We start from the raw sequence: 70051 nt of genomic DNA, 5'->3' as shown, positions 1-70051 counted from the left end.
AACACTAGGGGCAATTTTACCAATGCCAATTAACCTACAAACCTGTACATCTTTGGAGTGTGGGTGGAATCCATTGCACCCGGAGAAAACATACGTGTTCACAGGGAGAACTACAAACTCTGTACGGACAGCACCCATAGTCAGGATCGATCTCTGGAGTTGTAAGGTTTGCACGCCACTGTCAACTCCAATTAGAAGAGATTACAGAGATTCGGAGGAGCATAGCAAGGGCAGATTTGAATCTGAAGGCTTAGGCATCAGAATGGCCTGTGCTGCTCAACTGACAACCTCCCCATCCTGTATCCAGAATGCACTGCACTGCATCCCACTTCACAGCAAATATATTAATATCCCAGATTCGCCTTAGGGCAAATCCATTAAGCTTCCACAGATTCTGACTTAGTCAACTTGAGTACACTTAATATCTGAAGATGTGCAATTATTGTGTAATGTGAAGATGTGCAATTATTTTAATTGAAATGTAACTAATTGTATTGCACCATATCCTCCTTGCCCCACCACCAATCCTCCAACTAGCTCAATGCCTCATGGGATAATGATGTAACCTGCACGGAGCCCAAAATTGCTCAGGTCAGGACTCTAAGGGCATTGCATTGTTGAGCAGGGAGAATCAGGCAAATCAGGCAGGCAGCCTGCACACCAGTTGTTCATTCCTACTTGGAGGATTTGCATTTAAAATAAAGTTAGACTTTGGATAAGTACAAACTGCAGGAGGTACTCAACGGATCATACATTTGTAGAAGGAAATGGACAGACAACATTTCACCTTTCTTTAGTCTGGTTATCGACATGAAACATCGTCTGTCCATTTCCCTCCATGAATGTTGCCTGACCCACTGAGTCCCTTGAGTAGTTTGTATTTTACTCAAGATTCCTGATCTGCAGTTTCTTGTGTATCAATTGTTAGGTTTAGGATTAGACCACAGTGGGATCTTGCAATACTCCTGCAACATGCAATCCTGCTCCTCCAACACTAACTCTGCATATTCTCAGAAATGGTGACATCCAATTGCCTCATCAACTTTAGGAGAGATTTGATACATTTATGAATTGATGATCAATCAGGACAGCAGGAGCACGTTTCATTTGGTGGAGGCACTAAGGGCTAAAGGTTATAAAATAAAAGGAAAGAGAATTAAGAATATGAGGAAAAATGCAGCATGTGGTTAAAATATGGAATGTTCTGCCTGCAGATGTGGCAGGGGGTAGTGAGGAGCGGTCGCCAGGCTTTCACCAGTCCGGTATCTGCTGGTGGATGCCGAGGGGTGCTGCCAACTGGGTGTCTTCGCCCTGCTCGGCGCTGGTCCTGCCCTCATGAGGTCTACAGGTTTGGCAGCCTCTTCAAGTTCTTTCAGCCTTTTTCCCAGGTCAGCCCCAAATAGCAGTGCCTCTTTCTCTGGCGCAGGAGCTTTGCAAAGCCCCGCATATTTGGGGTTGAGGGCAGGCCTGATGTTTTCCCGCCTCAAGTTATTCATCTCAAAGTGGGTGTTGCACATCAGAGCTAGGACATCCTGTTGGGGTGTAGTGAGGTCCGTATTCTCTGCGGACCGAGCAAAGGCGGTGATGGCTGCGGTATGGAGCTTCAGGATGCGCTGCATCTTCAGCTCTTGGCTCCTTATGTGTTGGCCTAGCTGGCTCCATATCTGGCCATTGACGGTCTTGACCCGCAGCGCCTCACAGTTCTCGGGTGCCGTATACGTCTCGAGAGCCTCCTGGAGTACTTTCTCCTGGAGAGGCTTGTTGGAGAGCCGGTTTATGCTTGCCGCCATTTTTGGGCTCAGCATTCTCCCGGCCCTCGGGGGCGCCGCATATCTGTTGACCACACCCAGCAGCTCTTCTTCCTCCTGCTCCCCTGGCATACTTGTGCAGTCGTCCGCCTGCCCCTGCGATAAGCCAGCCCAGTCCTGGCCTCCCTTGCTGACCTCAAACAAGGAGGGAGCAGAGGGGTGAGGTCATGGTTTGGAGGAGGCCTCAGCCCGTCCTCCCTGGAGATGCCTTGCCTGCATCTCCTGCTCGAGCATTTGCTCGAGGAGCTGCCTCATGCAGCTTAAGCGGCTGTCTCCCCGTTTAGCCGGTGGAGAATGTTCCCATTCCTCCGACGAGTCGGAGACCACCGGCCGGTCCGTTTTACGGGTGGATTTCCTCCCTGTGCGAGGTGTTGAAGTCGGCAGCACAGGGAGCGGCTCGGGGTCGGGTGTACGTGAGCGCTCAAATTGCTCCTCCACCGCCAGTGGCTGCCGCCCAGATGTCGACCCTTCCTCGGGGGGAGTTGGGCAGGCAGTCCGTTTAGTTGGTCGCTTGCGGGTAGCCATGCTAGCGACTTCTCTGCAATACAAAAGACTCACTTACCTGAGGTCTTGTCTTTATCCTGCAGCTGGAGAGCCTGGCTCCAGCTGCCGCCGCTGTTGCGCTGCTGGCGTAATGCCGCGCCTGCGCACTGGGTGGGTTCTTCACGTAGTCACTCACGTGACTCCGAAGTAAAATTAAGAATATGAGGAAAAATGCAGCATGTGGTTAAAATATAGAATGTTCTGCCTGCAGATGTGGCAGGGGGCAGGTTCCACTATGGCCTGCAAGAGTGAATTGGATAATTATATCATGATCATATCATAGGACATAAGGGCCCCATTCAATCATGGCCCTTATGTCCTATGATACGATCATTATATAATCGCGAGGCTGGAAACTGGAAGTATCCTGAGATAATTCTGCTACCACCACCATCTATTGCGAGGTGATGGCTTCCACTGATTGTCACCGGAAGCTTGCATCCTTTTCAGGATGGCCAATGACAGCAAGGTCAACATTTGTAACAAGATGGACACGAAAAGAAGATGATAGGACATAGTAGCGGAATTAGGCCATTGAATCTGCTCCGCCATTCAATCCTGGCTGATCTATTTTTCCCTCTCAATTCCATTCTACTGCCTTCTGTCTATAATCTGTGACCCCCCTTACTAATCAAGAACCTATCAATGTCTGCATTAAAAATACCCAATGCGTAATAAAATACACCAAGGATAAATATCAAGGACAACCCCACAATATAATGGAACACTATAAAAGCCAAAGCAAAGGTGTTTGACCTTTGTGATATGTGTGAATGATATGATGGAAATAAAATTGCGAGGTTATGAACAAATGGCCAGGAGAGGAACAACTGAGTTATTCTGGTAGAGAGCTGACATAGTCATGATAGGTTTAGATTCTGGTCACTGTAAAAATAGGAGGCTGGCCATTTGAAATAGAGATGATGCTATTTTATTTTCTCAGAGGATCGTGAGTCTTTGGAACTCTTTTCCTTAACAGTAATGAATGGAGAGTCTGAATACTTTTAAAACAAAGGTAGATAGATTCCTGAGGTAATCAGGGTGCATGAGTTTGTGTTGAGAAACAATCTGATCATCCATGGTCTTATTAAATGGCAGAGCAGTTTCCAAGGAGTGAGTGGCTGACTCCTGCTCCTAATTTGCATTTGTGGAATTGTATCAAAGGGTTGCTCTACAGCAACCTCTCACCTTGAGTGGTGGGGTGGGATGGTTCTGGTCACTGGGACAACCTGCTCAGATCAGGTCATCATATTCGACCTTTTCAAAATTGGGATGGGACAAGATCAGCACTTTGTAATATATGGTGTTTGTTCTGCATACTTCCTGATGCAATCACACACAAACGCAATTGGGGCCCATGTACATGATGTCCCTGCAGACATGTTCTACCTTGGACCTGCAGACAAAGTGAAAGGTAGCTAAGATAAACTAGGGCTACTTAAAGCAACATCAAGTATTTCACAATTTATCACTAATTTCCTTTCAATGCCCTGCGCCGTTTAGTTGGGTGTGCTACTTCTAGATCAACAATATTCCTCTCAATGTCATCATTCCTTTCTTGTCATCATTCACATACAAATTTCATTCATTCACAGACAAATATGAGATCTCATGGGTAAAGGGAAGACACACAATGACAATAGTGTTGCTGCAGTGAGCATCAGCAGACAGCATACAGCCTGTATTTAATTCAATAAGCCAGCACAAACTAGGAACAAACTTGGTTAATTAGATTAGAACAGTCACATGGAGAATTACACGGCTGCAGGGACCATGTATGGCTGATAACTTTTTTCTCTACTCCAGTTTGACTTAGAGAATGCAAAGGTGAATTTCTATAAAGATACCAAGATGAAGGAAATGAAGACAAAAGAGCCTGCTGATGTTTAAGTCCAGAACAAAAACAGAACTCAACGAATCAAGCAGAATCTGTGCAGGCAATGTTTTGGGATACCAGTTGTTACATATGCTACATATTCATTGTAGCAGTCCCAACCTCCCGCACTACTTTGTATGAGGCACACTCACCACACACACACACACACTGTGATTAGGTATGTAAGCACTTTAGTATTACTACGCCACACAGACAAAGGAGCTGAATAAAGGAGTACAATAAGGCAACTGAAACAACCTGATCTACTAGATCCAGGAGCAACATCTTACCCCCAGCGCGTTATCGCTAGCACTGGAAGGGACAAGTCACGCCAAGACATGACTCTTGACTGGCTACGCACTACCTGAAAGAAAACAAGCATTCCATTATATATTTTGTTGTGTAGTATATTAGAAAGCAGAATGCCACGAATGTGGGCAGAATAATCCCACGGTATCTGCTACAGGATTGCCACCCTCGCTCTGGCAATCCTCTAGTGTTACAAACTAACTTAGATATTTTACTAATTTTTGTTCCTTTCTTTTGAGAAGGGGGGATGTTACATATGCTACATATTCATTGTAGCAGTCCCAACCTCCTGCACTACTTTGTATGAGGCACACTCACCACACACACACACACACACTGTGATTAGGTATGTAAGCACTTTAGTATTACTACGCCACACAGACAAAGGAGCTGAATAAAGGAGTACAATAAGGCAACTGAAACAACCTGAATTGTGTCGTTTATTATCAGGATATCAAACACGAAGACACAACACCAGTCATTATCCCATTCTCCTATGTATTGTTACACAAGGAACGTTTCCTGTTCCCTTTCATTCCCGATGCAGGGTCTTGAACAAGCCCTCGACTTGCACATTTTTCCTCCACATATAGAATAGAATTAGAATATAATTTATTTACCACACAACCAGGGTCGGTGGAATTTGGGTTGTCAGCAGCGATCCAATAATAAAGAACACACAACCACAATAAAAATGTAACACAAACATCCACCACAGCATTCATCACTGTGGTGGAAGGCACACAATTTGGCCAGTCCTCCTCCATTTCCCCCCCGTGGACAGGACCAAAGTCCAGAGTCAGTCCAGGATCGGCTCTTCCTCACCAGAGACCGCGGCCTTAAGTTGGTGTAGGCCGCAGGCCGTCGGTCGAGATTTAAAGTCTCCGAACATACAACTTCACATACACTACCCTCAAATTTGCTTTTAAGGATATCAAAAAGTGACTAACCGGAGGAACTCAATAGATCAGGCAGCTTTTGCAGATAAAAATTGAATGGATGTTTCAATTTAAAACCTTTCATCTAGATTTTTTTTTGCTACAGATTCCAGCATCTGCAGTATTTTGTGTTTCTCTGCGTTTAAGTATGTTCACTGTTGCAACAGTCTCTTTAAAGAACAACAATGGCTCACAAACAATACATTGATTACCTGTTTATTCTGTTAAAAGAAAGCTGTTGCCAATGAAAGAAGAACCTCAAACTGAGCCATGACATTGAAGCATTCACTTGTATTTTAAACTATGTTTACCTCAAGGCCAAGTTGCACTTGTTATGCTGGCTTCAGTTAAGTAGTTTTTTGCCATTAATAGATTAGCTCTCAATTAGAACTAATGGAAAGAGCATCCCAGCATCCTTAACACCAATGCTCACTGTTAAGAGTCTTCACTTGAAACTTTGGGAAGAAGAACTTGCATCTATAGAATCACAAAATAATGCTGTATGGAATGAGGTGATTCTGCCCCTCCCTGTTGCCAGAAAAGATCTGGAATCATGCATTAAAACTCTATGAGAAGAATTTACGTATTTCCTCTCAAGAAGTGATGCAACAACATATCATCCACAGCAAGTTGCTTCAGGAAAAGGTGTGACTATTTAGTTTTAAGTAGTCACACATTATAAAATTGCTGCAAAGTTCTACTGCAGCAAGTGTAAATCTTTACACTCTGCATCTTCACCATCACCATCAATATCAATAGTTGGTGTAGATTGCCCTCATGAGGCAGAAGACCATTAGTGCAGTGTACAAACATTAAATTACAGTATACAGTACTATAGTGATTGTGAAAATGAAAACAATACCGTAGTGATAAGTTATTGAGAATCAAAATTTTTAATTTAAATGTACAGTGTGATTTTAAGTATACAATACATAGTATTAGCATCATGCTGTACTGTACACTCAATGCTGAACTAATAAATAGATTATAGTTCATTGGTGAATAATCCAGAATGCTATATAACATTTCCTTTGTTCCATAAGTCTGATGGTATGAAAGCATATGCAAAACTTGAATAACCAGCATTTTTTACCAACCAGCCATTCCCATTCCCCATGGATGCCGGTTCGTAAAATCTTGACCATATCTTAAATCAGTGCCTTCTGATCAGGAATTCCTTATTTACTTAGCTGCATTTCTCATTATTTTGCTCCATTAAATCTCTCCTCGTCTGCCCTAACAAGAAAAACCCTAGCTTCACCAATATCTCACAAACATATCAACAGTATGTCCCTCAGCCCTAGGTTTCCTTCCTGTTACAATCTAATTAACCCACTCCTGGGTTATATTATTTTATTCAATTAAGGTTGGACAGTATATTCTCTGCCTGCACTCACTGAAGCATCAGCACTGTAAATGTCTTATTTTCTTTGCTGCTTGGCTATAAAATATGGTAACCAGAAATTAACATAAAAATGCCTTTACCAGCAATTCATAAACGTTAGGCTTTCCTTCTTTTGCACTCTCTCAAATATGATTTTTGCAATAAAAAACAGGGACAGAATAAAGTCAGGGAAATTAAAACAGAATCTTAAATAAAAACACAAATGCTGAAAACTCTCAGCTGGTCAGTCAGCATCTGTGGAGAGAGAAACAGTTCTGATGAACTTCAAACTTTAACATAATCTCTTTCCACAGATGTTGCATGACCTGCTGAAGGCATCCAGCATTTGCTCATTTTATTTCAGATTTCCAACATTGGCAGTTTTTAAAATAAATTTACTTTAATGAGAAAATTTGTAGTGCTTTGTTAAAATGGATTTGTGTCACATTGCATAACTGCTGCAAATTTCTTGCCATAAATTAGTCCAATATATATATATATATAGATCCACATACAAAAACAGGAAAGTCATCAATTATGTCTCCTTTCACATTTTTATTCATGTTACCATGATAAAATCATGTGCAGATAATGTCACCTCCACCACTAATATTGCATGAAGGACTAGTGCAATCCCATTGTCAATGGCTATGAGAAATAACACAATAAATGTTATTAATAACAAGTAAATGTTGAGAGAGTGCAAAAGAAGGAAAGCCTAACGTTTATTAATTGCTGGTAACGGCTTTTGATCTTGATTTTACTCAAGGTTCATGTTCAAAAATGACTACCAGCAGAAATTGCCCCAGAGTAGTAAAGGCTGACTCCTCTACAGTTTCAGTTCAAACAGATATAATTTGCTCACATACATGCAGATCACAGGATCATAGTTCATAGAAATTAACAGCATAAAAAACCACAATCAAGTCATTGGAATCCATGACCTTGTAGGTTACAGTTCATCAATTGCTCATTTAGATAGTTTAGTTTACTTGATTATTGCCATGGATAGCAAGATACAGTGAAATACTTTTGTTATGATTGCAATATTTAATGTGACAACAATTTCTGCCACCACTATGCCCTTAGGTACGAGAGTTCCAAAATGCAATTACTCCTTGGGTGAAAATACTTTTCTTCAACACCCCTCCATTCCTTCTACCAATGCCTCCCACCTCTCCCTCCCCTCCTACCGATCTCTCTGCCAAGAAAGATTGGTCCTACTTAACTGAACTGGAGAAACTAGATGCAAGAAAGATATTGCAAATGGCAATAAAATCCAGAACCAGTGATCACAGTTTAAGGAGGCAGAAAGCTCATATTAGTGTTGCATGAGGTGAAATATCTTCACCAACTGAAGTGCGAACCCACGATATTCTGTACAAAGGACAATTTGAGGCCAAATTATTCAAAATATTTAAGATGTTAGGCATAGTACTAAAATCTAAAGTCATTGTCAAAATGAAGTGGGACAGGTACTGAATTTGGATGATCAAGGCTGGACATATGGAGAGCACAGCAGTTTAAAAATGACTACTCCTGCTCCTAACTTCTATGTCTCTATGTTTTCGCAATGTGAACTGCTGAGTGAGTATTTGTATCATTTGAACATTTCTTAATACCACCCCATAAATCTGTCGGAATCATTGATAAATACTAAAAAAAATATCTTCAGTTTGAAACACTTACCAGCTATTAACCTTTCTTTCTGGCTAATGAGCCATTTCTGGATCCTGACTTCCATAATTGGTAAAATTTTAGTCCATTATAAAGGATGAGGTTTCTTAGAAGCACACGATAAAATAGGCCGAAGTCAGCATGTTTTAGTGAAAGGCAGATCATGCTTGACGAATCTGTTGGAATTCTTTGAGGAAGCAAATAGCAGGATAGACAAAGGAGAGTCAGTGGATGTGGTTAACCTTCTTCTTCTTCTATGTAGTGTTTTTTGGCGGTTGGCAAACAACTTTTTTGGTGCATTACCACCACCAACTGGCATGGAGTGTGGATCAAACAACACCATTACATATACTAATAACCTATATCCTTCTGAACAAATTGGTTACCCTAAGAAAAAGCAACAGGATTTGATAGCACTTATATGAACTCCCTTGCAAAATATCTACCAAATCAAATTGTACTCTTTCTTTTCTGAACTGCTCACTCATCTGTCCTCTCTCCTCCTCATACCTCTCACAATGTACAATGACATGCTCTATTGTCTCTTCTTGCCCACAGTATTCACATCTGCCTGTATTATGCTTGCCTATTGTAAAAAGTGTACTGTTCAGACCAGTGTATCCAAATCTAATTCTTGAAATTACTGTATCCTCGTTTCTGTTTTTTCCTGCACATCTCATTTCTCCCACTTTCCTCTGGACTCTGTAGAACCACCGTCCTTTCCGCTCTTCCTCCCATTGCTTTTGCCATCTTTCCTTCAGTCTTTGCTTAATAATGTCTTTGATTTCAGTTTTACCCATGTTAATACTTAAATCAATCTTACTTCTTTTTGTTACCTCTTTTGCTACCTTATCTGCCATTTCGTTTCCTCTAATGCCAATGTGTGCTGGTACCCATAAAAATATGACTGTAAGCCCCATCATTTGAATTCTGAATAGTGTTTGTTGTATTTCAATCAAAATGTCTGGTCTACTATCTGAATGGCTGTGCTGTAAACTCTTTATTGCTAAACTTGAATCTGAACAAATAACTGTCCTTAAAGGCCTAGTATCCTCGACCCACTGTACCGCTAACAATATTGCAATCATTTCACCTGTGTATACTGAGACTTCATTATAGATCCTCTTCCCTATTTTGATGTGAAATTCTGGTACAATAAATGCTATTCCTACTTTATCTACTGAATCTTTTGATGCATCTGTATACATTTGGACAAAACTAGTATCTGTCAATGTATTCCTGTATGATGACTGAATTATACATATGTTGTTTATCCTTGTTTTCCTGTTCTAATATTGTAAAGTCTACTGTTGCATCTGGAAGTATCCAAGGTGGAATTGAAGGTAATGGAACCGTTGGAACCACATTTAATTGTGCTATGCTGATTTGTAATGCTCTCTGGGTCACTGTCCATCCAAAACGTTTTGTTTCCCTTCTCTCCTTTTCCCAGCATGGTTTGACAGTAACTTGTGCTGGGTGTTCTTGACTGTGGCCCTGTAGGTTAATCCAGTAATTCAATGAAAGCTGTATCCTTCTCATCTCTAGAGGCATCTCCCCCATTTCAACCTGTAATGCTGCTGTTGGAGTTGTTTTTATTGCACCTGTACATATTCTCAATGCCAGATATTGAATGTTGTCTATTTTCTTAAGAGAAGTAGTTGATGTGGACCCATACACCACACAACCATAATCTAACACAGATCTAATTAACCCAGTGTATATATCCTTCAAAGCTGTTCTATCTGCCCCCCCAATCGCATCCAACTAAACATCTCATTACATTAAGTATCTTCTTACATTTGTCCATTACTTTCTGAATATGAACCATCCATGTAATCCTCTCATCAAACCATAAGTGGTTAACCTGGATTTTCAGAAGGCCTTTGATAAGGTGCCGCATGTGAGGCTGCGAAAGAAGATGAGAAGCCATCGTATCAGAGGGAAGATATTAGCATAGATAGCAAGAGTGACAATAAAGGTTTTTTTTTCCTTGTTGGCTGCCAGTGACCAGCTGTGTTCAACAGGAGTCAGTGCTGGGGTCACTCCTCCTCACGTAGGATATTGATAATTTGGATGCAGGAATTGAAGGGTTTGTGGCCACATTTTGCAATACCAACTGGGGCTCCCTGGGTTTATAAGGTGTTGGGCTGATGATGTGCAGCTGAGTTGATCCAATTCCAGCTAATTGGACACAGCTGTTTCTCCTTGAATGTGGCCTCAGTTCAGTCCAGAGCTCTGTCCAGGGTGCCAGTGTTTTCCAGCAGCCGGGTCCTGATCGTTGGCTTCTTCTGACCTGTCTGCTGATGACAGAGATTGGTGTGGCTCTTAGGGATGACGTGTCATAGCAGATCACAGCCTCCAAAATGATCTCTGTTCATCCTTCCAAGTTCCCGCCTTCATTCCCTAAAACAATCCATGTTTGACCACCCTCTTCTTATACGTAACTAATGCCCACTAATCCATGCAGCATTATGATAAACCTTTTTTGCACCCTCTCTGAAGCTTCCACATGCTTTTTGTTATGGGGCAACCAAAACTGTATGCAAAACTCTAAATGTGACCTAACCAAAGTCTTATTATTATTGCATCATTATTTTGTGACTCTTATACTAAATGTGCTGATCCATGAAGGCAAGAATACCATATGTCTTCCTGCCACTTGATCTACTAGTGTTGACACTTTCAACATTCCTTGGTACATTATTGCTGTTAAATGTCTTTCCATTAACTGTATTCTTTCCCCATGCATTTCTCAAACTTGTCAATATATAAACCATTCGATTAGATTCCAGCCAACACAGGGCTGGGACTTTTCTCAGAACTGCCACAGCTCCTTTCCATATCATTCCCTGAAATTAAGGTCATGAGATTCCAGCAAAGTTTAAAGAGAATAATTTTCCAGGAAATTTCCATCCCATTCCTCACTTCTAGGCATGCATTATCTAAACTATACATCCTCTTCATAATTCTCAATTAGATTCTGGTCCAAAGGAAAGCACTAGATATTCAGTCATCTCTGAATAAACCACTGTAGCCCCTTTATTATATTCCACCTTGAAACTCACTCCACAATTTTTAACTGGCTAAGCCCCTTCCATTAACTTCTAGCTATGACCAATGTTTGTTATTCGGTGGAATAAATGACCAAGAGTGCTTTATTACATTATTGTTATACCAGGAGTGCAATATAGATCTGGATAATGGACATAATATGTTGAGTGGCAGTGGTAAATCTATTTTACTGAGGAAATGAGTCACCCCATCTGCTAACACCAAAATAAAATTTAATGTCTACTGTAAGAGATTGAAATGGCAAAACCCAGTGCCATCTGCCAACCTTCCTTGCCATTTTCATTCAGACAGAGTTAAATCCTTTAACTCTTACCTGAGGGTAAAACATTTCTGATGTAATTCTCCTCCACCATTGAGATGAGATGTCATACTGGATGCTATAACAGTCATAGGGCAAGGCAGCATTGAAACTGTCTCTTCAGCCCATGGAGACCATGCCAACCATCAACCACCCATTTTATGTTAATTCAACATATATCCCATTTTAATTTCCCCCATATTCTCTTCAACACATCAGATCGTATCATTCACCTATATACAGGGTCAATTTAAAACATCCAATTAACCTCCTAACCCACCCATCTTTGGGATGTGAGAAAAAGATTCATTACTAATGCTCCAATTTACCGAGTGCAGAGAAGGAGGCAATAACATCCCACAGAATTCTGACTCCTCACTTCTCTTTACCACGTTGATGTGCAAATCAGAAAAAAATAGAGTTTCATTTATTGAAAGTATTTCTTGTCTCCAAAGTCCTCTGAAGCATTTATAGTCAAAAATGTATTCTTGCTGGGCACACAGCAGACAAATTGAAAACAGCCTAATTCCTCAAGCTGAGTCGGTGGCATGGTGGCGCAGCATTGGTGTTGCTGCCTTACAGCGCCAGAGGTCCGGGTTCGACCCTGACTACGGGTGCTGTCTGGACAGAGTTTGCACGATTTCCACGCGTGTGCTTTCTCCGATATCTTCAGTTTACTCTCACACTCAAAAGACATTTTGGTGTGTAGGTTAGTTGGTTTGGTATAAATGTTAATTGTCCCTAGTGTGTGTAGAATAGTGTTAATGTGTGGGGATCGCTGGTCGGTGCGGACTAGGTTGCCCAAAGGGCCTGTTTCCTCAATGTATCTATAAATTAAAACTAAACTAATTGGAGCTAGGAAATTGAGAAACCTCCTTTGATGAAAACAGTGAAGAAGGGACTCACACCATATCTGAACAGCAGGAAGAAAACATCAATCTCGCTGCAAAAATCCCACGCAGGAATAGGTTCTTGGAATGTATTCTGTCAAAGGCGAACTTGTGTCTTGAGCTGTGTGAACAAATGAGCAGGCATGGTGGCTGAGATGCACCGTGGATCGCAATATTAGATGCTTTCATTATAACATTTAATTCCAGATAAAAGCCTGTTTTGTGTAAGCTTCCAAGTTTTTAAAGACGCATGTGTCCAGAAATTTATCCCCCATTAGCCTCAAAGCTTTGGACTCTGGCTCAGAAATTCCACTGACTTCAGAGTTCAATACTGTATGGTGTAATTAATGCTGTTTGCCAAGGATGAATTATCAGTCAATATTTGTTGTGAACGTTTGCCTCCATGTCCTTGACACTGTTCCAGTGGATGTCACCACTGTTCTGGCTTAAGCAATTTATCAATCTATTTTGTATTCTCTTTGTCCCTACTGCTTACTCCACTGCAGTAACAGGGCTGGGGTGCATACGATAAAATTATTTGCTTGCACACCCAAACAGTCACCCATAAAGGGCACTTACAAAATTACAAATTCCCCCCCGGCGCACCAGTTCCTCCTTTGTCCTTCCCCCCTCCCTCACGGCGGCCCCTACACGCAAGGTCCTCCTTTGTTCCTTCCCTCAGAAGCGACATTTTCACTTCCATCCTCGTCCGTCAGGCGGTGCCATCATCGACCGCCGCTACGGCCTCGCCACTACCGGGTACTGACCAAAGAGCGGGGCTCCGCTCTATGATCTTTGGTGCCGACCGAGGCCCCAGTTGTGGGTTCCGTCGACCGGCGAAGCTCCACCTCCGGAAGACGAATGCACACATATATATATATATACATGTATAGTCACAGGTAGACAAAAAGCTGGAGAAACTCAGCGGGTGACGTTTCGGGTCGAGACCCTTCTTCCGATGTATTCACATGTTACTTGTCCCATGCTTTGATTTCTTCTTGTGAAAATATCTTTATTCCTACTGCTTGATGTATTGGATTCTGATCCAGGGCTCATCAAAGAAGATTTCACCACCTTTGATCACCTGCTCTCACAGGACATTCAGCCATATTTAGTTTAATAAATCTCCTGGGCTGTTTTGACACGTTGTGGAAATGTGTGGCTGATAATCATTGATTTTACATTGGACTGCCTCTGTTCTGTTAATGATTGATATCATTCGCTTGGACACATGAGCAATGAATCCATGAGAGCCTGGAAGCATTTTTTTCCAAAATGGAAGTGGGCTCGCAGCTGTCAGTGGTGAGAAGCACGAACGTTGTACTGGATTCAGGCATCTGCCCAGCTGATATCATTATAAAAGGGGACAAGATTGTGGGCATTCACACTGAGTTAACCACAGCTCCTCAGCTGTGCAATCAACAGGTGAGCATGACACACGTTTTCTAGTTTGACACTAACTATGTGAAAATAATACCTTTTCATGTAAAACCTGAATGGTTCACTAATATCCTTCTGGTGGCTTCAAGGCTTAATGCTGTGGGTCACAATGATCTCTATTCCCACACCACTGCACTAATTTAGCTGGGCTTCTGGGTGAAAAACCCCATTGGTCAGTTCATTATGAGGCTTGGGCGCTAGGGCTTGTGCCATATTTACACAGCTCTGCACCACTTCCAGTAGGTCGGAGTGGCATGAAAGTTGGTGGAAAGGGAGCAGGAAATTGATCTGTTAATTCATTCCACTAAGAAGTGAAGGTCTTTGGCCGAGTAATCAGAGCCAATGTCTTGGAAGGAACTGCAGATTCTGGTTGAAACTGAAGATAGACACAAAATGCCGGAGTAACTCAGCAGGACCATCATCTCTGGAGAGAAGGAATGGGTGACATTTTGGGTTGAGACCTTTCTTCAGACTTATGTCGGGAGAGGAAGATATGCCATTTATTGTCACTATACATGTACAGTGAAACTGAAAGCTGCTCGTACTCAGTGCATACATACAATTTAGCACAAAAAACAAGAAACAGAAAAACAAAAACAGAAGGGAGAAGGGGGGGGGGGGCGATAGGTGCACAATTCTGCGGCGCTACATACATATATACATATATACAGATGGAAGTCCGGGTGTTGGGCAGTGAAGTCAGTGCATGTGTGAATTTGAATTAATAGTAGTTATAATTCTCGGAAAGCAACTATTTCTGAGTCTATTTGTCCTGGATTTCATGCACCTATAGCGCCTTCCAGAGGGCAGCAGGTCAAACAGTCCAAATGCAGGATGGGAGCTGTCTTTGATGATCTTCTTTGCCCTGCTAAGGCAGCGGGAGGTGTAGAAGATACATAGATAAGGAAGTGTAAGGTGTGAAGGCAAGACCAAGGGAATGGAGATCAACGGAAATGTAGAATGGATCATTGTTAGCTGGGAGAGGTAACAACAAAAGTAGTCGGAGACAGTAAGACTGGTCAGAGAACTGGAAAGGGGGAGGGATGGCGAGAGAGGGTAAGCAAGGGTTACTTGAAGTTAGAGAAGTCAATTTTCATACCGTTGGGATGTAAGCCGCCCAAGAGAAATATGAGGTGCTGCTCCTCCAATTTGCGCTGGATCACACTCTGACAATGGAGGAGGCCCAGGACAGAAAGGTCAGTGTGGGAATGGGAGAGGGAATTAAAGTGTCCGGGAGATCAGGTAAGTCAATTACAGCCAACAACAGAAAGACAAAGCCCACAGGCCAAGTTTCTGTGTTGGGCTTGGAATGTTAGGGAAAATAATCACTTGCCTGACCCGTCTGCCCTGATCCCACTTACCACCAGCTTCTCCTAGCACAATCTGAGTTGTCCTCTCCTATCATCCTGGGAGATAAGTTTATATTATGCTGCCCATGATATTGTTGGGCTGGAAATTCTACATCTGTGCCAGGCTATCTTACAGGCAATATTTTAGCCATCAAGTAGCAATAATGATCATGTTTAATAAAACATATCCTGTTATAGACACAAAAAGCTGGAGCAACTCAGTGGGTCAGACAGCATCTCTGGTAAAAAGGAATAGTGATGTTTCTGGTTGAGACACTTCTTCAGACCTGTTATTTTGATTACCTGTTTGCACTGGTTAGGCTTGTTTCTACTCTTATTTTCCCCCATCTGGCCCATATCACTCTAAACCTTTCCTATCAATGTACCTCTCCAATCGTCATTTAAATGTATTTATTAATACTGCCTCAACTATCTTATCTGGCTTCAAACACCCACCATCCTTAGGGTGAAAAGAAAAGTCCCTCAGGTTCTATTAAATCCTTCTCCTCTCACCTTAAATCTATACCTTCTAGTTCCCTTATCTTGGGAGACTGCATTCACCCTATCTACTCTCCTTACGATTTTATACACCTCTAGAAAATCACTCCTCGGCTTCCAAGAAATAAAGTCCTAGCCTGCCCAACCTCTTTCAATAGCTCTGACCCTCAACCTGACAACATGCACGTAAATCTTCTCTGAACTCTTTCCAGTTTAATGGCATCTTTCCTATAACAGGATAACTAAAACTGAACATAATACTCAAGGAACTTAAGGAACACAAGGAACTTCAGACACTGGTTTACAAAAAAAAGACACAAAGTTCTGGAATATCTCAGTAGGCCAGGCAGCATCTCTGGACAACGTGGATAGGTGATGTTTTGGGTCAAACCCTTCTCCAATACTCCAAATCTTGTATAGCTCTATTATAACGTCCCTACTTCCATACTTAATACCCTGACTGATGGAAGCCATAGTGCCAAAAGCTTTCTTCATCTCCCTATATTCCTGTGATACCACTTTCAGGAAACTATGTATGTACTATTGGGGCCTTCTGCTCTATTGTGAGGAGTTTTGGGTCCCCACATGTGACGAAGGATGTGCTGTCATTGGAGAGGGTCCAGAGGAGGTTTATGAGAATGATCCATTGGGTTAACATATGACGATTGTTTGAAGGCACTGGGCCTGTGCTCGCTGCAGGTTAGAAGGAATAGGGGAGACCTCATCGAAACATTCCAAATAGTGAGAGGCCTAGATAGAGTGAATATGGAGAGGATGTTTCCACTAGTGGGATAATCTAGGACCCGAGGCCATTGCAGACACCACTGCAGGGCATCTGTTCCATTAGCCATTGATCAACTGGCATTGGGCCACTGAGACACCATGATGTTTCTTCAAATGAGGAGTTTGAAGTATGGTAGTTGGTTAGGCTTCCTTTATAGTACTTTGTCATTCTGCAGCAGTACCTAGGTTCCAATGGAAGTTCTGGTCTCCGTTAATAGGCTTCACTGATGGAGAGAATGCAAGCACTAAGACAAGCATAGATCCAGTTAGAAGCTGACTCCAACCCCTCCTCAACCCATATACCTTCAGCAGATTCTGTAGTGCACCAAGCACCTGGTTTGTCCGATAATTTGAACAGAAAGGTCATCAACCTCAAATATTAATTCCATTGCTCTTTCCACAGATGCTGCCTGGTCTACTGAGTATTTCCACTATTTTATTTTCAGATTTATAGTCACGAGCGTAGCACCACTATGTGATTTCATCTTCCAGCAGAAGGCAGCAGAGGTCTATTTATTCCAGCTGTCATGAACGGTGCCCACAAACCTCATGCATGCTAACTTGCTACTTCCTCACTCTCTTTATCTGCTGCCACATCTTATACCCCTTTTGTCATCTTCAGCACATCCAGGGGTGAAATGTAGGGCTAACAAGAATCTTGTTAGGGCAAACATTTATTTTACATTAAAAAAATTTCAGTGAATTCACCAGCTTTCCAAGTGTAATTTTCAATTATTTTCTCACCTCTCAATCCACTTGTTTTAATATCTTTTCAATAACATTTATTTTAAATGGTAATTTTATAATAATAAGCATCCAAAACCATTCCACTGTAACTTAAATTTGAGCTAAATAAGAGACAGTTGTCATGGTAGATACAACACAGAAACAGACCCCTTGTCCCACTAATCTGTGCTGAGCATCATCTGCCCTTTTAGTACAGTGGTTTAAGTGATAAGAAAGTTGATAAAAGGGGTTTGAGAAATAAAAACGTAGGTTGGCCATTGGATCTTTTGAGCCTGGTCCATAATTTGTCAAAATCATTGCTGACCTACCAGCACCATTTTCTTCCCACAGCACACATAAACAGGTGCTTTGCTCCACCATGTGGTGAAAGAGCTGGAACAGCAGGGGTTCAGGGAGAGAATCCCAAAGCCTAAAATACAAACAGGTGAAGTAACCAACAGGCATTTCCTGACAGAACACAGTCTATGTATGTTGAGAGTTAGTTCATTTGCCCCCCTCGAGCCTCCAGTTTATGGGCCTGTTTGAACAAGCCTTGCAACATTTGTACCAGAGAAAAAACTGGTGTTTGAATTAGGTCATTAACAATATTGCCTATTGGAGTTTTTGGAAAAAAAGGAAAATTAGAAAAACAATATTTTATATATCACTTGTCCATTGTTGAAAGCCCTCTAGAAATTCCGGCAACTTGTGTTTCATAGGTAATCCCTTGACCAAGGGTATCAGCAGTATAAATCAGTGTAGGTAGCATTGCAGCCAAACATAGTGCTAACTTCATCTGACCCAACCTAATATTCATTCCAAGAGTATCAATGAACAGTGACCAAGAGCCTAAATCTATTAAAAAGATCTGATATTACTAAATACTGAATTTATTGTCATGATTCACTTGTTTAAATCTTATTTAATAAGTGTGTCTGGTATCTTCCTCTTGCTCAACTGTATTGCCTCTGGTAGATATTGCTTCTGGAGGATATTGCTAATCTCATCTAAATTCACACTGCTCAGCACTGTTACTTATAGCATAATCAACGGTTTGCTCAGCTTGTAGCAACAATAACCGTTTGAATGTTTGGATTAAATCCCTTCCAGTATAACAGCACATAAAGCAAAGTCAGTTGTGAGAAAAAGGTGTATTGCCATAAAGGTGTAGGGACCTGCGCTTGCTACCTCCAACGGGTTATAAAGGATCCAATTTAAAGGGGACCACGCTGTTTGTGCATATGCAATAGTGTGACTGTAGTTCTTAATAATTCAACAGCCATAATGAGCTTGAACATATTGAAGATGTATTATCAACAAAAAGATATCCCTTTTTTTTACAATAAACAACTAATTGTAGAATATATGAGAAATAGAAAGAGATAGTGCTTTCATGAGGTTCTAGAAGGCCCTTACAGACACTGGAAGTATGACGTAACCAAGGTATCTCTGCTTGAAGTTGAAAGGCACTACTTACTGCAAATAGTGGTTTCGGTGCTTTGGCTTGATGTTGAAAGGCACTACTTACTGCAAATGGTGGTTTGGGTGCTTTGGCTTGAAGTTGAAAGGCACTACTTTCTGCAAATGGTAGTTTGGGTGCTTTGGTTTGAAGTTAAAAGGCACAACTGCAAATGCACTTACTTCCTGTTTGCACTGTATATTGATTTTAGATAAAACGCTACCACTTATGGCTGTGACTTTTTGGCCATCTTACTCAGTCCCCTTCCGCTCAGCAGGTGCAGAGAATTCTTCCCATCAATTAAAAATAAAAGTGTTATTAGTGTTTAAAAAATGTTGAGAATCTCTCTCCTGTCAACCACGCCATGAAGGCCACACCTTTTCCGGTGGGAGGGGTTATAAAACCCGGAAGTGTGGGTGTGGCTCAGTCGCTGCATGATGGGGGAGGGAGAGGTCACGACTCTGTCTGAGCTGTGAATCAACTGAACACACTGAATGTCTACTGAACTGTGAGTTTGGTGTTTTGTGTGGTTTTATGGTGGTTTCACCCTGCATGAAGTGGTATGAAACTGCACTGAATTTGGTGGCCTTGCACCCTGCTTGAAATGGAATGAAACTACACTTGAATTTGGTGGCCTTGCACCCTGCTGAAAGTGGTATGAAACTGCACTTGAATTTGGTGGCCTCGGATCCAGCTTGAAGTGGTAGGAAACTACACTTGAATTTGGTGGCCTTGTATCCTGCTCAAAGTGGTAAGAAACTGCACTTGAATTTGGTGGCCTTGCACCCTGTTTGAAATGGTAGGAGAATGGATTTGAATTTGGTGGCTTTGCACCCTGCTTGAAATGGAATTTCAAGGATTAGCCATGAGTCAACTGCCAGCCCACCAGCCGTGAGTGGGCTGCCAGCAGATCAGGCTTGAGGGACTGAGCTGCCACCCTAAGAACCCATACCAGCGCTCCAGAAAGCCCCCCCACTGGCCACCAATATTGGAATTGGTGGAGAGGTGGAATATTGCATCGGGGGACCAGCCCTCCCGCGTGAACATGGGACCCAATGGGTCCCACTTAGTCTAGTATTTAAATAAAAACATAGGCCAAACAAGAGCCATTCAGATATTGCCACAAACCAAGTTCTCACACAGCCTTCAGACGTGCAGATGTGGGCAAATCCATCCCGCCTGTCGTCCTTCTGATTGTTTGTATGTATGTACGGGCTGTACATAAGTTTGTAACCTGGAGAGGAGCTGTACACCAATATCCCACTGTGCCAATATCCTGGAATTTTCACAAGCAACTCAAGGCTGTCATGATGAACTGCAACAGTTCACTACCACCAGCTTAAGAAGGAACCAGTATTGCCATATCAATAAAGTAGTTCACTGCCAACATCTCAAAGAGGATAACCACTGCCATTGCAAGATGACACTTGAGCATCAACAAGAAGCAAGGTCACCGTCACCATCTCACAAATGTGGCTCATCAGCACTGAAGAAGGCTCATCGCCATCTTCTCAAAGGAAACAGAATATGTATAATAAATTCCTGCCATATTCTCAGAATGAATAAAATAAATTAACATAGCCTTTTGGAACATGATTAATGTTGCATGATATGTGGTCTATCCAGCTGCCCAGATTCCAGTAACAGTGTACAGTGCAGATTATATTTCAAAGAATTAGCTCCATTGAAATGCTTCGATAAAGTTTATTTTGCTAGGAAAGCAAAGAAATATTTCTGGTACAATTGCTTCACTTGAAGCGTGTGTGGGTATAGATCATATCATTGGATATATCATATTCAATATAATCTATTCCCATAATGTAGTCTTTCTCTTGTTGCGGTTAGCAGCACCTTGAATGATGATGGTCCCATTACGACAATTCCAGATCTCTTACTACAGAATTCACAAGACTCATTGCTAACCGCCGCAACATCTGCAATTGCCCATAAAGTAACTGAAGATATGTGGAAAACAAATATATTTCTCTGTGGCATGTTTGTTTTAGTTGAGTAACAAAATAAAGGAAGAGACTTTAAGATTAAAACTCTACAGGTAATTATGGCAGGATCACACATCGAGTTTCACTGAATTTATTTAGCCTGGATTATAAATGAGCAGCATGAACATTTAACAGATAAATGCTTAACATTTTGATATGCCACTACCCTTAATTTTAAAGTGAAAGTTGTCTTTAAAATGTTATTGTCCCTTTACCTATTAATACCAGAAAGTGAAATACTAATGTTTCTGATATTTATTGTGTTTCATTGACTCTCATTGTACAGTGAAATAAGAGCGTTCCATCGCACTAAACACTTCCATGCAAATACAGCATTGGTTAGTCTTAGAATAAAGTTTATCTGCACAACGCCAAGTTTTGTCATGTTTAAAACTTTCTTATCATTAATCTTGAAAATTCTGAGGGTTGCAACTTAAATATACTGGACCTTATGCCAAATGTTCAATCTGATGAACTGGCTTTGACCTCATATAATGAATAACACTGACTCAATTCTATGACATAGAAACATAGAAATTAGGTGCAGGAGTAGGCCATTCGGCCCTTCGAGCCTGCACCGCCATTCAATATGATCATGGCTGATCATCCAACTCAGTATCACGTACCTGCCTTCTCTCCATACCCTCTGATCCCCTTAGCCACAAGGGCCTAATCTAGCATTTACGAATCATGGTCTCTATTCACTATGTCGCTTCTCGGAATGGAAGTTGCATATATTGCTAAATAGCACAATGTTTATTGCCGTAAAGGTGCAGACATAAAGTCACAAAGCATAGTTTTTTTCCATTATTGTCTTATGAAGCCCAAACTAATCTCAAACATTTCCAAAGCAGTCCACCATACTTTCAAAGAGTATTTTTGGATTTAAGAGACCAAACGGTTAATGACTAATTATACTGTTCCTGCGTGTTGTTTACCGGGTCTAATCTCTGTCAATTATTATCTTTCTGTAGATGCTAGATGTTGGTGACCTTATGGTGATGCCTGGTGTGGTGGACAGTCACGTACATGTCAACGAACCTGGACGCACTGACTGGGAAGGTTATTGGACAGCGACGAGGGCAGCAGCAGCCGGAGGAATAACAACACTTATTGACATGCCACTGTAAGGAACCAAACCTGAATACTTAAAATAACAATCTCCTCAGTGTATCAGTATATCAGGCTCATCCAACAGCCTCAATTTGTTACTGTGTTGAACTTGTGCTTAAACCTACAAAGTGTATTTGCCTTCTGCTGAACTCACATCCAGTTACTGTGTTAAGACTAGAGACTTCAAATTTATAGAATGTTAGCCTACCCGACCCCACATTGTATTGAAGATAGGCACAAAAAGCTGGAGTAACTCAGCGGGACAGAAAACATCTCGAGAAAGGAGGAATGGGTGACGTTTCGGGTCGAGAGCCTGTATTACTTGATTGCTTGAGTTCTCATAGTTATTATTAAACTGGATCCTACACATCCAAAACAGCATAATCCCAAATAATTTGTTATTGCACTAGACTAGTGCTTAAACAAACATGTAATTATTGAATTAAAATGTTGCTTAAACACACATTGTGTTGCTGCATCGTCAAGTCCTTCAACCCACTTTCTGTTAAACTAGTTCCCGAACATCCAAAACTGGTTCAATTACTGTGGTCGTGGCAATGTACTAGTTCCTGCAATTCTGCATTCAGTAAGCTTTGTGTTAAAATCTAATAGTATTTTAAAGAAGGAAATGGAGATGCTGGTATACACCAAAGATAGACCCAAAATGCTGGAGTTACAAGACAAGTGTCTTGCTATGTCAGATTGTTGTGTTTAATATTTACCAGACCAAGTGGGACCCGTTGGGCCCCATCCCCCAATGCAGGGGGGGTGGGGGGCACGGCGTTGGCGCTCAACCTGGAGACAGGCACCCCTGCAAGGAAAAATATGGAATATATGGAGGCAATCAATCGTCCCCACATTGGGTGGGGCTGGGGTGGAGGCAAGGTGTGGGGGCAGGGGTAGGGGGCAGGGGGAGGTAGGGCGGGGACCCGCGAATGGGCATCTTGGCCAGGCTCAGGAGCAAACCGTCAGGGGGATCCCCTCCCCGATCGGCCCTCCCCACTCCCTGCCTTGTATCCAAACACCAGGATTGTGGGACTAAAATACAACTAGAACTTGAGGAGCAGCCCCTTCAGATATTCGTACAGGGGCAGCAACCTCACACACTTCATATACACATGGACATGGTCACTACCTCACCGCAGAAAATACAAGAGGCCGACAAGCCCATGAACCGGCCCTGTGCAACACTCTCCACCCCTCTCCCTCTCTCTCTCCCTCTATGGCAGCTTTGGCCAGGCCCTCTCATAGATGAACTGACACCCAGGCAAATTTCAATTTTAGAGGCCCCCAAACCAAGATCAAGCAGAGGCCCCTCAATTTTAGAGGCCCCCTAATCAAGATCCCTTTGAAACAGACAATGGCACTCGTTGTCCCCCTTGACAAGGCCTGCTTTTGGCAACCTCTCCTTCTGCTGCAGTTACTGTTGGCAACGTCCCATTGTGATGTCATTGTGGCACTCGGCAGCTTGAGAGCCAATTGTGATTGGTGCGCTGTGAGTGGCATTGTGACATCATCATTGTGACATCAAGCTGCTGGAAAAAGGCCCTCTGTGAGAAGCGGTTTTTGTTTTTTTTAAACTTTAATCGCGAATAACTTTTGAAATAGAGCAAGAAATCTGGTGAACCTGATGAATTCGTGGAGGGGAAAAATGGGAGTAAGAATGTGTAAAAATTTAAAGTGTTAGCACGTAGCGTTTTGAGGAAGAAACAATGAAGACAGACAGACAGACAGGCACACACACAAGATCGGACTTTTATAGGTATAGAGATAATAACAAAAATGCGTTTAACTGGTCCGAAGCCAAACCTTTAAAATTAAATCACCATTTTTTTCAGATAGCTCTTTTGGGGAGGAGCTCTATTCTCCCCAACTCGTCTTCATTCCTGTGATTTCAAGGGCAGTTGAGTCTATGCTGACAGACATGTCTGTGCCCAGTACAGTCCACCCTCAGTGGTAATCAGTAAGATGCCAGTGCCAGCTTTGTGGCAATGGCGCCATCTATTGGACCCCTAGAGGTACAGTACAGAAAGGCCTTTCAGCCCACCAAATTCCAAAAGCCACCTATTTGCATTAACCTCACATGAATCATATTTTAGATTCCCACCTGGAGCATCTCACTGAACAACACTGTGGTAGCATCTTCATCAGCGCATTTACTTTGTTAAGTAAATTGAACAGATTTGAAAAGATTTCACATTGAAAACACATTGAAAAGATTTGGCATGTCCACGAGGATTCTCTCAATGTTCTACAGATGTGTTATTCAGACAGGATGCATCTTGGCCTGGTATGGCAACACACTGCCTGTATCTGCAGAGTGGTGAACACCGTCCAGTCCATCGCAGTCTCGCCACTTCCTTCTATCCAGTCCATCTTCACAGTGCATTTCATCAGTCCGGAAGTATCGCTAGAGATACCTGTCACCCCAAACATTCTGTTTTCTCTCTTCTACCTTCTGTGGGGATGGAGTCATTGATTCTATTCGAGGGAGAGAATGACAGACATATAAACAAAGAAGTCAAGTCGCATGGTGTGAAAGCATAAAAGTGATGTTGAGGCTAAGATTGGTTCAGCCATGCCCTTGCTCAATGGTGAAGTAGGCTCCTGGGCAACCTCTGGTCCCATTTCTTATGTTTTCGTCAGTTGGGCAATTCTCCAAAATTTGGCATAAGTTCTTGGAGTTAGTGAACATGATGTTTCAAGGTCATCAAGCCTCTTTGAATGTTTCTTTATATCTGAATCCAAAGTTTGGATCAAAGTAATCTTTTCATAATGTATTGCCTTATTACATACAACTAATTGCCTTTTTGGACTTCTCAGGAAGCAGTGCTATATTCTGAATTCACAATAACCATGCTGGATAGGAATGGCAGTTCTCACTCCACAATGTATACTTGTGAACCAATTGGATTGTATGATAATCCAACAATTTTATGCTTACCACAACCGTTGATAATTTTTTAATTCCAGAATATATCTTTTAAATTGAATTTAAATGTAAATGCTGGGCCTTGATATCTCACCTTGGATCCCTGGTGAAAGTCACTGATGTACTAGCCCAGTAATATAAAAACAGAAAGTGTACACTGATTTGTAATTTCTAATGCAGTGGAATATGTTAATCTGTCCCAAATGAGCATGATGTCCTATCTTTGTGTTTTCATATTGTGGTAGGAACAGCAATCCGCCAACTACCACACTAGAAAACTTCCACACTAAACTCAACGCTGCCAGAGACAAGTGCTTTGTTGATACTGGATTCTGGGGAGGTGTCATCCCAGGCAATCAGGTAAACAGTTTAAAAATAATTCAACTTTTACTGTTTACTGGTCTGTCTACCTTGTCCATCTAATTGTCTATGGGTCACTTAAATCAGGACATGGAAGGCAGGGTTGAATTTAGCAGCACCTCTGGACAGATTCTGTTTTGAGTTGTAATGTTTTAAATTGGACCATGAGGTGCATTGAAAAGTGCGGTAACAAAGTGCTTCTCAAGATGATGAACCTAATGGGGCCAGAATCATCTATGGAGCACAAAAATTGTGTGAAGTTTCTGCCCACATTGAAGATATTACGCGAGCTGTGGATCAAAACTGATAGTCTGACAAACTGTATTGCAGATCACTTTACCTTTAGAAACTCAAATGAGTTATTCTAGGATGAGAAGTCAGTAGCACAATGTAAAAAAATGAAGGGACAGGGATACTCAAAAGAATGCTGCACCTGATTAATTGCTTCAGAAAGCAGTACAGCTCATTATTAAACTGTCTTTTTTATTCGCAGTCTGCACTGCGCCCCATGATTGAGGCCGGAGTTCCAGGATTCAAGTGTTTCCTCATTCACAGTGGAGTGGATGAATTTCCTCATGTTACTGAAGCAGATCTGAGAATGTCACTTGCTGAACTACACGGTACAGACCGAGTATTACTGGTAAATACACAATCTCTCAACCACTGTACCTCCATTTCTATTCATATCCAATAGTAGAGTAAATGCACCAGACAAACTCACTCTCCCTTTTCTGCTTGGGCCAAAAAAAACGTCAATGTTCAAGGGTTCTGAACGTCACAAAAATATACGGTAGACAAAAGTGCTGGAGAAACTCAGCAGGTGCAGCAGCATCTATGGAGCGAAGGAAATGGGCAACGTTTCGGGCCGAAACCCTTCTTCAGACTGGGTCTATAGCACCTATACCAGAGTGAGAAACTTTTGGACTGAAGTTGCAAGTTTGTAACTCAGCTGATATTCGAGTGCAGTGAATATTCAGACGCTGCCTTAGTCACAAAAATACAGTTTGGGCGAAGGCATAAATATAAAAAAGTTATCAGAAATACATAATTCTGATCTCAAGTACAGGGTTCTAAGATGAGGGCCTTTCAGACAGACAGACTGAAAGTGAACTATATACAGGGACCACATGTAAATAAGATCCAGTGTGAAGTACAGTGGACTATTGGATAGAGAGACCCTGTGAGAAATACATTTGTATGTACTTCTGACCAAGGAATACACAGACCAGCCTCATAAAGGTCTTCCCCAGGTTACCAATGCCCGATTTAAGGATGCACATTCGAGATTGACGGGTGGATTTGCTGGCTGTTGTGGCACTACGGGCATTTTCTTTCATGTGGAAACTAGGTTTGAAGCAATGTCATTGCATTTTGCAGAGAAATTTGAATGACTGGATTTGACTTCATGTTGCCCTTGGTTAACATCCATGTGTGAAGTTCCATAGATAAGAGCAGACCCAATAGCGTGACACAGAGCCAGACCTGTAAATTCAATTCCCATGGAGTTCGGTTTACTTTCAGTGCTGCTGGCAAACACGGCAGCTGTGATTACCTGCTGGGGCTGTCACAGACACTGCATTGAGTAATAATCTAAGCCTGTGTCTATAGCACCTATAACAGAGTGAGAAGCTTGTGGGCTGAAGTTGCAAGTATGTAACTCAGTTGACGTTCGAGTGCAGTGAATATTCAGATGCTGCCTTCTGGATAAGATTAGAAAAGGTGGGTTTTGCCTGCGCAGCCAACATCCTTCCCTCAATTCAGATCATTGCTATTTCAGGCATCCTATTATGCATAAAATAAATTCCAGATTTCCCTCCATAATAAGATGTTGTAATTCCAGTAAATTAGTAGAAGGTACTTCAAATCGATGATCATGGCTTCACACTCATAATGGACACACCTTTTAACCACACGTAATAACAATCGATTTATTATTGCAAACTAAGGTATAACTCCTAAATCAAATTAAGGCAGCAGACTTTCGCTAGTAAAGCTGCTGCTTCACAGCTCTAGCAACCCAGGTTTGCTCCTAATCTCTAGTGCTGGTTGCGTACAATTTACATGTCCGACCGGTAGCCAAGTGGGTACTCCCATATCCCAGTTTCCTCCCAGATACAAAGATGTGCAGGTTGGTAAGTTAATTGTCCATTGTAAATTGTGCTCATTGTGCAGGTGAGTGGTAGAATTTGGGAGGAATAGTTTGGAATGTGCAGAGAATAACATGGGGTTAATGTAACTGAGTGTTTGATGGTTGATACAGACTCAATGATCCAATGAACCTGCTTCCATACTATATGACTCTATGCCTTCAGGAAGAGTATGTGAAAAGTCACATTCTTGTTAACCAATTCACCCAAGCTATAATAAAGATTTCACCAGTATTATGGCTGACTTAAGACTGTTTCATGTGACGGTGTATCAGTAGCTTTCTGTTTCTAATCATACTGGAACAAATTTGACTCGACAATGGAGAAAATATACAAGGATGCATTTCAAAGCATGAAATGGCTAATATGATTTTTTTCCCCATCAGTTTCACGCAGAAAGAGAGCTGACACATGTGAACCCTCCATTAAACAGCAAGTATAAAATACATCAACAAGATGATGCTGACAAAAATGAAATGATTAAGTGGAATCTTGACTAGTTATTATCTTGCAATATTTCAGAAGGGATAACTCCAGTCAGTTACCTGTATGAACATTATCCTCAAGTACTAGCTCAACTCAGTGGAGAAGCCATTTTCACTCTGGAGTATATAATATAGGCTGATATTCCACTATGGTTCTGAGAAGCACGTGTACACTCAGAAGTATGATCATTTTGATATACTTCTTTTGATATTCAGCTGAATGAGTTCCTTTCTATCTTCCCACTGTTTATAAAAAGGGAACAAAAGTTCTCTTCAGTGCAATGGTTAAACTGTCACTTCTGGTTCTGCTGGGACATTTTTAGAAGCCATCAAAGGATGACAAACTATTATAAAGGAATAAAGTGTCTGAGAGTAAACTTGCAAATAATAAAAGTACAAAGAACTTCCGCAGCAATATAAAAAGGAAGAGAGAAGGAAAGCAAAATATTAGTTCCTTACATGGTGAATCTGGGGATTTAATAACAGGAAAGAGGAAATAGTGAAGATTCTAAATAATTATTTCAAAGTTTTCAATGAAGGCATCAGAAATTTCCCAAATGTAATAATCAAGGAGTTACAGGGAGAAATATGTAACAATCTCAACGCTACATAAAAAATACTAGTCAGATAGTAGGGCTTAAGAGTGATGTTTCCCTGGACTCATCGTAGAATCTGAAAGGAAGTGGCTACAGAATTAAATGTGTTGATCGAACTCTACAAAACATCCTGGATTGTAATCTATAGAGTCTTTGAAGACACCAAAATCCCCCCCACCTGTCACAAATTTGGATGTCTAATGAAATATGAATTTTTATTGCTAGGAGTATAAAAGGAAAGACTTAACACCTGGAGTTTCACACACAATTTTGTTTTAAGAAAGGACATCCCTGTATTGGAGCAAGTGCAGGGAATGTTCACAAGGTTGATTCCTGGGATCAAGAGGTTCATATATGAAGTGAGGTTAAGGATGATGGGCCTTTAATATTTACTGTAGAACAAGAGATTATATTTAAATGGGTAAGACTCTGAATAGGATTAAAGGATGACTCCTCTTGTGTAGGTATCTCAAACAAGAAGACATTGTTTAAGATTGTGAGCCTTTTAAGAGGTAATGAGGATTTTACTTTATTACCAAGAGTTGTGACTCTTAAGTTCTCTACCCCAGAGAGCTGTGGAAGTGGCATCACCAACTACATCCAAAACATTGACTGACAGACAGCAATGGAATCGGGGGGCAGGGTGCAGGGAGAACTGAGAAAGTAGTACAGGTACTGAGACCAAAATTGGATCAGTGCAGAAAAAGAACAAAGGTTAATTGGCCTACACCTGCTCCTGTTTATTATAACTGCTCTGCTCCAACGTCACTGCTTCTCTTCCTGCTCTCTTTTTTGTCTCTGCCTGCCACGTCACTCCCCTTGTCACCACCACATTCTTTATCAGCTGTCCTCTGGGATCTCGACCCAAAACATCATCCATTCCTTCTCTCCAGAGATGCTGCCTGTCCCGCTGAGTTTCACCAGCATTTTGTGTCTATCCTCTATACCAGCCTCTCTTTCTAAATATCTCTGATTTGCCACATCCCCAAATCTAAATTATATTTTTTGTGCCATATGTGACTCCATCCTGGTCCTCAGACCCCTGTGCATATGCAACCTTCCTCGCAACAAGACCTGATGAGATGGAAGTGGAAGCCATTCGATTGGTCATTAAACTTTGTCTGCAGTACAGGTAAGAAATTAATGTGTGGAAAGCCTAATCAACACTACAGCAAAAGACATCTTACTAAAGTATCCAGCAATACATGTAAAATATTAAACTCTGGGTTTGAAATGTTCCACAAAAACTCAGCATTTTCTGACATGTGAAATAATTTTCTCAACAACAAATGAGGGATGGGACAGAAGCTATAAAGGTAACTAGAATTAAACCTGATGGAACAAGGGTGGTCGACAAATTAAAGTAGTTTGGGACAATTTACAGAAATGGAATTGGACATGGGTAGAGGTCACAAAGAGAATAATAGAGCTGGTGAGCTAAACCAACAATATTTTGAACAAAATATAAAAATTTCACCAGGGGGACCTGGAAATAACATTTCTTTTTCCCCTCCCACATCGTGCATCTTGCCAGAGACTTATATATTTTCCAGCTCTGGCGGTGAAATTTCCAACAATCAGATTGTCACCCGTCAGAACTCGCGTCAGTGATTGATCAAGCTTATAGCAGAATTACTCTTTGGTCCTTCCTGTTCCTACCAGGTTTAGGAATGTATACACAGGTGACTGCATTATGCTGATTCAATGATAGGATAAGCTAAAAGGTCATTAGGTGTTTGGTTATCGCACAACATGAAGACTATGTACCTGTTCCAATTTTCCCTTCCACAGGGCATCCCACTCACCTCATTCCCTGAGCTGGCTGTCTGCTGACTGCTGTATGTCACTCCAGATGTCAACAGTGATTTGGATCCTGGATGATAAATGTGGTGCAGATCCGCACAATCACGTTTGGGATTGTCCATGAGAGCTCTAAAATTTCAGGTCCCAAACTTCAATGAGCAAAAGATGCCCTCAAGACATCAGCTAGAAATATGGTGATAGACTTGTAATCTCTTCCTTATACTACTCTCAACCAACGCCCCTCTTCCCGAGCACTCATTCTGTTCCTTCTCAGCTCACTCAGCACTTCACAACTCTTCTCCTCTTAGGCATTCCTGTCTCCAACCACCCTCGCATTCCCTCCCACCCCTCCCATGTCTTATCCCTCCCAAATTATCCCTTTTCCTCTGACAGATGCCCCACTTCCTGTTGTTTGCCCTCTCAAGGACTGCTCCCTGATCAATTGTCCTCGCATCACTTCCAGAAGTTGCAATGCCAAGCCCTAAGGCGTTCACACAAGAGTCGGAACACCTTCATGACAATATACAAGAGGACAGACCGCACACTAAATATCTGGAGTACAAGGTCCTTCACAAACCAGGATAAATGTTGCATACCTTTCAGAGCTGATTTGGTTCATTAGTCTGTTGTTATTCAAAGGTCACACTTGCTTTGTGCTTTTTTCTGTCCCAGGGTTCGCTGCCATATTGTTCATCTTTCCACTGCAGAAGCTTTACCCCTGATAGACGAAGCTCGCAAAGCAGGAGCTTTGCTGACTGTCGAGACTACACCACATTATCTCTCACTGGCTGCTGAAGACATACCAAACGGTGCCACGCAATACAAGTGCTGTCCTCCGATTCGGACAAAAAGCAATCAAGTACAAATTGAAATGTTTTATTAAATCAGTCCAATTACAGGTCTCATTGCAGAATAATGACAGGGTGCATTTAAATTCACATTATCTAATGGGAGTTCTAATTGCTAAGCTCTCTCCCTTTAAAGTGGATACTGATAGCAGATTCTTCATTCAACTTGATCATTCCATTAAGTTTGAAATGCTATTAAAGCATCCTCACATATCTTCACTCACCTTTAATTAAGTAAAACTGCACATTTCCATTGGAGAGCTGGTCTTGTAAGGATAACCCCGAACTTACAGTTGTATGTCACCCCAATTCAATATTATACTCCTGCTCTGACCTTTGCATCTCTGCCTGCTGGTATTGTTCCAACTCAGCATTTTATCTTCCAACTAGCCACACATTAGCCCTCAGTAAACACTGAATTCAGAGTTCTGCAAAAAAAATCTTTCCGGTTTGATGTAGAGATCAAACTGAAATATTTAAATAGACACCATTTCTGGAAACATGCATCAGGTTTGACAGCATCCATGGAGAGAGCCAATGCTTCAGATACAAATTCTGTGTTTCTTATCTATTTTTTTAAATTTCAGATTTCTAGAACATTTTCAATTTGTAACCTGAAATATTTAGTCTTTCTGTCTGCCTGCTACCCACTGCTCAGTAACTTGTTAAATTTCTAACTTTCTCAGTCCTTAAATTGTAACTCCAGTGTTTCTGCCCTCCACACATATTACCTGATCAGCTGCTTTCTCAGCATTATTTTATAAAGAAGATAAGTGAATGTATTGCTCCCTTTGTCTGCAATGTTAAAGTCTATACCGGTGCTAAGTAATGGTGGCATTGGTTAATCACCTCCTGTGCCCACACAGGAGAAACTATGGTCTGCATTGAAAGCTGGAAAGATCGATATGGTGGTGTCTGATCATTCTCCATGCACTGCAGAGCTCAAACTGCTAAAATCTGGAAACTTCCTCATGGCATGGGGAGGGATTTCTTCTCTGCAATTTGGTGAGTCCAATTTGCAGCCACAAAATTTAATGGTGGCACAAAGCACTGTCGACAGATTGACAATTTAAATGTGTTAAGTTGTGACAGTTGAGATCAAAGATTCTAGAGGAGCTCTGCTCTATAATCTTTGGTTGAGATCATACATCAATACATGGTGTTCCAAGATTGCCACATTTGCATGTATAGTACATAGGAAAGAACTGCAGATGCTGGTTTAAATCGAAGGTAGACACAAAATGCTGGAGTAAGTCAGCGGGTTAGATTCAGATTCAACTTTAATTGTCATTGTCAGTGTACAGTACAGAGACAACAAAATGCAGTTAGCATCTCCCTAGAAGAGCGACATAGAATATGATTTCAATAAATAAATCTATTTACATGCATACAGTCATAGTGTTTTTCCTGTGGGAGGAGTGTCCGGGGGGGAGGGGGGTGATTGGCAGTCACCGAGGTACATTGTTGAGTAGTGTGACAGCCGCAGGGAAGAAGCTGTTCCTGGACCTTCTGGTCCGGCAACGGAGAGACCTGTAGCGCCTCCCGGATGGTAGGAGGGTAAACAGTCCATGGTTGGGGTGAGAGCAGTCCTTGGCGATGCTGAGCGCTCTTTGCAGACAACGCTTGCTTTGGACAGACTCAATGGAAGGGAGCGAGGAACCGGTGATGCGTTGGGCAATTTTCACCACCCTCTGTAGTGCTTTCCGGTCGGAGACAGAGCAGTTGCCATACCATACTGTGATACAGTTGGTAAGGATGCTCTCGATGGTGCAGCGGTAGAAGTTCACCAGAATCTGAGGAGACAGATGGACCTTCTTCACTCTCCTCAGGAAGAAGACTTCTTGACCAGAGTTGAGGTATTGTGGGTCCAGGCAGCATATCTGGAGAGAAGGAATGGGTGATGTTTCGGGTCGAGACCCTTCTTTAGACTGATGTGAGGGGAGGGGGCGGGACAAAGGTAGAATGTAGCGGAGACAGTAAGACTAGTGGGAAAACTTGGAAGGGGATGGAGTGAGAAAGCAAGGGCTATCTGACATTAGATAAGTTATATGTTCATACTGCTGGGGTGTAAACTACCCATGTATAGTGTGCTTTGGGCTAAGATGTTATAACAAGTCTCTGTATGTCAATGCAAGCAGATGCAGAGGATTCTGGGGTACAGGTAGTTTTTTCACTGCTTATCCTCAATCCAAAATAACAAAACAGGTTAACTGGAATTTTATTTTTTAGGTGCTTTCAAGTATCCCAACACCAGCAACAAATAATTTTCAAAAATAGTTAAATTGCTCTGAAGATGGCTCGGTAACAGGTCTAACAGAGATAACGCTACTTGCACGTATATCATTTACTAACTACAAAGAGACTGACTATAATTGATAATACAATTTAATGTCAACAAATATACCTTGTCCAATCTACTACCCAGGTCATTGCTAAAACGTTTGTAGGACTGACCTGGAATCTGGCAGGGATGTGAAGTGCAATAGAACTTTCATTCTTTATATTTATTCAGGAGTTACTCGTTACTACCAAACCGCAAAAGGCAAGGCAAGGCAAGGCAAGTTTATTAGTATAGCCCCATTCGTGCAAACAGCAATTCAAGGTGCTTTACAGGAAAGAAAAAATAAAATAGTCAATAATTAAAAATTGCAAAACAAGCAATACGACAAATGTATGAATAATAAAACAACGTCAAAAGTGGCCATCCATTAGGAAAACTACATCGGAGAATGTGCTGGGCTTTAAAAATCTTGCATTTCTTACTATCTAAGTATTTTAAAGCTGTGCAAGATTCCTCGCATTCACTCGTTAAACATAATTCCCTGTTAAAAGGACTTCCACTGTTCTGGACCTCTGCACGGCAACGCGGATTCACCGTATTGGACATAGTAAACCTGATGTGTAGAAACACAGCCAGACTATGTGGCATGGAGAACAGGAAGGGTTCACTTGTCGTTGGTAAGGATGCTGACATTGTAATATGGGATCCTGACAGGGAGTTTGAGGTAAGTTACAAACATTATCAGCTTCATTAAGAGAATGGTACTATGTTTAAATATAACCTCAGTAAATGGCTGTTATTGCTTGCAGGTGACAGAGACTTTAATTCACCACAAAAACAAAGTAAGTGTTCTTAACAAATCTGCTTAGCTTCTGGGATCAGCTGGAGTACATAATGACCTTAATTCATACTGTATACTGCACCCAGTTATATTTTATTACTTGATGCAATGAGAAAGAACAGAACTGATCATAAAACACATAGATCAACAGCAATGACTGAGGGAGTTCATATGGCAGCGTAAAAAGATCAAGATGCTCCAGTAAAGATCACGATGCTCCAAAACTCCAGTCATCTAACACTCCCAGGGTTTTGATGGTACCAGATTGGAAGATATTCCAGACTACTGAATATTACCCTTATTAATACACAAGCCTTTAGTTCAATCTTTAAAAAATGTTTTACATAGGCTTACAATAAAGGTTCCACTCTATCAACTGAGTTTAAAAGGAATGCAGAAAGCTGGACCTAGTGAGTTAAAAGTAGCAAGGGAACAGAGTGACATGAGTTTAAAAGCAGTGTGGGAATTAGCCCTCACTGAAATTAAAATGTGTGGAAACTGGGCCCTGCTGTGTTCAATGCAGGTGTGGGAATGGGGCTCCAGTGAGCCAGAACCAGATTTGCAAACCGCACAGTAGTGAGTTAATAATGGGCCTATCCCACTTAGGCGACTTTTTAGGTGACTGCAGGAGACTAAGCAGTCGTCACATGTTCGCGGGTAGTTGCCGGGGAGTCGCCTTCATGGTCGTGAGGAGGTCCCACATTCTGGGAACCAGCCGCGGCCTCATTATGGTCGTCAAAAATTGCCATGAGGTCGAAGGTTCTCTTAGATTCTCGTAGGCAGTAGCAGGTGCTGACTGGTGAATTTCATTGGCTCTTTGGGGGCAAAAAAAAATGTAAGGAGTAGTTTTCATAACCAAGGAAAACCGAATGGTAAATGTCCGCTGAGCTTCTCAGCCATGTATCTCTGGCTTCTTAAAAGTTGTCTCCAAAAGTTGTCTCCACTCTTTCTCTCTTCCCCCCCTTTTAAAGGATTTTGATGTACACTGCGCTAGCTGTCTTAATTACAGCGCCAACCTTCCTGTTCATCGCAGTGTGTGTCTGTATCACCTTTGCTTTGCACCGTGTGAATTTCAGACAGCGCTTCCCCCGCTTGCCCTGTGTGAGTGTGTGTATGTGCGCATCTCTCTGTGTGTCTGTGTTCTCCACTCTGACAGTCGCCGTTCCTATTGCCGGTTTTTCAGACGACTGTCGACAACTTGTCGCCGGCATTCACCTGAAATATCGCCTGTGGGACAGGCCCATGATTATCATAAAATCCATTACACTGTGGCCATAATCCAAATGTACAGCAGAATAGGCATGAAAGGCCAAATGTGCTGCTCTTGGTTACATTTCTTATGTTATTTCTACAATATCAGCAAGGATACATATCTGAGAAGTGAACAGAATGATAAACATTCCGGGCTGCTCCATGCAAAGCACAAAACAGAGAGAATGAAATATACTCAAGCTGTACTTTGCCTTCAGAAGCTGTTCCCATTGGAGTCGTTTTTCCAGCTTGGGCACTCTCGGCCAATATAAATAAATAAACGCATGACTCTCATCCCTTGTATCCTGCCCCACAAAAGCACACAACTATAGGTACAAAGTAAAAACTTCTCCTTTCACCCCTGGCTTCTGCATTACGGAGAGTTTTAGATAAAATGGATAATGACAGAAGCAGGTTTATATGCTGCTCAGGTATTTAATAAATCACAGTCAATCCATCACAAATACACTTTCATTCTTTCAAGACTCCAAAAACCTATCAATCTTTCTCTTGAATATCCCTAGGATATAGGCTTGAATAATTCCAAAATATTCAAAACGTTTAAATGATGAATCTCCTAACTGGGCACCTCCTTTTCCCGACGTTATAAATCCCAGTTCCAGATTCTCCAGGTTTAAAATAAACAGCCTCTTAGTATCCATCCAGTCATGTCACTTGATTCTAGGCATTTCAATTATCTCAGTCTTGTCTACATGTGTGGAATTGAAAGGAATGCTAAGAGATAGCACAATAATTCCTCCCCTTCTTCTTAAAAACTTTTTTTCCCCCCAATAAATGGTAATGTGGATTTTATTTCCCTCAGATGACCCCCTATCTTGGACGCAAACTGCATGGAGACGTTTTTGCTACAATTGTCCGTGGGAAGATAGTCTACATGCAAGGAAAGTTTCCCAGCAAAGCTTTTGGAGAATTCATCCTGACCAATACTACTCAATGAGATGGATGAAAATTCAATGAAATTCCATTTGTTAGGTCACTTGCTCCAAAGAAGCATCTAAAAATGTTTGTTGCTGATATTAATGGGCATGTTGACAGGATCCCCAAAAGATTTTACACCTTTACATTCAATGCAAATTACATGGAAAATAGTAAAAGTGTGGCATGTGAAGTCCTACTGGCCCTCTGCACCAGTCTTTAGTGACTTTACTTTAGTTATAGTGCAGAAACAGTCCCTTCAGCCCACTGAGTCCACGCTGACCAAGGATTAGCCCAATACATTAGGATTATCCTACACACCAGGGGCAGTTTACATTTTTTTTCACTGAATCCTATTAATTATCAAACCTGTATTTCTTTGGAATGTGGGACAAAACTGGAGTACCCGGAGAAAACCCACATGGTCACAGGGAGAACATACAAACGCCGTACAGACAGCACCTGTAGTCATGATCGAATTCGGGTCTCTGGCTCTGTAAGGCACAAACTCTATCACTGCACCACTGTCCGCCCTAGTCATAAAACTATCACATCCAATGCACCAAAATATGTTCACTGTTACCCCACATCACTTCACAAAAGAGAATACAGATGAAAAAATACAGGACAGTGATTTTAAGACGAGGGCAGCCATCAACTTGAAAATTGATCTAGACAATTGAAATTAACCCAGCAGAACACTCTGGTCTTGATTACTGTACAGAATAAATTTCTTTCCAGCCAATAATCAGTCTGATTTTCGTGAATTAACACTCACCCGACAAGCCACACATACACTATTTTCAAGCATCAAATATTAATTACAAATTGCAGTCAGAGTGTAATACAAAACCATAACTTGATTATTATTTTTGCTTTCTACGAACTGTCCCAGACTGAACAGTCATATGAACAATGAAATTGTCATACCAGTGTAGCAAATTGGCAACAAATTTTACAACATGCTAATCAAGTTTAACTGAAAAGGATGTCAAGCATGGTCTTCAACTAGGCGGCTGATTTACTAGAAGCAATGGCTATCGCGCTGGTGAAAATTTACCTCACTTATGTAACCACATTTCCCCCCCCAGTGAAATTAATTAAATCAATTCTTGTTACAATCATCTAGTGATGAGTGTACAAATGCTAGTGCTGCCATCCACAGAATGATGATGTCCAGATGCTAATTTGAGCACAATGTTTACAACAGGAAATTTAATTTTTATTTGAGGGGATAGAAATTCTACCAATTTTCGATTTTATTCTTCCTCTGACATGTAGTTAGGAAGTAGTTTAGCTTTACAATTTATTTCATAAATAAGTTGATTTTAGAAGGTGATACTTCTCTGGCTATGATAGATTAATGGAGCAAATTCCAGATCTTGCAATAGGAAAGTGTGCTCATAAGAGGACAGGTCTAGAAATAAGCACACTACTGAAACACCATCAGAAACCCTCAAAGTGCTGCTCTTTCCTATGATACAGTTATTGGCCTTATATCACAACTTCCGTCTGAGGCTTTAGACATGATCAACCTTTACTCAAAGTCAGTTCCAGATCCAATCAACAAGCAAGTGAGCCCCAACTTTCAAATATTACTTCCCTGAATTACTAAAAAGTAAAAGCATTTTATGTTTCAGACAATAACACCTGTCAATTGCTAACTTCAGAAATGTTAAAACAACATGCTTTCAACAGACCTGCTAATGGCTGGATTTCGAACCTGAAATGCAGCTGAAAGATGACAGATCACTTCACTATACATTAACTACTCTAAACACAGGTTTCACTGTAAACTTGCACACATTGAAACATTTTAAAATCCGCAGTCTAAACTCAGAGAATACATATAACACGGAGGAAATTGTAAGGATACTGAACAGAACTAATTAAATATTTTGAGCATCATGCATTATGAATTCAGAAGATCATGTTGATTTTATAATAGGCTGGTGTTGGTTTTTGAAGCAGCTTCCACCCCACTTTTAAACCCCATTATCAAAGTGATGTCTCTTACAAGTAAAGAAACTATTAAATAGATCAGTGGCACAATCTGCAGTCATGTGCCACATAGTTTAGTCCTGCATCTGGAAAAATTGGACCTCCGAATAATTAAAAAATCTTCCACTCAATAGATTGTTACCAGTGTATGTGCTCCCTCATGTCCCTGTGTTTGGGCACAGTCCCATGTTGTCTATAGGTAGGAAGAGGAAATTGTGGTGCTTGCCTCAGCTATTTAGTCAACCTCAGTAGAGGTGCTAGCAGTCTAAAGCCCCTGTCCCACTTAGGAGACCTAAACAGCAACCCGATGACCTTGCCCGCCACCCAAGGTTTCCATGAGGTCACCGGAGGTTTTGGTCACTCTCCTTAATGGTCGAAAGTGGTTTCCGCATGGTCGAGGCTTCATCTAGGTTGCCGCTATTTTTTCATCGTGTTTAAATCCGGCCTTGACTAAAAATAGGTTGCCGTTTTAAAAATCAATAACTTTTTTTGTCGCAGGTCTAGTCGAAGCCAGTTTTCTTCTTAGTCGAGGAAGGTTTTCAACATATGCGTGGGAGGTGGTAGGAGGTTGCAGGTCACCTCGACCTTGATTTTTTTTTTGGGTGGCAGGCAAGGTCACCAGAGGTTGCTGTTTAGGTCTCGTAAGTGGGACATGGGCTTTAGGCTTCTTCCCAGCAGCTCAGTACTGACCACCACACGCTGGTGGTGTCAGGTTTGTCACTGCAGCTCGGTCGTCCTCAAACTGATAACAGGGTAACGCAGAGAGGTGCCCCGCTTCCTCTCTCTTCTTTTTTTCTCTCTTCTTTCTACCTTTTTTCTTCTTTCTCTATTTTTTCTTCTTTCTCCCTTTTTTCTTCTTTCTTTCACCTTTCTCTCTTTCTCTCCCCTTTCTCTTCTTTCTCTCTCCTTTTGTTCCCTCTTGCTTTTTCCTCGCTCTCCCTTCTCCCCTCTGGATGGAATGCCTGGGTTTTATAAGGAGTAGGCTGAAGAGATTCAGATGGCCAATCCAATATCAGCTAATTGGATTGCAGTTCACTCTTGCCTCAAGTGGAGACATTGGTAGTCTCAGACTTATCCTGGCGGCTCAGTCTTTGCGTCTGTCTAAGGCAGTCCCTTGTTTGTGAGCAGGTAAGAGGCACTGGCATCGCACCAAGTAGAGGCACTGGCTGTCTAGGGCTTTCTTCTAGCAGCTCAGTCTTGGCCACACAGTGGCACTGGTGGTCTTGGGTTTGTCCCAATGGCTTAGTCTTTCTCGAACCTGCGACCGGGGTACACGGCCAGCAGGAAATCACCCCACTTTCTCTCCCTTCCTCCGTCTCTTCTTTCTTCCTTCTTCCTCTCCTGCTACTCCCTTCTGGGTGGACTAGCCCGAGTAGGCTGTCGAGATTCGGGTGGCCAATCCATTTTCAGCTAATTGTACCAAGCTAATCCCAATGATGCTTAAGTTTGGCCTCACCTGGCCTGTCTGCTAGTGATAGGGATCAGAGGGGGGGGGACACACTGCCACAAATTGCACACCAGGTGGTGTTCAAGGCTGCTCCTATGATTTCAGAGAGAGATCCAATTAACTCCACAAATTCAAAACATTGTTGACATTTATTTGAAGTGATGGTAAAAGTCTAGTGCTGCTCAGAAAAGAATCCTTCTGATTTAATGTCAAGACGATTGCAATTCTGACTGCGTGAAAACTTAAATCAACCAATGAAACAAACTTGAGGGGAAGTTATCAGGACACATTTCAAGAGAAGGAAATGGAAACGGTGTATAAAAATATAAGAACAGTAAATTATGGATCATCATCACAAGCAATCCAGACACTGAGATACCCTGTCTAATCAGCCACATGGAAGATGGATGCATGCAATAACTGACATGCAGTCTTCACAGACAAATAGGGAAATAAAACCCAATAACATCCCCAAGTAATCATCAATACATATTTATGACGCAAATTAATTGTGTACAGTGATGTGCAATCATTTTGTCCTTTGGTTTCTGTTCACCTTCTTTGCTAAGCAATGGATGTGGAAGAAAAATAAAAACCAAGCATCTTTAATAATCTCAGTCCCTTAGGGACTTGCAGAGCACATGGTCTCTCTCATACATGCACAACTCCTGAGTGCAGAGCATGTCTAACACACTTTACCCTACAAATGTCAGTAAAAGATGGTGCATCCTATTCAGTTACAAATTGCATTCGACATATATCTTCACTTGATCATTTCCGAGATAAATATTTTGCAAGAAATGCTGCTGATAAGTCTCTGAAGGGAGTGTCTGAATCAGACTTCATCTTGGGAATCCGGCACAATGTGCGAAGGTTGGGAGCACGCAGCAGCAAATTCTGTCCAAGACCCACACAGCTGGATGTCAGCCAATAGAGAGCCATTGACTGTAACAGAGAAAGGTAATGAGCACACATGTCCAAGTCAACACCCCACCCGTACATGCATGCACATGGAGTAAGTAGTGTGTTAACCTCAAATCCTATCAATTCCCTTTGTTTTAAATAATTCAAGGAAGCAGAGTGATTCCATTACACAAAATTCCCAATGAAAATAAAAAGCAAATGGTATTTAAGTGCTGCATTTGCAGAACTACACCAGAAGAAGAGCTAACAGGCCAAAGCAGCCAATACTGATCTCACTGTAGGCCACAATAATTACTCTTTGGTCAAATAGGATGCAGCTTGGCTTCCCATCAGTGCCCACAATTGTTTCTGATGACCAATCATTTGGCATGATCATCTCCTTGTTCTAATATTTAGCTATCTTTGTCCAAAGTTGTGCATTAAAAATGTAATACTTTATGGGTTAAATATAACTAGTGCCTGACGTGAACCACAAGGGAATTACAGTTCTAAAACATGTACAAGGGAGAATTTTAATAGCATGGGAGGTGGAAATCTTCTACATATTTTTGAGCACAACTCATCAGATTTTAAACCCAAATATTATTTCTCACAAAATATTTAGATATTTCTTCTATCATTCATGACTGGAGAACTTGGAGAATGTATGTTCTGCAGCTGCAATATTACCAGTGATTTAAATTAGCTGGCCACAGAAGAACCCTGATGCTGCAGTAAAGCGTGTAGGGAAGGGATGCGGGATAGTTCTGGCTGTATTATAGGAAATGAAGAGTTGATAAAGCTCCTTTTGATTAAAGATACAAAGATGTGGTGTGAATGTTACTTATCACATCAAAGACGTCACCTATGCTGAGATCAGTTTAAACAGATTCAGCAGCAACTTGAGATAAGATGAGAAAAACTAGCTGACTTCCCTTATAATTAGAACCAAACAGCAGCATGCACTTACTGAGGGCACGGTTGCAGCAATTGGGACCATGAGCACCGAAAATCCACGGATCATGTACGTGACGCATTTCTGAAATTTTGACAATTCAGCTCTCCTGAGGGCAACGATCTGTATAAAAACATTATAGGATTTCGAATCATAGTAGTCAGGTGTATTATGGTCTTTGAACAATTGGACAAAAACAATTTTTCATCATAGTAAAATATCAGCATCATGCTCTTCAGTTTACAGAGGGCTGAATGCAATGCAACCATTTACTGAAGACTATTTTACGGCAGTAAATGACACAAATTGAAATAGTCATCTGCCAGAGTAAATGTTGATGACATGCATTACTTATGGTGTAGGATATGTTACTTAAAGATCAGAGAACTATTATGTTCTTACGTTCTGAGAAATTGGTTTGTCATGACTCAAGTGATTTATTCACACATAACTTACAAAATGATCAAATTCCTCAGAATATATCAAATAAACCAAACATTTTAAAGTAAAACAATTCAAGTATCTGAGCTGTAGATCATTCTTATATAATGGATATCTTTGAACAGCAGCTACTTTTCATGTTTTCATTTTTTAATTTGTTCAGAATTTCCTTCACCGCTAAATCAATGTTAATGGCATATTCTCCTGGATCTCAGATGGAAAGATGAGAAAAGGCACCAGATGCCAGAGAAGGAATTTTACAAAATCACATTTTCTTCTAGTTCAAGCAATTGACCTGATTAATGGTAATTGCCTCACAGATCATACATATTTGGTAATCAATCAACATGGAGTGGTTACTACTTTGAAAGCAGTTTGGCAGTGACAATCTCAAACATCTAGTTTGAAGACGGTAGACAAGGTCAGGTCAAGGCTTGAAGTTAAACACTTTGTGGGGAAGGGTGGGGAAGATGTCTGGTCAAAAAGATATCTTAGAAAATCTGAAAGATATGATCAGGTGTGGCACTGTGGTGCTGTAGACAGTGCAGCTGCCACACAGCCCCTGTAACCCAGATCCAAAGGTAACCTCAGATGCTACCTGTGTGTAGTTCGTATGTTCTCCCCGTCACAATGTGGGTTTCCATTGGGTGCTCCGGTTTCTTCCCACATCCCAACAACATGCAGGTTGTTAAAGATTATTGTAAAATACCCCCAGTATAGATGGCTGGTAGAAGAATAGTGAAGGGGTGTTATGGGGACACAATGAACATGCGTGAGAGAATGTTAATAAGCAGGGAATTTTTCAAGTTTCGGTACTTTTCATGTTTTTCGGATACTTTTCAAGCTTCATTTGATATTTTTCTAACTCTCCTGATTTTTTGAAGCTTTTCTGATATTTTTCAAATTTTTCTGACATAATCCATTAGGTTTCTTTTCAGCAGCTATTGTGACTGTTGAGAGACTCAAGAAACTGCAGATGCTGGAGTCTTGAGCAAAACAAAGGTGCTGGAGAAACACAGCAGGACAGGCAGCAACTATAGAGAGAATGGACATGTGATATTCCTAGAAGACCCTTTTTAAGACCGAGACTCTCAAGGTTATGAATTGCACTACATCAGCAAAGGAATTGCAGGCAGGGTAGAATTTATAGTAGGATTTGCAACAAATAGTCCATTTTAGAAATATAGAAAATCGGTGCAGGAGGAGGCCATTCGGCCTTTCGAGCCAGCACCGCCATTCATTGTGATCATGGCTGATCGTCCCCTATCAATAACCCTTGCCTGCCTTCTCCCCATAACCCTTGACTCCACTAGCCCTTAGAGCTCTATCTAACTCTCTCTTAACTCCATCCAGTGACTTGGCCTCCACTGCCCTTTGTGGCATGGAATTCCATAAATTCACAACTCTCTGGGTGAAAAAGCTTTTTCTCACCTCAGTCTTAAATGACCTCCCCTTTATTCGATGACTGTGGCCCCAACATTGGGAACATTTTTCCTGCATCTAGCTTGTCCAGTCCTTTTATAATTTTACATGTTTCTATAAGAACCCCCCTCATCCTTCTAAACTCCAGTGAATACAAGCCTAGTCTTTTCAATCTTTCCTCATATGACAGTCCCGCCATCCCAGGGATCAATCTCGTGAACCTACGCTGCACTGCCTCAATCACAAGGATATCCTTCCTCAAATTAGGAGACCAAAACTGTACACAATACTCCAGATGTGGTCTCACCAGAGCCCTATACAACTGCAGAAGAACCTCTTTACTCCTATACTGAAATCCTCTTGTTATGAAGACCAACATTGCATTAGCTTTCTTCACTGCCTGCTGTACCTGTAAGCCAACTTTCAGTGACCGGTGTACAAGGACACCCAGGTCTCGCTGCACCTCCCCCTTACCTAACCTAATCCCATTGAGATAATAATCTGCCCCCTTGTTTTTGCCGCCAAAGTGGATAACCTCACATTTATCTATATTATACTGCATCTGCCCACTCACTCAACCTGACCAGGTCACCCTGCAACCACCTAACATCCTCTTCACAGTTCACACTGCCACCCAGCTTTGTGTCATCCGCAAACTTGCTAGTGTTGCTCCTAATTCCCTCTTCCAAATCATTAATATATATGGTAAACAGTTACGGCCCCAACACCGAGCCTTGCGGCACTCCACTCGCCACTGCCTGCCATTCTGAAAAGGACCCGTTCACTCCTACTCTTTGCTTCCGGTCTGCCAACCAATTTTCTATCCATATCAACACCCTACCCCCAATACCATGTGCTCTAATTTTAGTCACCAGTCTCCCGTGCGGGACCTTATCAAAGGCTTTCTGAAAGTCTAGATACACTACATCCACTGGCACCCCTTCATCCATTTTACTTGTCACATCCTCATTTTAAAACAAAATGAAATTGATCTGGGCACTTTGGAAAACAATCTATTCAGAGCCACTACATATGCCTTCAGGCACAGCTCCAATAGAACTACACAATCTTCTTATTGAGTCCACATACAAGATTATTGGTTGTTCAGTCAGAACTGAACACACTTCTCGGCATCTGCACAATGGTGTCTGTCTTGCGTTTCTTGTGCGTGGTGGTGGAAACATGGCTGCGACGTGAACGCTCTTTCCTTGACCCATACTACACAATATATCCCAATGAATCAATAATTAAAAGACAGTGACTTAGCACCAACTGAAGGTGCAAAGCACTTGCAGTATTTAAGGCTTCAAATTATATATGAGAGAACATTTCCATTCCAGCCAGGATAAGAGTAGCACAACAGGCATCCACTCTACACCCTTGGTAAATTGTAATACAATGATTTCTGGTTACTGTTCAGTCTATCAATAGCACGTTTTTATTTACTTTGCAAAGTCCTTCATATTTTTTATATTTGGATCACTTGTGCAGAACTCATGAGCTAAATGGGGCCAGGTATTTTACCTATTCAACAACATCTAATGATTTCCTTGTTGACAGTCAGGTGTGCAGGTATTTTAAATTATGAATTAAGCAACTGCTTACTGAAGAAGCTACAATTTTTGAAACACCATTTTTTTAAATTGTAATTCCTAGAGATCTTGTTCACACATAATTTACAGTGTTTCATGTTTAAAATTACTTCATATCTCAGAGACAATGAAAGCATGCAGGAAATTACACATCAGATTTCATTAATAACACATTTAAAATCTGGACCAAATGCAGAAAAAAAATGAGATTAAATAAATCTGTATTGCTTACAGGAGGAATCATAAGCATATATTCATTCCTATTTATTCCATCAAGCAATATTCATGCCAAAGGTAACACAGGTTAGAATTCTATCCATGGGAATTATAAAGAAAGACAATGAGAATAATTTATTTGTTTGGAGCGCAAAACATGCTTAATGACCAAGTCACAGCTCCAGTGTTAAGAATAAGAAAAAAATTAAAATAGAAGCCAAATTTTCCAAACAATAATCTTACCTCAACGATTAAAAGGTTAATGAGCCCCAATGAAATAGGCATTATCCAGGTAGAATCAGGCAAAGTCAGGTCAGGAAACCAAAGTACACCACCCACTGATAGATTCTGAGCCACAGATACTAGAGCATAAAATAGAATAATATTAGCTATCTCATGTTCTCCATGCCTTATCAATCAATCGCAATAACAATGTTTCAATTGCAAGATGTCCATAAACTACTCCCAGAAATCATTGCTTGATATCGTAAACATTGCTGATCAAACCAGGCAGTCTTTCATCCTTGAGACCCTCCCTGAGCTGCTCTATTTTTTCTTTCAGCAACCCATCATTAAATTACCAAACTACTGTATTATACATCAGCAATTTTACTTAATATAGCCACATGGCATCTTATTGAGCCCCTTCTGAAAGTACAAATGCACCTTCTGATCTTCCCTTATACATTCTATTATTTACAACCTCAAAAATATGTCAGATGTTTCACTTAATTGAATTTATGTAGACTCTTCCACATTATTATGTCCCTTAATATTAGATACTGTTTATTTTTCCTTTATTGATGTAAGGCTAACTAGTCTGATTTATCTCCCTTAAATAACAACATATTTGCTATCTTCTAACCTGGATCCTTCTTCAGTCTAATAGAGAAGGGGGAGAAACTTGAATAACAGAGGTTGGGGTGAGACATGGAATGTGATGCCGGTGGAAGAGATATGGGTGGAAGGGGACGTGGTGGAAGGGGAGTAAATTAAATGGAAATATGGGATTCGGGGACTGTACATGAGCAAACAGTGGTAGGGAAAGGAGCAAGGCGATTGGTGTAATGAAAACCAATCGGAGAAATATAAGCAAAAAAGAATGGGGAGTGGAAGGAGAAAGAGAATAGTACATAGAACAGTATAGCACATAAACATAGAAACATAGAAATTAGGTGCAGGAGTAGGCCATTCGGCCCTTCGAGCCTGCACCGCCATTTAATATGATCATAAACAGGCCCTCCAGCCCACAAAGTCTGTGTCAAACATGTTGCCAAGACCAACTCTTCTCTAACTGCACATAAACCATTCCCTGCCTATCCAAAAGTCCCTTACATGGTACTATCGTATCTACCTCAACAACCACCCCACAGCAGCGTATTCCAAGCATTCATCTCCTTGTGTACAATACTTGCCCCAAACATCTCCTTTAAATTTTAGCCCTCTCACCATAAAGCTATGTCCTCTAGTATTTGATTTTTCTATTTTGTAAAAAAGGTTCTGACTGTGGTATTTGGGTATTATTTGAAATGGAAGAATTTAATATTTACTAGACCAAGTGGGACCCGTTGGGTCTCGTCCCCTCAATGGACGCGGGGGGGCTGCGGCGTCACACACACGCTAACCCCCCCCCCCCCCCCCCCACACACACACACACAGAGGGAGAGAGGGCAGGGGCAGAGCAGGGACAGAGACAGAGGGCAGGGGCAGAGACAGAGGGCAGAGAACGAGAAAAAAGCATGACATTTTCAGATAAGGGGATTTTGGACTCCATGGGAAAAATGTCTACCGGAATATGTAAAAATGTTACCATTACCGTGTCGTTTTTTTCGCGAAGATGTGATTACACACAAATAAATACACATCCAAGACCAGAATTTTATAAGTATAGAGAAACCATTGGGTTGTAAACTTCCCAAGCGGAATTCAAGGTTTTAGTGTTCCAGTTTGCATATCGCCGCACTTTGGTAATGGAGGCGACAAGGGAAAGAAAGGGTGGCATGGGAATGGGAAGAGTTAAAATGGTTTGTAACTGAAAGCTCTAGGAGGCCTTGGAGGACATAGCGTGTGTAGTACATCTAATGTGCTGAAGAAGCCAAGTACCTGCTGAAGAATCAGATGCTGCTAGACTCAGGTTCCGCAAAGCGATGGAGATGAAAACCCAGAGTGGCAGCTGGACCCAGATGAGAAGACTTGCTTTGAAAGGATGACAGTTGTCACGCACGTAGAGCTCCGAGATGATCCTTTTCATATTTTTCCTGAAATGGAAACTGAGTCCCGAGAGACAAAATGCCAAAATGTTACAAATAAACAACATCTGGTTAGAAACCACATTATTCCATACGGTTTTGAGCTTTCTGAAGCTACAATGGAGACAATTGTATCACATTCCCGACTGTGGTGAATGACAAATCATGTTGGCCATATGATTTCCTGGCATTCATTTCAACGATTTATAGTAAAGGTATGGCCCTCCCACCTTACCTTTAACAGTGGCGAAGGTCCTGAAATTATAAAAATTGTGCCGACGTAAAATTCTGGTATGGCTGATGCTCATGGGTAATGAGTTTGTGTGTCGACATATCTGTTCTGAATCTACATCATTTAATGCAAGAGCAGTGTTGCACAACACTATGTACGGTACCTCTGAATGAAAACTGGATCGGTTCCACAATAACCGCACAAGATTCATTCATGCAATAATTCATAGGGTAAATTACAGCAGGTCGTATTCTTTTGGTTTTATCCCTCGTATTGTTGGGAATTGACCTTAAATATACCAATCCTGAAAACCTACACCCATTATCTTGAAAGGAATCAATCAGCCAATGAGCCCCGGGTGAAAAAGCATTTCCACGCAATCAGTCATCATGACCAGGAAATCATTGCCTGAAAGGCTGTGAAAGCAGAGTTGGCCGTAACATTCAAAAGATAACTAAAAGCTATATGACAAAGGGAAACAATTTAGGATATGAGGGAAGAGCACAGGCATGGGGCCAAATTGATTGTTCTTGTAGAAAGCCATCGTTGACCTGTGGACAAACAGTCTCCTTGCGTGCTAAAATGATAAAACATCAGTTGTACGGCAGGTAGGTAATAATCAGTCTTCTGATGTTATGATGTGATTTGTCTGCTGTCAATGAAAGGATTGAAGAGGCCAGTCCTTTCCAACCAAACACTACTGTGATAGCACCTTTCGCATATCCATCCTCCCATTCCCATGGACTACATTTTTAAAGTTTGGGGCATTTGACAAAATGCTGTCAGGCTGTTATACGACTAATCTGTGAAACAGCGCACACATTCATCACCAGGGTGTTATCAGCTGCAGATTGAGTGTAGTCTGTGTCATGTCCGAATCTCTTCAAGAGACTAATGTCGGATGAACCATCTTGTTTTATTACCATATTGTTTTGTAGCAGTTGAGCACAACCAAGCGGGTGTAAGGAGTAAACTACATAATTATAGAAGATAGATACAAAAAGCTGGAGTAACTCAGCAGGTCAGACAGCATCTTTAGGAAAAAAGAATAGTTGATGTTTCGGGTCGAGAACCTTCTTCAGACTCATAATGATATACATCATAGATATACACCAAAAGCTGGAGTAACTTAGCGGAACAGGCAGCATCTCTGGAGAGAAGGAATGGGTGACATTTCGGATGGATGCATCATCATAGATCTGGAATCAAATATATGTCACTCACGATTTGCAGATTACCCTTTCTAAGTGGAATTAGTAAACTGTTGGTTCATTGCATTCATTGCCAACACTTGTTGAATAAAAAAGATTATTAGCTGAATTTAAATGCACAAACTGCAGAGCTGCGATCTGAAAATGTCCAGACCGGTAGCACTTTGACTTTTTTTTCGGGATCTCAGCATAACGGGCATGACCAGCAGTTATCACCCATCTCAAGTTGAAATGGTGACAGTGAGCTGTCTTCCTGTTATGATATTCCCAAGGTGTTGTTGAGGAGGAAGCTCCTGGATTTGAGGCAAGATGCTGCAATGATAAAGGACCAGCGATTTTGTTCCAGTTCAAGATGGTGTGCAACGTGTGGGGGAACCTGCAGTTGATGATGTTGTCATGCACCTGCTGCCCTTTTTTTTCTTGATGGTAAAGGTTCACAGGTTTGAAAAGTGCTGAAGGAATAGCCTAGATGAGTAACAGCAGTGCCATTTGTAGATAGAGTCATAGTCACAAAGCACAGAAACAGGCCTTTTGGCCCAACTCATCCTTGCCAACCAAGATGCTCCTTCTGTGAAAGAAAGATGACAGACAACATTGAGTCAGCCATTCTCCAGACTGAATTGTTCACTGGAAAATATATTATGCTACAGTATGTTAGAAAAAAAGTGAAATAGAAGTGTATTTGGATATGAATAGAAATAATATCCAATGCTCTAGAAAATCTAGTAGTCCAGCATTATTGTGCCAGGGTACCAAGAATTCCAGTTTACTGTACTTTCAATGCTTCTTCCAAGTAGAGTACCGATTCATCAACAGGAGGACATTCCATATCTTTATTTTTCCCTTTATACTGAATCCCTGCATTCCACCAGTGCCCTCCATCCCTGCATTCTCTACAGTGCCCTCCATAATGTTTGGGACAAAGACCCATCGTTTATTTATTTGCCTTATTACTCCCTAATTTGAGATTTGTAATAGAAAAAAAAAAAATCACATATAGTCAAAGTGCACATTGTCAGATTTTAATAAAGGCCATTTTTATACATTTTGGTTTCACCATGTAGAAATTACAGCAGTGTTTATACATAGTCCCCCCATTTCAGGGTACCGTAATGCTTGGGACACAGCTATGTCGTGTAAATGAAAGTAGTCATGTTTAGTATTTTGTTGCGTATCCTTTGCATGAAATGACTGCTTTGAAAAACTCATTTGTTGCTTTAGCAGTATGTTTGGGATCATTGTCTTGCTGTAGGATGAACCGCCGGCCAATGAGTTTTGAGGCATTTGTTTGTACTTGAGTAGATAGGATGTGTCTATACACTTCAGAATTCATTATGCTACTAATATCAGCATCAGATGCTACTAATATCATCAATAAAGATAAATGAGCCAGCACCTTCAGCAGTCATACATGCCCAGGCCATAACACCCCCACCACCGTATTTCACAGATGAGGTGGTATGCTTTGGATCTTGGGCAGTTCCGCCTCTCCTCCATACTTTGCTCTTGCCATCACTCTAATATGCGTTAATCTTCATCTCATCTGTCCACAAGGCCTTTTTCCAGAACCGTGGTTGCTCTTTTAAGTACTTAGCAAACTGTAACCTGACCATCCTATTTTTGCGGTTAACCAGTGGTTTGCATCTTGCAGTGTAGACTCTGCAGACAGTGGTAATTGACAATTCCACACCTGAAGAGTGTTTCTGATCTGTCGGACACAGGTGAATTTTCTTTATTATAGAGAGAATTCTTCTGTCATCAGCTGTGGAGGTCTCCCTTGGCCTGCCAGTCCCTTTGCGATTGGTAAGCTTACCAGTGCGCTCTTTCTTCTTAATGATGTTGCAAACAGTTGATTTTGGTAGGTTTCTTTGACTTTCATTCCCACAACTTTGGTCCTCATGTTGATAAACAGCAATAAAAGTTTCCAAAGGTGATGGAAAGACTGGAGGAAAGACTAGGTGCTGAGAGTTCTCTTATATCTGCATTAAGGAGGCAATTAAACACACCTGAGCAATTACAAACGTTAGTGAAGTCATGTGTCCCAAACATTATGGTGCCCTGAAATGGGGGGGGGGGACTATGTATAAACACAGCTGTAATTTCTACATGGTGAAACCAAAATGTGTAAAAATGGCCTTTAATAAAATCTTACAATGTGCACTTTAACCACGTGATTTTTCCATTACAAATCTCAAATTGTAGAGTACAGAGAGAGGCAGATAAATAAATGTTGGGTCTTTGTCCCAAACATTATGGAGGGCACTGTATGCACCCGTTTTTAAAACAACCCCAATCTGCTGTAGCAACATCAATTCTTACTTTCTTGGAGAAGAAAAGATACATACCGAGCCACATTTTCTGACCACCCAACTTGCTTTGCACGTATGGATACTTCATAACGTAATCGCTTGGCTAGCTCTGCAATTTCAGGCTGTAGATTTTCAATCTAATGAATATGAATAGATTGACATGGAAAAACAATGTTTAATTCCCTTTCAAAAACAGAAAATGCTGGAAATAATTCAGCAAATCAGGCAACATCTGTAGAAACAGAAAGTGAATCTTTGTGATTATTTCTCTTTCCATAGATGCTGCCTGAAGCTGAGTGTTTTTGCAACATTTTCTAGCATCTGTTTTTCTTTTAATTTTCAATTCCTGTTAATGATGTAATCCATTCTGTATCATTTCCTCCATGTCCACAGATATATTATTTCCCAATAAAGCTGTGGAACAACTTTAGTTCGTTTGTAATAATCATTTCTTTGTATTATATCAATAGGGATAATGACAACCACTCTCCTTGCATTGAAGCTATTGGAATCTGGGATAGATTTCTGCTTTTAATCTCCATCATATAACATATTTTAGAAAGTGTGCCGAGACTGTGGGCAGCACAGTGGCACTGAGGTAGAGTTTTTGCCTTACAGTACAAAAGAACCAGGTTTGATCCTGACCATGGGTGCTTGTCTGTACATTCTCCCTGTGACCGCTTGGGTTCTCCCTAGGTGCTCTTGTTTCCTCTAAAATTCCAAAGAAGATCAAGTTTGTAGGTTAATTGACTTCTGTAAATTGCCCCTTATGAGTGGGACAGAACTAGCGAATGGGTGATTGTTGGTCGGCACGGAGTCCGTGGAAGAAGACCTGTTTCCACACTGCATCTCTAAACTAAACTAAAAAAAATCATGACAGCCACATCTTCACCAACAGTTTCTCATCCATTTATGCCACATCAGTTCTGATTTCCTTAACAAACAAGGTTGGTTATCTCCATTTTATCTTCTTCTTTCTAATGCTATATATAAATCCAACATAGTTGAGTCAGCTACCACATAGATATCACTATCCCCTAGATATTCTTACCCTGTGAACAGCCTGTACACCAATATTTAATACTGATTGTAGGTTAGAAGTGAAATGGAAAGAACTTTGTAAAAGATTTCCCGATTGTGGGACCAAGGTAGCTGGAGACCCAGCTCCTGGCAGTAGGAGGAAGGGAGCAGTGGCACACAAGGGCAAAGTCAGAGGGACCGAGTCTGTAGGATTTCGGCCAGAACAGATTACCACATTGGAAGGTGGACTGTAGGTGCCCCAGTACTCTGAGTTGATACAACCCAGGATAAAGATTATTGACAGAAATATTTAACTGCCAGTTTAAAATAAGAGAGTGAAAACATTTAATTGAAAATTTTTGGACTTTTAAAAAGGGAACCAGAGAACTGGGGCAAATATCGACTGACGGCTATTACAAACCCACTGACTCACATAACTATCTCGACTATACTGGTTCCCGCAAAGACTATCCCCTAATCCCAATTCCTCCGTCTACGCCGCATCTGCGCCCAAGATGAGGTATTCTATACCAGGGCATCCGAGATGTTCTAATTCTTTAGGAAACAGGGGTTCCCCTCTCCTATCATAGATGAGGTGCTCACTCACATCTCCTTGGTACCCCGCAGCTCCGCCCTTGCCCCCTCCTAGTCGCAACAGAGCCAGAGTCCCCCTCGTCCTTAGCTTTCACCACATACAATGCATAATCCTCCAAAATTGTCGCCACCTCCATCGGGATCCCAACATTAGTCGCATCTTCCCATCTCCGCTCCTTTCACCCTTCCGTAGAGACCGACCCCTCCGCAACTCCAGAGTTAACATCCCTTCCCACCCAAATCACCCCCTCCCCAGGTACCTTTCCTTGCAACTGCAGAAGATCCAACACCTGTCCCTATACCTCCTCCCTTGACTCTGTCCAGGGACCCCAACAGTCTTTTCAGTTAGGCAGAGATTCACTTGTACCTCTACTGTATCCGTTGTTCAAGATGTGGACTCTTATACATCGGCGAGACCAAACGTAGACTGGACAATCGTTTCGCTGAACACCTTTGCGCAGTCCACCTGAATCTACCTGATCTCCCGGTTGCTAAACACTTTAATTCTCCTTCCCATTCCCACACAGACCTTTCTGTCCTAGGTCTTCTCCATTGTCAGAGTGAGGTTAAACGCAAATTGGAGGAACAGCATCTCATATTTTGCTTGGGCAGCTTACAGCCCAGTGGTATGAATATTGAATTCTCTAACTTCAGGTAGCCCCGACATTACCCCTCTCTCTATCCCTCCCCCACCAAAGTCACACTAGCTTCTCATTTCAAGATCAAGATCAAGAGAGTTTATTGTCATGTGTCCTTGATAGGACAATGAAATTCTTGCTTTGCTTCAGCACAACAGAACATAATAGACATTGAATACAAAACACATGAATAACTTAACTGATAAAGTGCAAATAACAGATAATGGGTTATTAATGTTTCATCCAACAAACAGCTAACAATGGCCTGTTTCCTTTTTCATTGTTGCTTTTTTGCATATCTTTCATTCATTGTTCTTTATCTATATCATTGTCTATATATCTCGTTTCCCTTATCCCCAACCAGTCTGAAGAAGGCTCTCAATCTGAAACGTCAACCATTCCTTCTCTCTAGAGATGCTGCCTGTCTCGCTAAGTTACTCCAGCTTTTTGTGTCTATCTGTTGTGGGTGAGACTGCTCTTACAGAGTATTACATTGCGAAATTCTGATCGCCATATGAGAGGAACTATATAATTAAGCTGAAAAGGGTGCAGAAAAGGTTCACAAGGGAGTGGTAGGAATTGGTGGAAGCTTGTGATAAAGTTAAGATGTGTAGCATAAGTGTTTTCTCTGGAGCAAAGGAGGCTTATAGGTGACTTTACAGAAGTTTATAAAATCATGTGGAGAATAGATGAGGAATGTTCACAGTTGTTATCCCCTCTGAGTTGGGGAGTCAAAAATTAGACAGCATAGGTTTAAGGTGAGAGTGAAAAGATTAAGGGAACCTGAGAAGCATGTTTTTTTTTTTACACAGAGGGTAGTTGGTAAACAGAATGATGCCAATGAAAGCAGCAGAAGTGGATAAAATTTAAAGCATTTTGGAAGTAATTTTGATAGGTACTGTACGTGGATAGGAAAGGTTTAGAGGGAAGTGGGCCAAAAGCAGGTAACTGGGACTAATTCAGTTGGGCACTTTGGTGGGTATTAATGAGCTGTGCCAAAGGGCCTGTTTAGGTGGTGTATAACTGTGTTAATATGCACGCTATAATATGTGGACAGTGGAAGTTTGGATGAGCCAATCTATATAAACAACCAAGCCCTGTATTCCACATGATATTTCAATGTTTGTTTATCAAAATTAATAATAATGTGCATGCAAACATCTGGTGACCATAACCATGATACAGGGGTCTGTCCCACTTTTACGACCTAATTCACGACCTCTGCCGAGTTTCCCCTTGACTCATACTCGCAATATGGTCGCCACGAGGTCGTAGGTCACAGGTAGGTCATGATGCTAGTCGTAGGTACTCGTGGCATCAAGTAGGTCGCAGAGTTTTTTCTAGCCTGATAAAAAATTGTCCACGAGTAAAAAAAAAGGTTGGCATGGAAAAAAGTCGTAGGTAGCCGTAGGCAGTCGAAGGTAATAGCTCCGGGGTGAAAAAAAGGTCAGTGGAAAAACGTCACCTCTGTAACTTCAAGGCATGTTCATTCATAGCTGGAGAGTTCTTTGGAGACGAGACTTGTGTTTTAGAAATGGCACCAAAAAGGCAGCAGCGCAGGGGGAGGGCACAACCCTCAAAAAAGCCTGCCATGCAGATGTTGCCCACCCAAGAGGAGGAGTGGCAGGAGGTGATGCCACAGGAGGTGTTAGTGCAGGAGAAGGTAGACCTGCATGAGAGACCCCTGGAGGAGACCAGGGTGGTAGTATATGTCCCCACCACCACCCCATCCTTCACTGCCTCATTTGAAGGCAGCAAAGCAGCCCTTTCTCCTGTGTCTGACACAGCATCAGAGGCAGATGCCCCATTGGTGGTGAGGGAGGACTGGAGGAAGGTTATGCCCTATACCTTCACCAAGCAGCAGGAGGGGGACCTGGAGGAATGGTTCCAGCAGAATGCCATCCTGTACAAAAAGGACAATGAGGGGTACAGGGACAGGGACAAGAATGGCATGCTTGCCATCCACTGCCCGACGTGTGTCCTTAAAGTTCTATCTCTTCTAGTCATCTGGTGTAATGGGACAGTCCATCACATCATCTCCATTCACCATTGAGCTTCTTGTGCTTCCTCTTTACCCTTGCTCTTCCCCTTCTGCCTTTCTTAAAAGGCTGCTGAAGCAAAAGGGCTATTGCAAACAGCAGTAAAACGTACATGGTCGAAGCCAGTCTTCAACATAGTTGAAGGAGGTCGAAGGAGGTCTTCTTCATAGTCGTGGGAGGTCTTCTTCATAGTCGTAGAAGGTCGTAGACATAGTCGTGGAAGGTCGTAGGTGACCGCGACCATGAATCTTTTTTTACGTTGTTTAAGGTAATCAGAGGTCGTGAATTAGGCCGTGAAAGTGGGACAGGCCCCTTACTCTGGTGAATTACATCCTGATACCAATTGGTATCAAAAGGAAATAAAACTAGCTTTTTTTTATTGGATGCTTGCCGATCTATACCAATGCCTACAATTATCTTAACCCGCTGGTTACTGATGTGTGCATTCGTTGGTCCACATTTCCAGGTGGCCCACTTGTAAGTACAATAACCACAAGTCAAATGTGACCAATATTCATAAAAAATATGAAGAACTAAAGGGCCTGTCCCACTTGGGCGACATTTGGGCGACTGCGGAGCGTCAGTGACTGAAGCCCGTAAAACCGTCAAGTTGCACGACATACACGCTGACGTATGCTGTCATGCGGGTTATGCCCGGTTAGGGTTGAGGCTGTAAAATATTCTTCCTTCAATGAATGGATTTTAAACATTAATATATTACATTTGATACCATAAAATCAATTGTGCAAATGAAAAGATGTCGGAGTCGTTCCGTTTTATTTATAGATGTATTGGTCCGCTTCCCGATCCGATCACCAGGGATGGATTCAGTGAGCGTAGACTGAGCTCCCCTCTCCCCCTCTTCCCCCCTCCCTCATTCCTCCTTCTCCACTCCCCCCTACCCTTCTTCCCTTCCCCCCTCTTCCTCCCTTCTCCCCGCTCCACTCTTCTCCCCCTTATCCACTACCCCCTCCCCTCACATCCCCTTCTCCCATTCTCCACCCCCCCCCCCCTCCACTTTCCCTGACACCCCCCCATTTGTGGACCCAGCCTGCGACCAGCGACTCACCACAAACTATCCCACACACGCTAGGGACAATTTATACAAACCTGTGCGCCTTTGGAGTGCGGGGGAAACCCAAACCCTAACCCCAACCCTAGCCCTAACCCTAGCCCTAGCCCTAACTGTGACCCTAACTCCAGGTTGATAGGCTTGGTATAAGTATAAATTGTCCCTGGCGTGTGTGGGATAGTGTGCAGGGGATCGCTGGTCGGTGCGGACTCGGTGGGCCGAAGGGCACTGTATCTCTGAACTAAATGTGACACAGGGGCCCCATGGGTTGGACTCGAACCCCCAATGTTCTGCCTGCTCCTCATGGGAACTAAACTGTTGGCCTCGAGTTGTCCCAGAGGCAGATCTCTCTTCCAATGGTCTTTCCAAACCTCCAGAGGCAGCGGGCTTTTCAACTGGGTACAGGCAACGTTGTCCATGTACCAGTGCCACCCACGTGCTCTGGCCACTGAGTCTAAATACCCACCACCCATTTTGAAGCAAGGTGAGGGGGCGGAGGGGTGATGGAGGGAGTTGTTCCCAAAGTCTACATTTATCCCATAGTCAATGTTACTAAAACAGATGATGTGGCCTTTGTGCAGTACTATTAGTGAGATCTAGCTGTCACATTCTGGGTCCACAAATGGGGGGCGTCGGGGAAAGTGGAGGGGGGGAGAAAGGGAGAAGGGAGGGCGAGGGGGAAAAGGGAGGGCGACGGGGAGAGGGGGATGTGAGCGGAGGGAGAGATTTTATTGATACCCCAACCCTAACCCCTCTCCCTCCCTGTCCCACTTGGGCGCCATTTGTGCGACAGCCTAAAAATAGGTTGGCGCGTTGGACGCGTGGTGACACATGCAGTGACGCACGGTAACACTCAGTGCTTTCCTGTCGCCCCAGGATTTTGGAATGTTCAAAATCCTGGGGCGACATTTGGGTGTCTCATCGTGTCGTGGTGTTCTGTCACACGCTGACGTATGCTGTCCTGTGGGTGACTCCCGGTTAGGGTTGGGGACCACAGATGGGCTGTAAAATATTCTTCCTTCAATGCATGTATTTTAAACATTAATATATTAAAATTAATATGATAAAATCAATTGTGCAAATGAAAAGATGTCTGAGTCGTTCCGTTTTATTTATAGATGTAATGGTCCGCTTCCAGATCTGATCACCGTCACTTTTCACAGGGATGGATTCAGTGAGGAAGAGGGGGGGAAGGGAGGGTAGAAAGGGTAGGGGGAGTGGAGAAGGAGGGATGGGGGCGGGTGGGGGGGAAAAGGGGAGTTCAGTCTACACTCACTGAATCAATCCCTGGTGATCAGATCTGGAAGCGGACCAATACATCTAGAAATAAAATGGAACAACTCAGACATCTTTTCATTTGCACAATTAATGTTATTATATTTAATATATTAATGTTTGAATCCATGCATTGAAGGAAGAATATTTTACAACCTCAACCCTAACCGGGCATCACCCGCATGACAACATACGTCAGCGTGTATGTCGTGAAACATAACGGTTTTGCGGGCGTCAGTCACTGACACTCCAATTGCCCAATGTCACCCAAGTGGGACAGGCCCTTAACCCTAACCGGGCGTCACCCACTGGACAGCATATGTCAGTGTGTGACAGGGCACACGACACGATGAGACACCCAAATGTCGCCCCAGGATTTTGGAATGTTCAAAATCCTGGGGCGACAGGGAAGTACTGCGCGTTACCGTGTGTCACTGCATGCGTCATGACGCGCCAACCTATTTTTAAGCTGTCGCCTAAATGGCGTCCAAGTGGGACAGACCCTTAATTGATTATTATATCCAACTAATGCAGGATTAAGTTTTCACATACCTTGGCAATAATGTACGTTTGATAAACAGCAAGTGGGAGAGTCACAGTTGCTCGTAATGCCACGGTTGTGCAAATGATGCTTGCCCACCATGGCAGTCCTGTGGTTTGCTGCACATTAGTCAATACGTTCTCCATCAAGTGAACAGGCATCGAGTCAGAAACATTCTCATACCAGCCAAAGCGAGGAGCTGAAACTGCTGCAGCAGACAAGCACGAAGCCAATGACAGCATCCTTGTGTGACAAATTGAGGGATGTCCATACATTCCAATTCCCTCACTCAGAGGAAAAGTGAGCATGTGTCTATTGCTGTTTGACCATCTGTCTTTTTGATGTGCAACCAAACAGGATAGCTCTTGCACTCGTTGCCACGAGCACCGTTTCACCATACATATTCTACTGGACGACAATGCGAGCATCTTCACCAATTTTGATGCCTGACAGCACAGCATTTTGGATAATCTAAGAAAACAAGAGGCAAGAGTGTTTTATTATCATATGTCCCAGATAGAACAATGAAATACTTACTTGCTGCAACATGAGAATATGTAAACATAGTACACTGTAAAGACAATAATGTACAAAATGGTGGAGTAACTCATCGGGAGGGTCTCGTGATACACACACACACACAGTGCAATAATAACAATAATAGTCTATTGTAGTTCAGAGCTTATTTGAGGTTGTAGTGTTTAATAGCCTGATGGCTGTAGGGAAGAAGCTGTTCCTGAACCTGGACGTTACAGTTTTCAGGCTCCTGTACCTTCTTCCCGATGACAGGAGTGAAATGAGTGTGGCCATGGTGGTGTGGGTCACTGATGATCCCTTCGATGGTGGGGAGATTAGAGCCAGTGATGGACTGGGCGGTTTTCACAACTTTTTGCAGTCTTTTTCTCCCCTGGGTGTTCAAGTTGCTGAACCAGCCCATAATGCAACCAGTCAATATGCTCTCTACTGTACACTTGTAGAAGTTCAAGAGATCCCTCTTTGACATACTGAATCTCCGTAATCTTCTCAGGAAGTAGAGGTGTTGATGTGCTTTCTTTATAATTGCATAAGTGTGCTGGGTACAATGAAGATCTTCGGAAATATGCACGCCAGAAATTTGAAGTTTTTGACTCTCTTCACCATTGATATATAACAAGATTGTGGGTCCTCATCCTCCCTCTTCCAAAATCCTCAATCAGTTCACTGGTTTTAGAGCCAGGTTGTTTGCTGGCACCATTTGGTCAAATGGTCAATCTCACTTCTATACTCTGCAGGGCTCGAAATTAACGGTTGCTTGGTTGCCAATGGCCACCTAAAGTCCCGCCGGGCAACCTAAAAGCTGTGTCATTTTGCCCGGCTTGGCAAGCACCTAGGACACCCATCGTTCAACTCTGAGCAGGCCTCCTCTCTATCTCTCTCTCTCTCCGTCACTCTCCGTCTCCGCACGCCATCCGTGTCTGGGCTGCCGGGTCTCCGCTCTCCGGCCACTCTTCATCCGCCGGCACGGGCGGCCGCCTTGCACATGCGCACTGCCAGCACATCCTCGGCTGCCCTGCACATGCGCACTGCCACGGCCAGCACATCCTCGGCTGCCCTGCACATGCGCACTGCCACGGCCTGCACATCCTCCCCCTGCACATGCACAACCACGGCCAGCATATCATCAGCGGCCCTGCGCATGCGTACTACCTCGGTAACTCGGTAACCCGTAGTTGGTCCTCTGCCTCCCCTGACCAACTCTGTGCAGTCCTCGTCTCTGGGAGTGCACTCTTCAGTTAGCTGCCTATATGCAGGAAGAAGCAGCACCGTTAAATGGTCAGATTTCCCGAAGTGAGGGCGAGAGATTGAGCGATAGGCATCTCTGACGGTGGTATAGCAGTTGACTTTGGTTGGCTTTGTTGAAGTCCCCGGCTATGGTGGTAACGGCTTTGAGGTACACTGGCACGTGCTTATGGACCACGGCGTGTAGCCTTGACCTTAAGTCCTTCACTTTATTTTCCAGTGATTGTACATTGACTAGTAGGATGGTCGGGAGAGGGGGTCGTAGTCTCCTGCGCTTCAGTCTGATTTGTAGTCCTGCCCGCCAGCCACGTTTCCAGACACAATGGAGGCCTCTCTGCTGTTTCCAGGTATAGTACTTACTGTTCCTGCAATCCTCCGCCAGGTCGGGGAGACCCCTGTGATCGGAAATTCCCTTACAATTGGCAGCTCTGGTGCTGCCGGTAGATGGCAATAGCGCAAAAAAAATGTAATGCATTAATAGCTTGTCAGTTACAGCGCTGGTTTCTGCTGTTTCTTTTATACAGATAAGCTGAGAACGACAATATTACATGATTTTCTGCTGTGCTGCTGGCAACATGTCGCCACAGACAGGCACCATCTTGGAAATTTATTTTAGAAACACCAAAACATAAGAGAATTATTAACTTTTGTTTCCTCCTCCACAGTGATGTACCCGAGATATTTCAATATATAAAATGTGTTACCTAAATGTGAGTCATTCAAATTTCCTGTCAAACTCTGCAAGAGAGCCAAGAAGAATTCTTCCGGTGGACCACAACATACTGCTTGACAGACTGGAGAAGTGGGTGGGATTCTTCTGGTTCTGTGCTGGACTGGTTCAAATCTTACTTGAAAGATTGGGATTATTTTGTTTCCCTTGGTAATTTTGAATCAGAACGTACAAAACTCACATGTGGGGTTCCTCAGGGCTCCATTCTTGGACCCATTTTGTTCAACATTTATATGCTCCCCTAGCTCAGATCATAGAGCATTTTAACATATCCTACCACACTTATGCCAATGACACACAACTATATATCGCAGTGTCACCACTTGACCATAGTCCCCTACACTCACTGAGCCAGTGTGTCAAACATATCAATGAGTGGATGAACCAGAACTTCCTCCAGCTCAATGCAAATAAGACAGAAATTATTGTCTTTGGTCCCAAAAAAACAAGGCTAGAGGTGAGTGCTCAACTCAACTCAATTGCACTGAAAACCACAGACAAAGCCAGAAACCTTGGTGTAGTTATGGACTCGGATTTGAATTTTAACAGCTATATAAAGACCATTACCAAATCTGCCTATTACCATCTAAAAAATATTGCAAGAATCAAGGGATTTCTGTCCAAAGACTGAAAAACTTGTTCATGCATATATATTTAGTAGGTTAGATTATTGTAATGGCATCTTTACAGGTCTCAATAAAAAATCAATTAAACAACTGCAGCTTATCCAAAATGCCGCTGCCAGTCTTGACCAACACCAAGAAAATGGACCACATTACACCTGTCCTTAAATCTTTGCACTGGCTCCCTGTGTGTAAGAGGATAGATTTTAAAATTCTGTTACTGACCTACAAGGCACTGAATGGTCTAGATCCAAAATACATCTCTGACCTACTTGTTATACACGAGGCGCCCTGACTCTTCAGGTCTTCAGGGACAGGTTTACTTTGTGTTCCCAGGGTCAGAACTAAAAAGGCTGAAGCAGCATTCGGTTTTTATGCTCCACACCTGTGGAACAAGCTCCCTGAACACCTGAGGTGTGCACAGACTGTAAGCGCATTTAAATCAGGCCTAAAAACACTGTTGTTTACTATAGCTTGTCCATAACCCGACATGCAGGTAATCTTAACCGTCTAATTTTAACCCTTTTATGTGCTTTTTTAAAATCATTTTATTGTTTCATTGACGTTGTTTTATTATTCATGCATTTGTCGTATTGCTTATTTTGCAATTTTTAATTATTGACTATTTTATTTTTTCTTTGCTGTAAAGCACCTTGAATTGCTGTTTGCACGAATGGTGCTATACAAATAAACTTGCCTTGCCTTGCCTTCCCAATGTCCAAATTTGTATAGTAACTACGTAGTAAAAATTTGTAATTTAAAACTAATAATTAATTGTTACTCTAATAGAGGAACTATATTCCACAATTAAATCTTTTGAAAGAATGACATTAAACTCTTTCCTCTATAAATTATGGGAAAGATGTCAAATCCATAACGCAATATTAATCACACTGGAGTTGCTAACAACTCACATTAATGTAATACATTTAATAGAGTGAAACATCCCGAGTGCATCTGAGTAATGCTATATCAAGCACTCCCAAATCCAGCAGCACAGAGCATAAAATAATACAAGTTATTGTAAATAAAGAAGTTAATCGTCACTCACGTCTCGTATAGATTATACTGACAGCTGCTGAGGGTCCCCAGATGGATCTGATGGAAGAGACAAAGCATAAAGCTTCCTTTACATATTACAAGCAAACAAACAATACACAATAGACTGGGATAACTTCTTCCTCAACTCCAAAAAATTAATGACGGTGAAGTTCTAGGGAGGGTAGGAAAGTTGTATACAGGTTGGTCTAAATGGAGGAATTTAAGGATGAAATATTTTTGTTGCCCAATATCAAGCACGCAAAGTCTAGCATGCTTTTTTTATTTATATATGTTTCCATTAAATACTGCATTTAGTCATCTCTGACAAAAGCCAGTGTTAGTCAAAGGTGGTGGTAATGGACCTTCAATGCTCCCACTGACAACTGGCTTGCAAACGAGAAACATGTATAAAATCCCAGTCATGACTTAGAAGTTTTTTGTTGAAGAAGTTGTTCCAACAAAACCAAACTGAAATTCAGTGCTGAGAAGACACTGCTGACGCTCGAGGACAATGGAGAGGACACCGTCCTGTTTATAATTTATAGAAGTAATGCAGAAGGAGATGAAGCAAGTCATTTTTCTGCAATGGCTTGGAAAAGTTAACTAAGAAACTGAGAGAGACACAGTACCGATTAGAAAAATGTTTACCACTTTTAACTTTCTTTGATTCAGAAAGATTTATGGAACCTTTTGCTCAAAAAGTCGATTTAGGTGGCTGCTCCCTCTTGGATAGGAATAATTATTTAGGAACCTATTCGCTTTAGTTACATGACTGCAACACAGGACACAAGGCATATGGTTCACAAAAACACATGCATCAAGCTGATGCAAATTTTAAACTAATCTGCAGTGTTTCAAAGAGTGGTTAATCTCAGAGATTCCACTCCGAGTCATAACTACTGAGTTCAGATTAATTCAAATCCAAATTAGATTTACTTCAGATAACATTCTTTAGAAATTCTCGAGAATCTTGTATTATTTACAACACAGAAACAGGCTGTGCAGATCAACAGATCTAGACTGGTGCTGATGCTTCACAACAACCTCATTCCTCTCTATTTCCTCCACCTTTGAATATATCATTCTATTCCTTTTATCATCATGCCAAATTTCACTGATTTCGCTCAACCATAGCAAATTCCACAGGAATGCTGCACATTAATTCCTATCAAATGAACAGGCATTTTGTAAAGTAAAAAACACGTACCAGCCAAGAATACAGTGTAAAATGTCACTATTCAGAAGTGTGGCTTTTTGGGAACAGTAGGTGACTTGCACCTGTGATTTTAAGCCTTCTTCAGTATCTTCTCTGCTTATTGGTGAATAGATCAAGATCACTTGTTATGATTTGCATCTAGTCACAAAAGACATATCTGCTGGATCTTAGACAAAAATGCTGGAGAAACTCAGTGGGTGAGGCAGCATCTATGGAGTGAAGGAAATAAGCAACGTTTCGGGTCGAGACTCTTCTTCAGATCACTTTTCATCCGAGTGTCTATTTGCAGCTTCCACTGGAAGCTTGCGTTAATAGAAACATAGAAATTAGGTGCAGGAGTAGGCTATTCGGCCCTTCGAGCCTGCACCGCCATTCAATATGATCATGGCTGATCATCCAACTCAGTATCCCGTACCTGCCTTCTCTCCATACCCCCTGATCCCCTTAGCCACAAGGGCCACATCTAACTCCCTCTTAAATATAGCCAATGAACTGGCCTCAACTACCCTCTGTGGCAGAGAGTTCCAGAGATTCACCACTCTCTGTGTGAAAAAAATTCTTCTCATCTCGGTTTTAAAGGATTTCTCCCTTATCCTTAAGCTGTGACCCCTTGTCCTGGACTTCCCTAACATTGGGAACAATCTTCCTGCATCTAGCCTGTCCAACCCCTTAAGAATTTTGTAAGTTTCTATAAGATAGGTGGGTGAATGCAGACCATTCAACAGCAGCAACAGTTGTAAATGCTTCTTCTAACACTTCTTCCTCAATAACAATCAGTACGGGAACACCTCACTTGTGTGCTCAGCCCCCTGCTCCACTCACTCTATAGTCATGACTGTATAGCCAGACATAGTGCAAATTAGTTCATCCTCAAGTTCGCAGATGACACCACTGTCGTTGGACGAATTACAGATGATGATGAGACAGAGAAGAGAAGTGAGACCGATCGACTGACCAAATGATCCCAACAGAATAACTTGGCTCTCAATGTTTGTAAGACCAGAGAACTGATTGTGGACTTTGGAAGAGTCCAAATATTGACGGGACGATGGTGGAGTCAAAAGCTTCAAATTCCCGGATGGGCATATTTCCAGCGCTTCCTCCCCGCGCCAGCTGCATGTCCGTGGCCCACACCACTTCAGGCCTGCGCCCCGCCTGCCGGCCATTCCGGCTGGGCAGGCAGAGCCGAGCTGGAGCCAGCGCCTCCCCACACGCGCCGGCTGTAAGCCCAGGGCCACCCCCGGACAGGGACAGGACACCCGGGGGGGGGGGAGGGATGGCCCAGCAGCAACTCAACAGCGCTCGCAGCAGCAGAAACCCCGGCCCGACCCCGACCACAGATAAAACACGGGCCTGCACACAATGCAGCACCACAGCTGTCGAGAATGTTTATAGCGAGTGACCTATGACCTGGGCATGTGCTATCTGAATACCGAACTCACTTATAAAAATTACAGATCCTGGAGATAAGACATAAAATCATTACAAACATTAAGTGGCTCTGGCAGCATTTATGGAAACAGAAATAGAGTAAAGGTTACCAGGTGAATTAGGAATTCTGGTGAGGGGAGAAAAGATCTGCAAGAATCTCAAACCTGAAACATTGACTACTTCCCTTTCAACAGATGCTTCCTGACCCGCTGAGTGTTCAGTTTTAAAGACTTTATATAAAAGGCTGTGGACAAGATATTCATACAGATTTTCCCAAGCTTCCATCACTACACAGATAGTAAAAAGGAAAAGTTGAGCAGAAAGTACCTCCCTGATTAAAATTAATTGAGAAAAAGCTCCAGTGAGCTTTTGTTATGTATTCAGGAAACTAAGCACCCGGTTGCCCTGCAAGGTCACTCGGGCATTGGAGGCAACTCCTCGGGTAAATGACCTGGAATAGTCCATACAGTGCTGGCCAGCGGGCTCATTCCATTCATTTTACACAGGAGTTGGGGGTGAGGGAGAGGAAGCATCGCCAGGCCCAGGAGCCTGACCCCTGACGAACCACTGACGCCTGGCCTGACGCGGCGCCTCGCAGCCACGGTGACGACCTCTATTGATGGGGGTAGTGGCCCTGTAATGTTGCTTGGAGACCGTTACCGTTCATGCTCCTGCTCCCGCCCCCTGCCGTCTCGCTGTCTCCCGGCTCCCACACAAGGCCAGCCAGCCGCCCCGACGTGAGTGCGTTACCGCCCCCGACCGCCCGACGTGTTTGCATCACCGCCCGACGTGTTTGCATCACCGCCCGACGTGGATGCATCACCTCCCCGACGTGGATGCATCACCTCCCCGACGTGGGTGCATCACCTCCCCCCGACGTGTTTGCATCACCTCCCCCGACGTGGATGCATCACCTCCCCGACGTGGGTGCATCACCACCCGACGTGGGTGCATCACCTCCCGACGTGGGTGCATCACCTCCCCGCCTCCTCCTGTCAAGAGCAAAGATAAAAGAGGAGCTCCTCTATAATCTTTGGTTGGGATGTGGTTAGGGCAGTGGAATTGTGGGTAGGAAAGGGGAGTTTGTGGAGGAAGGGTAGGTTTAGCTTTATTGTCACATTGTTCAGCTCATTGTACAGGGCCCTCCATAATGTTTGGGCCAAATACCCTCATTTATTTATTTGCCTCTGTACTCCACAATTTGAGATTTGTGAAAACTCATATGTCAGGCTGTTATTCATTGACTGCAGCTCGGCATTTAATACCATCATCCCCTCTAAGCTGGTTACCAAGCTCTCAGATCTGGGTCTTTGCGCATCCCTCTAATTGGATCCTCGACTTCCTTATCCACAGACCACAGTCTGTCCGTATTGGTGGAAATGTGTCATCCTCGATAACAATCAGCATGGGAGCACCTCAAGGCTGCGTGCTCAGCCTCCTGCTTTACTCACTCTATACTCAAGCCTCTGTAGCCGGACATAGTGTGAACTCCATCATCAAGTTCGCCGACGACACCACTGTTGTGGGACGAATCACCGATGGTGACGAGTCAGAGTATAGAAGTGAGATCAACGGATTGACCAAATGATGCCAGCATAATAACCTGGCTCTCAACACCAGCAAAACCAAGGAACTGATTGTGGACTTTGGAAGAGTTCGGATAGGGACCCACAATCCCATTTATATATTGGTGGAAAGGGTCAAGAACTTCAAATTCCTGGGCGTGCATATTTCCGAAGATCTCTCCTGGTCCCAGCACACTGATGCAATTATAAAGAAAGTTCATCAGCGCCTCTACTTCCTGAGAAGATTACGGAGAGACGGCATGTCAAGGAGGACTCTACAGGTGCACAGTAGAGAGCATGCTGACTGGCTGCATTGTTGCTTGGTTCGGCAACTTGAGCGCCAGGAGCGGAAAGGGCTGCAAAAAGTTGTAAACACTGCCCAGGCCATCACCAGCTCTAACCTCCCCACCATCGAGGGGATCTATCGCAGTCACTGCCTCAAAAAGGCTGCCAACATCATCAGGGACCCACACCATCCTGGCCACACACTCATCTCTCCGTTGCCATCAGGTAGAAAGTACAGAAGCCTGAAATCTGGTACATCCAGGTTCAGGAACAGTTACTTCCCCACAGCCATCAGGCTATTAAACACATCAAACAAACTCTGAACTATAACAGCCTATTGCACTTTATCTGTTTATTTATGCGTATATATGTATGGTCTATCAATCAATCAGATTTATTCATCACATACACAATAAAGTGCAGTGAAATGAACTTGCCAGCAGCGGTACAATAAAAAAGAACACACAATAGACAATAAAAATTTAACACAAACATCCACCACAACATTCTTCACAAAGTACAGTTAGTCCTCCTCCATTGTTCCCCCGTGGTCAGGGCCATAAATCTCTGCAGTTGTCGTTGCGGGCGGCCAGATGCACAGGCCCTCTCGTCTGGAAGGTAAGTCCCAAATCAGTGCTTCCCTACCGGAGACCGCGGCTTCAGGATGTTGTAGGCCGCAGGCCGGCGGTTAGAGCTCTTCTCCAGGGATCCCGCTCCGGGTGGTAAATCCACGCCGCACCCGAGGCTAGAAGCTCTGCAGACCATGGCTTCAAGATGTAGGCCGGCGGTCGGAGCACTTCTCCAGGGATTCCCAACAAGGGATCCCAGGCTCCAGACGCAGCGCCCGCGGCTAGAAGCTCCGCAGACCGCGGTTGGAGCTCTTCTCTGGGGATGTTGAAGGGTCGGTGGATGGAGATGTTGAAGGGCTGGCGATCGGAGCACTTCTCCTGGGATCCCCAATGAGGGGTCCCAGGCTCCGGACGCCGCATCCGTGGCTAGATGCTCCACAGACCGCAGCTTCAGGCTGAACAGTCCACCGGCCAGCGATCGGAGCACTGGCGACCCCGGCATGGGTCAAGTCAATCACCTGATCTGAACCCAATTGAGCATGCCTTTCATATGCTGAAGAGAAAACTGAAGGGGACTAGCCCCCAAAACAAGCATAAGCTAAAGATGGCTGCAATACAGGCCTGGCAGAGCATCACCAGAGAAGAGACCCAGCAACTGGTCATGTCCATGAATCGCAGACTTCAAGCAGTCATTGCATGCAAAGGATATGCAACAAAATATTAAATATGACTACTTTCGTTTAGATGATATTGTTGTGTCCTGAAGTCGACGATCCAGTTGCAGCGATGAATGGTAACTCCAAGTCCCAGCGAGCTTGGTGATGAGCTTGGATGGTATAATGGTGTTAAAGGCAGAGCTGGAGTCAATGAATTGGCGTCTGACGCAGGTATCTCTCTTATCCCGGTGTTCCAGGGATGAGTAGACCCAGGACGATGGTATAATCCATGGACTTGGTGTGGTAGGCAAACTGCAGTGGATCAAGGCCTCTTGTTAGACTGGATTTAATGCGTTCCATAACTAGCCTATCAAAACATTTCATGATGTTGAAATCTTCCAGTGATGGATACCAAGCAGACTATGTAGTAAATCAGATACAGTGGATCAGTGAGGGAGCTGGGTGTCAACAGTGTACATGTAGAACCTGTTATACGCTATATGCATGGATGAGAAAAAAATATGTCAGGAAAATACCATTCTTTGCTTGTGGATATATTGCAGATGAAAGAAAAGCAGCCACTGGTTGATTCTATCCATAGAACAGGATAGATGTAAATGGAATAGTATTTCTTTAAACAATTTTAATGAATTATATTTTAGTTAAGCTCTGTAACCGGCTCTCCAACATGTTTAGTACAATGAAGAATAAGTGATGGGTTACTTTGAAAGTATGTGGTAACTGCCTCATAGATTAGTGATCAAATAGCTACTGCAAACCTCATGTTATTTGCTGCAACCCTGTCCGTAACCTTGAACTGAAATGTGTTTACCAGTACATTCTGTGATAACAATCATTTCTAGGTCCAGAATTTATCAGTTATTTTTTCTCTTTTTCTTTCAGGCCATAAATCACTAATATGAAATTATTGGGACACTTGCACAGAGATGAGTATTTCTAATCACAGAGTTAATATTTTAAAAAAATGCAGATGCTGGGAATTGTCTGTGGGAAAAGAAACAGAGTTGATGTTTCAGATGGAAGATTTCATTCATTGCGTATTTTCAGTATTTCTTTGTTATTATTTCCAGTTACATTATGTGAACTGAGAAACATCTCAGTGGAGCTTTGGTTATGAAAGATTGTGCTACAACTCCATCATCATCAAGATGCCCTCCACTGTCTTCAACCACTGCCCATCTCTCACCTCTCTAACGCTTTTGAGACAACAACCAGCCCAGCTCTTATTTCCCATCATTTGGTTCTCAAATCTCTTCAAATTAATTGCACCATGTCTACAGTACTAAGGCTTAAACCCACATGTAGGAAGGAACTGCAGATGCGGGTTTACGCAAG

The 70051-nt window shown here is 42.4% G+C and overlaps 2 protein-coding genes across 6 annotated transcripts; one reads left to right on the top strand and one right to left on the bottom strand.

Moving 5' to 3' along the window:
* The first annotated feature begins 13528 nt into the window (after positions 1 to 13528).
* zgc:103559 (Allantoinase, mitochondrial) lies at positions 13529 to 37391 on the top strand. 2 transcript variants are annotated; one of them, XM_055646063.1, is made up of 11 exons: positions 13529 to 14220; positions 22025 to 22176; positions 25347 to 25455; positions 25949 to 26095; positions 27989 to 28034; positions 29722 to 29815; positions 31159 to 31345; positions 32201 to 32339; positions 34167 to 34339; positions 34425 to 34457; positions 36531 to 37391. In XM_055646063.1, exons 1-11 carry the CDS (start codon positions 14071 to 14073, stop codon positions 36663 to 36665), a joined length of 1365 nt encoding a protein of 454 aa, XP_055502038.1. In that variant the 5' UTR covers positions 13529 to 14070; the 3' UTR covers positions 36666 to 37391. The 2 variants fall into 2 exon arrangements, with proteins under 2 accessions (XP_055502038.1, XP_055502037.1); XM_055646062.1 differs by having other exon boundaries at positions 13532 to 14220; positions 25341 to 25455.
* Positions 37392 to 40221: 2830 nt separating this feature from the next.
* Positions 40222 to 66390, bottom strand: LOC129703528 (cytochrome c oxidase assembly protein COX18, mitochondrial). 4 transcript variants are annotated; one of them, XM_055646065.1, is made up of 8 exons: positions 66281 to 66390; positions 62984 to 63030; positions 58812 to 59271; positions 51658 to 51758; positions 47724 to 47890; positions 45864 to 45982; positions 41965 to 42072; positions 40222 to 41036 (listed from the first exon to the last, which is right to left on the bottom strand). In XM_055646065.1, the coding sequence occupies exons 3-8, from the start codon at positions 59259 to 59261 to the stop codon at positions 40863 to 40865; spliced, it is 1119 nt and encodes a 372-aa protein (XP_055502040.1). In that variant the 5' UTR covers positions 59262 to 59271; positions 62984 to 63030; positions 66281 to 66390; the 3' UTR covers positions 40222 to 40862. The 4 variants fall into 4 exon arrangements, with proteins under 4 accessions (XP_055502040.1, XP_055502042.1, XP_055502043.1 ...); XM_055646067.1 differs by lacking the exon at positions 58812 to 59271 and having other exon boundaries at positions 66281 to 66369; XM_055646068.1 differs by lacking the exons at positions 51658 to 51758; positions 58812 to 59271 and having other exon boundaries at positions 66281 to 66377.
* Between the last annotated feature and the right edge of the window lie 3661 nt (positions 66391 to 70051).

This window comes from Leucoraja erinacea, chromosome 14 (genome assembly GCF_028641065.1).
Source record: "Leucoraja erinacea ecotype New England chromosome 14, Leri_hhj_1, whole genome shotgun sequence".
Lineage (NCBI taxonomy): Eukaryota > Metazoa > Chordata > Chondrichthyes > Rajiformes > Rajidae > Leucoraja > Leucoraja erinaceus.
This window is presented reverse-complemented; position numbering and strand designations above follow the sequence as displayed.

Coding starts and splice junctions, on each gene's coding strand:
- zgc:103559 (XM_055646062.1), top strand. CDS start 14,071: ATGGAAGTGGGCTCGCAGCTGTCAGTGGTGAGAAGCACGAACGTTGTA. Junction 26,096..27,988: donor GTACAGACCGAGTATTACTG/GTAAATACACAA, acceptor TTTCCCCATCAG/TTTCACGCAGAAAGAGAGCT. Junction 34,458..36,530: donor TAATTCACCACAAAAACAAA/GTAAGTGTTCTT, acceptor TATTTCCCTCAG/ATGACCCCCTATCTTGGACG.
- LOC129703528 (XM_055646065.1), bottom strand. CDS start 59,261: ATGCTGTGCTGTCAGGCATCAAAATTGGTGAAGATGCTCGCATTGTCG. Junction 42,073..45,863: donor TTAACCTTTTAATCGTTGAG/GTAAGATTATTG, acceptor GTTTTTATACAG/ATCGTTGCCCTCAGGAGAGC. Junction 41,037..41,964: donor TTGCTGCAACCGTGCCCTCA/GTAAGTGCATGC, acceptor TCTCTGTTACAG/TCAATGGCTCTCTATTGGCT.